The 63,061-nt window shown below is 43.8% G+C and overlaps 1 protein-coding gene across 1 annotated transcript; it reads left to right on the top strand.

Annotated features, from left to right (window-relative positions):
* The first annotated feature begins 2,484 nt into the window (after nucleotides 1–2,484).
* On the top strand, nucleotides 2,485–41,606 carry LOC120940092 (RNA-binding protein 33-like). Its single transcript, XM_040352710.1, has 2 exons — nucleotides 2,485–2,829; nucleotides 40,923–41,606. Exons 1-2 carry the CDS (start codon nucleotides 2,578–2,580, stop codon nucleotides 41,040–41,042), a joined length of 372 nt encoding a protein of 123 aa, XP_040208644.1. The 5' UTR covers nucleotides 2,485–2,577; the 3' UTR covers nucleotides 41,043–41,606.
* Nucleotides 41,607–63,061: the final 21,455 nt, after the last annotated feature.

Here is a 63,061-nt window from a genome sequence, read left to right as displayed (position 1 = left end):
CAAACGTGGCAACTCGCGTTTAGCATCGTTTAGTTATAGACGTTTTTCATTTTTAACAAAAAATAAAAAAATATTTTTTCAAATGCTTCTAGACGCAAACGCGGCTAAACATGGCAGCTAAACGGCCGTTTTTAGATTCTGGTTTCTAGCTGTCAAGTTAAATCGTTCAGGAGAGTTTGTACAACGTCCCGTGTACATGAAACCTTACCTGTGGGTACAATGAATATGTCCTAAATGTACACCGTTTAGGTACAGGGGTCTTAAACTGACAGCCCTCCATCCAGCTGTTGCGGAACTACAAGTCCCATCATGCCCTGCTTGTAACTGTCAGCCTTGCAATGCCTCATGGGACTTGCAGTTTTGCAACATCTGGAGGGCCACCAGTTTGAGACTTCTGGTCTAGGAAGGATGAGCGCAGGCGTGTTTGCATCCCACACGCGCCCACCAGGAAGTCGGCACTGCATAGCGCTAATCACAGACAGTGAGACGATCTGTGCAGTGCCGACTTTCTGGCAGGCTCTGCACGGGCGAGTTACGAATAAGCCTGAGCTCATCCCTATTTAGGAGATATCTACTTGTGCAGCCACCAATTATGTCAATATCGCATGCGACCTGAAGGAACAACCACTCAGGCCATTCCTCCGGAGCCCTGTGCTGTGAATTTTGACTCCCACACAGGAGTGGCATCATCGTGGTGATTGGCGGCGCTGGTATGCGGCACTGTTGGGCACACATAGGCAGCACTGATGGGCACTCATGGGCGGCACTGATGGGCACTCATGGGCGGCACTGGGCACTCATAGGCGGCATAGATGGGCACTCATGGGCGGCACTGATGGGCACTGATAGGTGGGCACTGGGCATAGATGGGCACTGTGGGGTGGCACTGATGGACACTGTGGGGTGGCACTGATGGACACTGTGGGGCGGGAACTGATTTACCCATGTGTGCCAATCAGTGCCCATTTGTGGGCACTGATTGGCATCTTTTTTTTTTTTAATGCTTTTTTTTTTTTTGCCCAGACTTTTTTTTTTTGCCCTTCCCTGGTGGTCCAGGGTGGGCTTCCCTGGTGGTCCAGTGTGGCGATCCGAGGGGGGGCTGCGCTGATAAACAATCAGCGCGAACCCCCCCTGTCGGGAGAGCGGCCGATCGGCTCTCCTCTACTCGCGTCTGTCAGACACGAGTGAGGAAGAGCCATCAACGGCTTTTCCTGTTTAAATCGTGAACAGCCGTGGTTGGACATGGCTGATCACGTGGTAAAGAGTCTCCGTGAGATACTCATTACCGAGATCGGTGTTGCGGGGTGTCAGACTGACACCCTGCAACAACGATCGCCGCGATGCGCGCCCCCGGGGGGCGCGCAGCGGCTCAGAATCCTGAGGACGTCATATGACGTCCAGTCAGGATTCTACAACCACTTTGCCGACGTCAATATGTCATTGGCGGGCGGCAAGTGGTTAAAGACCTAATGGTTCTCATTCTTTGGTAAAAAACTTTTGCACAGGGTGTCACACAGATTGTTTCGCTTGCTACAGGGGGCCCTTTTGTTTTCGGTGGACCTTAATTTGGTTTTGCAGACATCTATTTTGAGGTTCTTCAGGAGATCCCCTAGTCTTTCCTAACCTGGAAGTTTTTTTTTTTTTTGTTACCATTACTTTGGCTTGCAGGATGTCAGAGCTGGTTACACTTTCCTGGTTCATAATCAGGATAACGTGGTATTTAGACCTTGGTTCTCTTTCGATCCTCGGTTACTAGGCGGATTCATCATTATTTCTCAGGTATTAAGGATCAGGCTCCATTACACCATGAATGTCGGTGCTTCCTGAGTGATTTTACCATCAAGTATTTGTTTCTAGGTTTTCCAGGCTGCAATTCATGTTTATGAAGTTCTACCAGGTAGGTGTTCACACCTCCTATGGACACCAGTTCTAGGCGAAATATCTTGCAGGTGTCTTTGTGTGGGGTTTCCCTTTTCTGTTTTTGGCATGTTGGCCAAGTTGTTGCCTACCCCTCCATGTGCTTTGGGACAGCCTAAGTAGTCATTAAAACAAAGTGCCCTGTGATGTACGATTTAAGGAATTGAGATTTTTGGTTTACCTGTAAAATCCTTTTCTTGGAGTACATCACAGGACACAGACCACTCCCCACTTTGCCTGTTCCTCACTGTTTTCTACTAAATTGGGGCTTGCTACGGCTGGGAGGGGGTTATTCCTGGGTAAGGGATTTCCTACATTTTTTTTTTCTTTTGCCCAGTGTTCATTCACCTGAAGGTGGCAGTATAGACGAGGTAGTCAGGAATATGAGGTGCATTGTGTGGTGGACTCTAAGGCTGGCCATAGATGGACAGGCTGAATGTACCAAGTTGTTCGTTTAACTTGGGTACAACCAGCCTGCTGGATTTGCAGGAAATAAATTCGCTCAGTGTATGGGCTGCTTAAGAAAAAGATTTTACATGTTGTAAACCATAACTTTCCATGTTGCATTCTCCAGAGATTTTTACATTGCCTTCCTTTTTTTTTCTTTTTGTTTATAGTACCCAGGGAGTCACTGTTAGCCTGAATGCAACTACAGGGGGCATGTCGTTTGACCTCTCTCAGAGCATAAAAGAGGAAGAAGTGGAGTCTCCAGCTGTAGAAGCTGATCTTCAAGAGCCTGAGAATGAGGAGGTATATGAGGAAGTGGAAGACATGGAAGCTGGTGCAGAAGACTTTGTGGGGTCCTATGAAGACAATTACGAGGTACCTAATGAGCAGATAGAATATCAGGATGACGAAACCACTGATGAGGTTTTAGACTTTGAGATCACTGAGCCCCTGGATGAATTTCAAGTAAGTTGTCCTTTCTATCTGCTGATTGTGTTGCTTCATCTGCCTGGAGTTTAAGAATGGTTTGAAATCTATTCTCCTTCTGGAGGAGAGATTAAAATTAGACCTATTATCAGTGTCTGCCAGTTTCTTTATCTAGATTGCGACAAACTTTGTGTTAACACTAGCTTGTTTGTTGGCAAGTAACACACTTTTGTCATGATCGATGGTAAAACAGAATCATGACCTTGAGGATTGTATCCTCGTGGCTAGAAACTGCTTTGTGTCTTGGGTCCGCTGGCAATTGTTCATACTGTTTAATGCAAAAGCTATTATCCATGCTTTTGAGCAAGATCTGATAAAGTCATCTAAAGCTAAAAGATTGTACCAATCTAACTGATTTCCACCTACAAGCGGACATTCTAAAATCTAGATTTGTGGAAAAGGGCTTTACACCAGCCACTATAGAGGACGATATTGATCGTGTGTCCAAACTTGATAGGAACACCATCATTTCAGAACAACCTAAATGCACACCTGACAGTAAATTTAAGTGGTCATTTACCACTCAATATTCTGTGCAGCACAAGCAAGTGAAGAACATTCTTAACCGCCACTGGAACGTGCTTCAAAATGACTCCCTCCTAGGTTCGGTACTCCCTGACAAAGCGGGTATCGTTTTTAGGGGAGCTATGTCACTCAGGAATAAACCCGCTCCTAATGTGTCTGACCCTCCGACCAAACCCACGTTTTTTCCGGAATATAAGGGGTTTTATGCTTGCCGTAGGTGTAATGTGTGTCTCCACAACACATGACATGTCCATGTAAGAAGCAATATGTCGGTAGGACCATACGTACCTTTTCTATTAGGGTCAATGAACACATCACATGTATAAAGAAAGGCAAGACTAACCATAGTGTGCCTAGGCACTACTTACAATACCATCAAAAGAATCCAAAGGGGACTAGTTTTCAGGTGATTGGTAAATTTACCACCCATTGGAGGGGAGAATCATGTGTTAGAGGTGTCTCTCAACTTGAAATGTACTGGATTTACCAGCTTCGGTGTTTCTCCCCTCATGGGTTAAACATCGAATGGGATATCAATGCGTTTATCAACAAAGCATAGACTATGTTTTTGTAGTATCTATTGTTGTATGCGTTATCCCAAATAGAAGTACATCTTTTTATTTACTTTTTTAGTTCACTATCATCTATTCCTAGGATTTGTGATTATATTGTTTTTAAATGTTACCGTTTTTTCTAAACATATGTATTTCTGGTAACTGTGCCTTTTTATATGTGATTTCTAATAATGGCATTACGATACGATGTACCTAGACTGTACTGTTTATATATAACTTATTTTCTTGATTTATGTGTAGAGATGCTGAATATATCACTCATTGGTATATGCATACTATATGTTAATTGGTTATATCACAGGACACCACCACCATCACGTTTGGAGTGCCCCCTACCCTGGGTTGGCCATGTTTTGGCGACGCCCAGTGGTCTAGTATTTGGAACGCAAACCATGGAGCGCAGCGTAATGACATCATGGGGCGCAAGCGTGATGACGTAGTGACACGCTTCGTACATGTTTCCTGGATTAGACGGCCGACGTCCAGCTTGGAACGCAGACGCCGAGAGGTGATATAACATATTTGCGTCGTCACGGTTGAGCGTGATGACACGTACGTCTCTCGAGGCGATGATCGGACCAATGGCTGTCTCCAACTGTGTGTGTATGTATTAAATATATTCTCTATATGTGTGTTAAGTGGAGTCATAGAACTATGAGAACTTAATGAAGACCAAGTGGTCCATTAGATTTGCCTTTTTTTTTTCTCCAATTTCCTGGGTTTTCTGTTGATTGACTCACTTCTCTGTTGGAAGTCGTTTCCAAACATCTACTTTCTTTTATAGTAAAATAATACCCTACTACTTTGGGGTCATGCTCCCTTGTTCCTAATGTTCGTTTTAGCCTGGGTTCACACTATTGTTAATTGGATGCAGTTTCCCCGCATCCTATTTACATAGTGTGAGATTGTGGCCGTCTCTCTATGGAGCCGGTTCACACATCTCAGTGGCTCTGGTGCAAATTGCACAGGAGTTCTGTGCATCTTTTGGTCCTTTTCAGGCAAAAATTCATGCTGAAATCTGACCTGAAGCGGTGAAATGGGATGCACCGGACTCCTGCAGTGAACTGGAGCATGCTGCAGTGTGAACCTAGCCTAAATATTACTCGCACCCTAAAGTCCTGTACACACAAGCCAAATGTGGGGAGACAACAGCCGGTTAAAAGACAAGCACTCTTAGCCAATGACAAAGAACGCTGATGGGAGTTTTGTGGGGTTGGGGTGGCGTCCCACTGTCAGAACACAACAGCTTAGTGGAGGAGATCACCCCGTGGGGTTGAAAAAAAACAAATAGTGTGTACCCAGCTTAAGTCCTATTCCCAACTGTCCATTTTCATGCTGCAAAAGTTATGCAGTTTACTGAATGAAAATGATTCACGCCTACTGTATGTGCTGCAGTTTGTGTTTTGAAGAGGGAAACCGCTCAGTCACACTTTCACGTATGCACCACACATGTTGCAACATACACGCCACAGTGTTAATCCTGCCTTCGTGTATTAAAGGGTTTCAATCGTGGGGGGGCGTTTGGGGCACCCAGTCAGGAGTCCCGCCTTCCAATCAATGTACTGGAGCTCCGAGCAATCAAGCTGTGCCTTGCCAGGTGGGTCTGCAGGACCGACCGTTCAGGATCCAGTCCGACAACGCCACGGCCGTGGCAGACGTCAATCATCAGGGAGGCACACGGAGCTCAACTGCAGCGACGGAGGTCGCGCACATCTTTTGGTGGGCCGAAAGGTCCGTCCCGGCTCTATCGGCCATGTACATTCCGGGAGTACAGAATTAGCAAGCCGACTACCTAAGTCGCTAAACACTGGACCAAGGAGAGTGGTCACTTCACCCGGAGGTGTTTCGGAGTCTGTGCCAAAAGTGGGGCACTCCAGACGTGGACCTTCTAGCGTCCCGTCTCAATCGGAAGGTGCCACAGTTCGTGGCCAGGTCGAAGGACCTGTGGGCGGATGGGTCAGACGCGTTGGTGGCACCTTGGGGTCACTATCGCCTAATTTACGGCTTCCCTCCTCTGAAGCTTCTTCCTCGTCTGCTACGCAGAGTGGAAGCCAAAGGGATTCCAACAATCCTGATCGCCCCAGATTGGCCACGCCGCTCCTGGTACGCGGACCTGGTGCGTCTGGTGGCAGACGCCCCCTGGCGTCTACCCCTGAGAGAAGATCTTCTGTCGCAGGGTCCGATCTTCCACCCTGCTTTACAGTCTCTGGCTTTAACGGCGTGGCTGTTGAGAGCCAGGTACTGAAGGACCGGGGCCTGTGCGGCTCGATGGTCTCTACAATGCTGCGTGCACGGAAGTCTACTTCACGTAGGATTTACCATCGTACGTGGAAGGCCTACATCTCTATGTGTGAAGAGATAAAGTGGCACCCCCGTACATACGTGATGTCCCGGATTCTGCTGTTCTTACAGCGGGGAGTGGATCAGGCTCTCGCCTTGAGTACGGTTAAGAGCCAGATCTCAGCTCTAGCTGTCTACTTTCAGCGACCCTTGGCGGCGCACTCCTTAGTGCGTACGTTTGTGCAGGGGGTCCGACATGTGGCCCTTCCTGTTCGCCCTCCACTACCTCCATGGGACTTGAACCTTGTTCTTTCGGCGCTTCAAGATGCTCCGTTAGAGGACATTCGACAGATCCCGTTGTTGACTCTGTCACAGAAGGTGGTTTTTCTGGTAGCAATTACCTCAGTCAGACGGGTGTCTGAACTGGCGGCCTTGTCCTGCAAGGCTCCTTACTTGGTCATCCACAAGGATAAGGTGGTGCTGCGGCCGCAGCCATCTTTTCTCCCAAAGGTCGTTTCGGCTTTTCGCATTAATGTGGACATTGTTCTTCTATCCTTATGTCTTCAGCCGAAATACCAGGTGGAGGCCACTTTACATCCTCTGGATGTGGTTCGGGCCCTACGAGTGTACTTATCTGCTACGGTTCCTTTCCGGAAGTCGGACTCACTGTTCATGTTGGTGGCTGGTCCTACAAGAGGGCCTGGCAGTCTCGTCGGCCACCATTTCTAGGTGGATCCGACAGATTGTGCTTCAGGCCTATGCCCTGAAGGGGCGGGCGCCTCCCTTTCGGGTTACGGCGCATTCGACTAGGGCATTGTGTTACCATCCTTATGTGGAAAAAATGTGTAGCGCTTAAACAATATGTGTCATAACAATAAACATATTGGTGTACAAAATAGATGTGAATGAAAATCACAAATACATAAGGTATATCACAATAGAATATAAAGTGATCAATAAATGAATAATAAATATAGTCCATGCAATTTGTATTCCACCAAACGAAATGATGAAGTCCATAGAAGTGAATTACACCACGTGAATAAACTGATGAAAGAAATATAAAAAAGCCGATTTCTTCTTTTTAGTGAAGAGTGACCACCACCAAATAGAAATGGAGGCTTACCAGAAAGGGTGGACTTATGGTGACATACGCCACTACAAGTCAGAACAAGCTTGTATGTGTGGTTCTCAATCAGGCACACAGGGGTTATGTTGATATATACATCTGGTTAGCTGTTAGGATGGTAATGCAAACCGTGGGAAGATTTACGGAGATATAGAAAGTTCCACGACAGTATCGCTCCAATAGTATCAGTAGCCAGAGAAGATAAAGGAGAAAAGTAGCCACATAGCGTAATCCAGTTTCACAAAACCAAATATTTAATGAAGTAAACAGGTACACTCACATTTAGGCTGTAAAAGTCACGCATGTATACATAGGTGAGGCGGCAGTGGAGGCGACCCGACGCGTTTCGTGTGCTAACATCATCTGGGGTGTCGCTCCACTGTGGCCCCCTCGAATTTCTAGTAAAAAACAGGATATTAGCACCAATCAAAGTAAAAATCCAACCTACCCTCATGCAGCAATGTAATTAATAAAAATGCCAAAAAAATACCCCCTATTTTGTAAACGCTATAACTTTTGCGCAAACCAATCAATAAACGCTTATTTCGATTTTTTTTTTTTTTTTTACAAAAAATATGTAGAAGAATACGTATCGGCCTAAACTGAGGGAAAAAAAATGTGTTTTGATATATTTTTGGGGGATATTTATTATAGCAAAAAGTAAAAAATATTCATTTTTTTCAAAATTGTCGCTCTATTTTTGTTTATAGCGCAAAAAATAAAAACTACAGAGGTGATCAAATACCACCAAAAGAAAGCTCTATTTGTGGGAAAAAAAGGACGCCAATTTTGTTTGGGAGCCATGACGCACGACCGCACAATTGTCAGTTAAATCGACGCAGTCCCAAATCGCAAAAAGTGCTCTGGTCTTTGGGCAGCAATATGGTCCGGGGGTTAAGTGGTTAAGCACTACACTATTTTTCCCTTTACTTTTGTTGCTAATTTATTCTTTTTTAGCAGTGTTAGCAGCTGTTTTTCTTCAGGCAGCGCAGTGTATACCACATTTTATAGTTTTTTACCATCCTTATGTCCTCGGCCGAAAAAACAGAAGGAGGCCACTTTACATTCCCTGGATGTGATTCGGGCCCTGCGTGTATACTTATCTGCTACGGCTCTGTTCGGGAAGTCGGACTCACTTCGTGTCGGTGAATGGTCCTAAAAAAGGTCTGGCGGTCTCGTCGGCCACGATTTCTAGGTGGATCAGGTTGTGCTTCAGGCCTATGCCCTGAAGGGGCGGGCGCCTCCCTGTGGGGTTACGGCGCATTTGACCAGGGCGATCGGTGCCTCTTGGGCTTTCCGTCATCAAGCCTCTGTGTTACAGGTGTGTAAGGCAGCGACCCGGTCGTCAACTCGCTCCTTCTCAAAATGTTACAAGGTGGATGTGAGTGCATCTTCGGATGCCTCCTTCGGCCGCAAGGTGTTACAGGCGGCAGTTTAAGGTTGGAGGTCCTCCGTTGAAAAACTCTGGTTTTGTTTGGGGTGTAGGTTGGTTTGCTGTGTTGTTTTCCCACCCCTCCAATTTTTTTGACACTGCTTGGGGACGTCCCTAAGGTCAAAGGCTGCTGTGTCCGGCCATGAACGGAAGAGAAAATAAGATTTTTGTACTCACCGAAAATCCATTTCTCTGAGTTCATGGACGGACACAGCACCCACCCCTCCTTTTGTTTGTACTGCTTGTTACAAACTGGAGCTGCTGAGGCAGAGTGTGGGTTATACCCGGGGGACCACGCCCCCTGGGAGGAGCTGTACTGAGGAAAGTGTTTTTAACACTAAAAGTGCTGTTTTCTGCCTAATCTCTCCTGGAAGGAAGGATATAAACCAATAAATACAATGTACATCTCTATGTCTTTGTGCTTCTACATTGCCCATGGTTCTTCTAATATGGATCCCCACAAAATCCTAAACAGGATGGTGTTAGTCATTTTTGGACCACATTGGAACCATGAACAATGATTTTAGAAATCATAGCCAGTATTGGACAAGGATTTCATCTTATTATTATTTTTTAGTTTATTAACACTATTTAATCTAATAATGTAATATCTTTGAGCATATATACTATTTTCCTATCAATAACAATCCTGGTCTGTCAATATACACAAAAATACAAAAACACAAAAAAACATATAGACATACAGGTATAATTCTTTATTCAATAATATTGTTTATTTATTCTTATACATATTATTTTATGTTTGTTTTTATGTTCATTATCATTTTCATTTTCACAATTAAAAATAAAAACAATAATATAATACTTAAACATATGATTATATAATCACTTATTTAGGAAGCACACTGGATGATCATCTTATAGTGTTAATCCATCACACACATTTATATATATATATATATATATTTATATTTTTTATAGGGTTTTTTTTCCCCATGATCACAGATGTTTAATAGAGCGCAGTCTCTTAATCACTTCACATTCCCTGCACACCACCACAATTACTAGTTCCTAGGTTTTTCTTTGACACACATCTTTATTCTATTACATTTTTATTTCCCTTTTTTTTTTTTTTTTTTTTTTTATTATCATTTTCATTTTTCATTTTAATTTTATTTATTTTTTTATTTATTTTTTAACACATTCACTTTATTATATTCACATTCTCACTCACTCATTTTCATTTTTATTTCTATTATTTTCCATTTCATTTTATTTTCTTTTCCCTTTTCACACTTCATTTCACAACACTAGTAATTACACACATTTTAGTATATTGAGGTTTGCAGTAGGAGTGTGGGTGGTATCCTTGGTCACATGTGTGGACACACCCGGATTAACTAATCAGTTCTCAGCACTCCCATTTATTTTGTTTGATAGAGTATATATTTATTTTCAGTTTGCCTTGCACATTAGCTATGACTAAGCACTGTATGACAGTGTGAAACGCGTCCGCTGTGTTTTTCTGATTTCTGCTGTGACATGTCAGTTTTGTGACCTATTTTATTAAAAAGGAACGCTTTTTTGGAGTGCGGCTGTCCTAGACTTCTTCATCCATTTCTATTTGGTGGTGGTCACTCTTCACTGAAAAGAAGAAATCAGCTTTTTTATATTTCTTTCATCAGTTTATTCACGTGGTGTAATTCACTTCTATGGACTTCAGCACATTGCATTTTTTCATGAATTGAGTATCTCATCATTTCGTTTGGTGGAATACAAATTGCATGGACTATATTTATTATTCATTTATTGATCACTTTATATTCTATTGTGATATACCTTATTTATTTGTGATTTCCATTCACATCTATTTTGAACACCAATATGTTTATTGTTATGACACATATTGTTTAACTACTTGCCGACCTGCCGCCGTCGTTTTACGGCGGCAGGTTGGCTCTCCTGCGCGAGAGACCGTAGCTCTACGTCGGCTCTCTCGCAGGATACTAGGGGCTCGCCCCTGAGTCCTGTGCGCATGCCCAGCGGGCGCGATCGCCGCCGGGCACCCGCGATTGCTCGTTACAGAGTGGGGACCGGGAGCTGTGTGTGTAAACACACAGCTCCCGATCCTGTCAGAGGGGGAAATGCTGATCCTCTGTTCATACAACGTAGGCCTAAACTGAGGGGAAAAAAACGTTTTTTTATATATTTTTGGGGCATATTTATTATAGCAAAAAGTAAAAAATATTCATTTTTTCAAAATTGTCGCTCTATTTTTGTTTATAGCGCAAAAAATAAAAACCACAGAGGTGATCAAATACCACCAAAAGAAATCTCTATTTGTGGGGAAAAAAGGACGCCAATTTTGTTTGGGAGCCACGTCGCACGACCGCGCAATTGTCAGTTAAATCGACGCAGTCCCGAATCGCAAAAAGTGCTCTGGTCTTTGGGCAGCAATATGGTCTGGGGTTTAAGTGGTTAAGCACTACACTATTTTTCCATTTACTTTTTTTGCTAATTTATTCTTTTTTAGCAGTGTTAGCAGCTGTTTTTCTTCAGGCAGCGCAGTGTATACCACATTTTCTAGTTTTTTACCATCCTTATGTCCTCGGCTGAAAAAACAGAAGGAGGCCACTTTACATTCCCTGGATGTGATTCGGGCCCTGCATGTATACTTATCTGCTACGGGTCCGTTCCGGAAGTCGGACTCACTGTTCGTGTCGGTGAATGGTCCTAAAAAAGGTCTGGCGGTCTCGTCGGCCACCATTTCTAGGTGGATCAGGTTGTGCTTCAGGCCTATGCCCTGAAGGGGCGGGCGCCTCCCTTTGGGGTTATGGCGCATTTGACCAGGGCGATCGGTGCCTCTTGGGCTTTCCGTCATCAAGCCTCTGTGTTACAGGTGTGTAAGGCAGCGACCCGGTCGTCAACTCGCACCTTCTCAAAATGTTACAAGGTGGATGTGAGTGCATCTTCGGATGCCTCCTTCGGCCGCAAGGTGTTACAGGCGGCAGTTTAAGGTTGGAGGTCCTCCGTTGAAAAACTCTGGTTTTGTTTGGGGTGTAGGTTGGTTTGCTGTGTTGTTTTCCCACCCCTCCAATTTTTTTGACACTGCTTGGGGACGTCCCTAAGGTCAAAGGCTGCTGTGTCCGTCCATGAACGGAAGAGAAAATACGATTTTTGTACTCACCGAAAATCCATTTCTCTGAGTTCATGGACGGACACAGCACCCACCCCTCCTTTTGTTTGTACTGCTTGTTACGAACTGGAGCTGCTGAGGCAGAGTGTGGGTTATACCCGGGGGACCACGCCCCCTGGGAGGAGCTGTACTGAGGAAAGTGTTTTTAACACTAAAAGTGCTGTTTTCTGCCTAATCTTTCCTGGAAGGAAGGATATAATACCCTAAGGTCAAAGGCTGCTGTGTCCGTCCATGAACTCAGAGAAATGGATTTTACGGTGAATACAAAAATACTATTTTTATGCTTTGGGTTCATTTGAAACGGTTAATTAATGTAAGTTTTTAAAATGTTTTCCACAGCAGCCCATTCGAACTTTATTCCAGCAGCAGCAACAGCATATTCAGCCTCTCCTGCCTATGCATAGATCCCAGCATCCTCAGATTGATGGCTCCTCGTTGCAACAGGAGAAGACTAGACCACAGTCCACACTTGTATCAACGCCACCTCATCAACCAAAAAATATCCACATTAATTCTCATTTTAAGGGGAATGTGACATCTGTTCAAGGTTGAACTTTTTTGCAATATGTATTATACCCTTTACTGTTGGAGCCGGTTAACACTGGTGGCGATTCGTCAGGCGACTCAGCTGCCTGACAAGTGGCGTCCCATTCTATTCAATAGAACCGTTCTAATAGGAGCGACGCAAGTCACTCCGACTTAGAAAAAGGTTCTTATACGACTTTGAGGGCGACTTGCATTGACTTCTATACAGAAGTCATTTTGCAAGTTGCCTCTGAAGTCATCTTTAGGACGCCTTGCCCAGTCGTCCCCGAAGTCGTGCCGCCCCAGTGTGAACCGGCTTTTAGTCATCTTTGCACTTTGTTTACGAGGAGCTTAATATAGCAATGACCCTTTAAGTGACTGTAACACATTTTGCCTTTCCATTTAACCGATTGCCTACCCTGGGCCAATTCTGAAATGTTTCTCTTGCATGTAAATATCTCAATTTTTATTCTAGAAGCTTACTTGGAACCCCCAAAATATTTTTTTTTTAACAGAAGCCATAGTCACACTATCTGCACAGTGGCTTTACATGCAATTTTTGGGGGGGAAAATCTAATTTCTATGATTTTTTTTAGTTTCAGTCTTTTAACTGAAATTTTTAAAACCATATGAGGGTACAGTAAAAAAATAAAAATAGAAATACAACCTGAAAATGACAGCACAACAAGTTGTGTGAGGTCCAATACTTTCACCAAACAAGCCATTTCAAATTCCAGATCAAGTTTGACAATAATTTAGTGAACATGATGATCCTGGTGGTACCTTAAAGGAGAAATATAGCCAAAGCTTGTTTGGCTGTACTTCTATGGATCACAGGAGTTAAATTTGTTTTGCACTTCTGTGACCAGTTTTCAGCAGAGCATCATGCTGAAGTTTGTTCTCTGCTGAAGTCACAAAAATCAGTCCAGGCATCTCGTCATCCCGACAACAGGAGTCTGGATCCGCCAGGTGCCTGGACTAACACCCCGCTCAGCGAGCCATCAACCCCTCTGCTGCCTGTAGATGTGATTGAGCGGCTGTATAGCCACTTTAAGCACTTTTACAAGAAAAGAGAATCGCTGTCTGAAAATGTTGATACCGGGATGATGCTTGTAGCTGCAGGCATCATCCCAGTAGAACCATTTCATCTAAATAACAAGAACTGGGTTCATTTTATTCTCTTTATTTATTTAAAGGGAATGTAGAGCATTGTGTGTGTGTGTGTTAGAAAAAGCACAGCAGCATTCGAGCTGTTAACTCTGTATGCAAACATTTTTATATATATATATATATTTATATAATTTTGCATTTGCACAAACACTAAAGAATATTAAAATATTTTTTTTTTAAATCGTAAACAAATTATCTATTGGCCCCAAACCTCCTCTTCTGGGGTCCCTTGCCGGCGTTTCTAGGTGCAGATTAAACTTTGGGATATATAAAGAGCAGTGTAGTCTACCAGTTTGGCACTTCTGTTTTCGAGGCATTGCTGTGTTGTGCTAGTCCACCTTGTTTTCCCTTTGTCAGTAATCTCCTAATTCTGAGTGCAGCCTCCTATGCCATGACTATGTACCAGGGCTGTGGAGTCGGAGTCGGGGGAAATTTTGGGTACCTGGAGTCGGAGTCGGAAAACAATGCACCGACTCCGACTCCTACTAAATTTAGATTGGAATTAAAAAAAAAAAAGCAAGTTTAAATGTCCCAATTCACAAAAAGTTATAATTAATGACTTCTCTACTGTAAGAATAAAGACCAATGCATGCAGTGCCTCACGTAACCGCAAAACGAACACGTTAAGTGACCGTGAAGAAGCATGATTTTCATGTGCTTCACTATATGGCACGCAACGCACAATTAGGAGCTGCAATACTTATACTTTCCATAGTGTTGTGTTCTGCTTTTACAGGGAACGCATGTTAGAGAACCAGTAAGGCCCCATACTCACGAGCAAACATGTCTGCTGAAACTGGCCCGCAGGCCAGTTTCAGCAGACATGTTTGGTCGTGTGTGGGCGCGAGCGGGCCGAATTCCAGCAAACATTTGCCCGCCGGGCCTTTTCCCAGCAGACAAATATTCCTGGACTTGTTTTAAAACAGTCCGCTGGAATTCTGCCCGCTCGGACATGTACGGTCGTCAGTACAGACCTACCGTACATGTCCAGGCGCCCGCCGTCCCTCGCATGCGTCGAATGACTTCGACGCATGCGTGGAAGCATTTTAAAGGCGGGCCGCCCACGTCGCCGCGTCATTGTCGCGGCGACACCGCGTCATCGACGCGGCGACACCGCGGACACGCCCCGCGTATTGTTTACGCGTGGACTTCTGTACGATGGTGTGTACAACCATCGTACAGAAGCCCTCTGGCAGACATGTATGGTGAAAACGGTCCGACGGACCGCTTTCACCATACATGTTTGGTCGTGAGTACCCGGCCTAAGTGTCCAAATAAAAAAATTCCAACAGGAGTTTTATAAAGCACTAAAAGAAGTTGAAAAGTATGATCGCTCATCAAAACTTACTGTTGAAGAAGCCATCCTTGTTTATCCAGAGATCGTTAGTGATGTGGCCAGAATAGTTACTGCAATGTCACCCACCCAAGTCAGTGTCGAAAGATTATTTTCAGCCCTAAAAATAATAAAGTCTGACTTTAGAGCATCTATGAAAGAGGATCTGGCAGAGGCAATTCTCTTCCTTAGAACTCTACATCGAATTGATTTGCATTTGCTAAGCCTATAACTACATTTCAAGATTAATATAAACCATTTCTAGGTTTTGCAGATTTTGTTTTTGGTTCATTATAGATAAGCTTTGTTTTTGTTCTAAAACAACCAAATAATGTGGTTTGTATTTTTGAACTGGTAAAGATCCTGTTCCTGATGTTTATGCCTGCTGCTATTATCCAGTCACTTGATTGTTTTCATTGTGTTTGTCTTTTGCTTAAACTGTGCAATACAGTAGACTGTTGGCTTCCCAGCCAGTAGTCCTGTGGTAGGTTGCGTTTCTTTCCCTCAAGGAATGTATAAAATACATTCGCATATTAATACAGAGGAGTCGGAGTCGGAAGTACATAAAACTGAGGAGTCGGAGTCGGAACATTTATCTACCGACTCCACAGCCCTGCTATGTACTGTATTTATTGGTGTATAACACTCACTTTTTTTCCCTGAAAATAAAGGGTAAACTGCCTGCGTGTTATATGCAGGGGGACGTGAAAATGTTTTTTCCTGAAACTTCCCTCTTAAATTTAGGGTGCGTGTTATACGCCGATAAATACTGTAGTTTCACAGCGAACGATTAGATTTGAGCTTGTCATTGAAGCTTTTGGTTTTGTCATGTTACAGAAAATGCACGTAGTTGCTCAGGCTTTAGGAAGTAAACTTTCACCGATCTTTCATGGAGAAATGTATTCTCACAGTTGCAATAGATTATCGGAAAAAGTAGCTTAGATTGAGAACCTAGCCTTAACCCTTTTGCTGCCTAGAACATGAGGCTTACACTAGAACAGGAATGCTTCCAGCTTCCCAGCTCGGTGAGCCTTTCGCTCTTGGCATTCCCTTCTGCCAGAAGCTAATGTTCAAAAAAACTAAAGAAAAGTCAGAGCTTTTTGAACTGCCAGAGTAATAACTATCCAACAATATCCCATGATTGCAGCACTCTCCTTTGCTCCACTACAGTGGCAAACAAAGCTTGTGCTGAGTTGCTTGATCTCCTGGTGAACTGGTGATCACTGGAGTAGCAGTGCCTACTTCAGTGATTTTCTGTGGGCATCGGCCATGTGTGGTATAGGCATAGTTTAATTGGTCCAAGCTGGATTAATGTAACTATGTACTAAATATTCATACCTGGAATTCATCCTTGGAGGACAAGCTCACAAATGATATAAAAGCCTCCTAAGCTAGCCTAATGACCACCTCGCCCCCTGCCTGTGCTCTATCATCCCATAAACTTGTTAAGAGGAGCAACATTAGGGGACTGGGGAGTTGTAGATATTTTGTTATTGATGCCATGTGAGAAAAAGGTGGTTGCCATTGCTGACCTCTCCTAAAAGTACCATTTACCTGGATGTAATACTGTTTTTTCCTCATTACTTTGGTTGATTGACCTAGAACACAAATGGAGAAGTAATGCCTTTTGTTGGAACAGTGTGTCAGTATAACTAGGCAGCTAGCATTTTTAAGAGGTGTTTAGTAAAGGCAAGTGTATATTTCTCTGACCGTTTATATTATGGTAAATTGAGGGGATTTTTTGACTAGTACAGCAGCAAAATGTGCTGTATAACATTAGTATCTCACTGATTTATTCTCTCTTGGAAGCGATCTTCAAACTTAGGGGCAGATCCACATACATCTGCGCCAGGCGCAGCGTATCTAAGATACACTACGCCGCTGTAACTTACTTTTGTTTGGTTTGAATCCTCAAAGAATTTGCGCCGTAAGTTACGGCGGCGTAGTGTATCTCTTGCGGCGTAAGGGCACGGAATTCAAATGGATGTAATGGGGGCGTGTTTTATGTTAATACGTCGTGACCCAACCAAAAATAATATTTTTTTTAATTGCGCATTCGCCGTCCCTGGGGGTATCCCAGTGCGCATGCTCGAAATTTAACCGGAACAAGCCAATGTTTACGACGGTGACGTCATTCTACGCAAATTCCTATTCGCGAACGACTTACGCAAACAACGTAAAAAATTCAAAATTGTACGTGGGAACGACGGCCATACTTAACATTGAGTACGCCACCATATAGCAGCTTTAATTATACGCCGGAAAAAGCCGAACGCAAACGACGGAAAAAAATGCGCCGGGCCGACGTACGTTCGTGGATCGCCGTAAATAGCTAATTTGCATACTCGCCGCTGATTTCGACGGAAACGCCACCTAGCGGCTGCCGAAAGATTGCATCTAAGATCCGAAGGCGTACAAAGACGTACGCCTGTCGGATCTAGCCAAGATGCTGTCGTATCTTGTTTTGAGGATTCAAAACAAAGATACGACGCGGGAATTTTGAAATTACGCCGGTGTATCAATAGATACGCCGGCGTAATTTCTTTGTGGATCTGCCCCTTAATCTTTAAGTTTTTAAAGGTGCCATGATGGTAAGGAAAACCTCAGTATACTTTGTGTCATACTGTTCCAGAAATGCTTTGTTCACAGCTTACATAAGTGACAGGCTGGCTCTAGCTTTGTAGGCAAGTTGAGAGGTCCACATGCTTATTCTGCCTTAGTTGGTGTCTTGCAGTTGATATCTGTGTGGCAGTGGTGCCCCTGATCTTGAGCTGTCACTTATGTTTCTTCTAGTAGCTGTACCAGGAAATTTTGAAATTGGGTATCTGCAGATATTTCCTCAGAGATCCAGAAGTTTGTAAGAAAAGGGAGAAAATGGTTACATTGGTCATGTTGCAAGAACAGGTAGAAAGATCATTCCACTAATGTGTTTAATGCTGCGCTTACAATATATGGAATAGGTGTAAGCAGTGCAGTGCTTTTCAAATATACTAAATACATATAGGTAGATTCAGAGAGATGTGCTTAACTTTGTGGCGGCGTAGCTTAGCCTGTTTAGGCTACGCCGCCGTAAGTTAGCTAGGCAAGTACTTGATTCTCAAAGTACTTGCCTGCTAAGTTACAGCGGCGTAGCCTAAAGCGGGCGGGCGTAAGGGCGCCTAATTCAAATGTGTGTAGGGGGGCGTGTTTTATGACAATGGGGCTTGACCATACGTTTTTGAAGTTTTTTCTTAACTGCGCATGCGCCGGGCGCCTACATTTCCCAGTGTGCATTGCGGCTAAGTACGCCGCACGGTCCTATTGATTTAGACGTGGACGTAAACGACGTAAATCGCTATTCGCGGACGACTTACGCAAACGACGTAAACATTTCGAATTTCGAAGCGGGAACGGCGGCCATACTTTAACATTACTATTACATCTATTAGCTGGAATAACTTTAGGCCTGATAATGCCTTACGGAAACGGCGTAAATGTACTGCGGCGGCCGGGCGTACGTTCGTGAATCGGCGTATCTACTGATTTGCATATTCTACGCCGACCGCAATGGAAGCGCCACCTAGCGGCCATCCGAAATATTGCAACCTAAGATAGGACGGCGCAAGCCGTCGTATCTTACATATGTTTAAGTGTATCTCTGTTTGAGAATACACTTAAACATAAGTCGGCGTAAATTCTGAGTTAGTTCGGCTTATCTACTGATAAGCCGGCCTAACTCTTTGTGAATCTACCTAATAGTTGGTCTGATTGAAAAAATACACAAGTCCATCTAGTTCAAATAATAAACCCGGGGAAAAAAATACAATCCTATACCCACAGTTGATTCAGAGGAAGGCAAAAAATCCCAGCAAAGCATGATCCAATTTTGATGATCCTTCCTGAACCCCCCCTCCAAGAGGCAATCTGATATTCCCTGGATCAACTTTACCTATAAGGGTTAGCATCCAGTTATATTATGTACATTTAGGAAAGAGTTCAAGCCTTTTTTTAAAGCACTGTACTGAGCTGACCCGAACCAGCTCTTGAGGGAGTCTGTTCCACATTTTACAGCTTTTACTGTGAAGAAACCTTTCAGTATTTTGGATATTTAAATCTTTCTTCCTCCAGATGTAAAGAGTGCCCCCTTGTCCTCTGTGATAAACACCAAGTAAATAACACCAAGTTCACTATATGGATCACTGATGTATTTATACATGTTGATCATATCACCCCTAAGGGCTCATTTACACTTGCTTTGACTTCAACACACATTAACCACTTAAGGACCTTGCCTGTTTTTCAGACTCGGTGTTTGCAAGATTAAAACAGTTTTTGTTTTTTGCTAGAAAATTACTTAGAAGCCCCAAACATTATATATTTTTTTCTAACACCCTAGAGAATAAAATGGCGGTCATTGCAATACTTTTTTTCACACCGTATTTGCGCAGCGGTCTTTTTTTTGGAAAAAAATCACTTTTTTTTTAATTAAAAAACAAGACAACAGTAAAGTTAGCCCATTTTTTTTATATTGTGAAAGATAATGTTATGCCAAGTAAAATGTTACCCAACATGTCACGCTTCAAAATTGCGCCTGCTCGTGGACTGGCGTCAAAGTTTTACTCTTAAAAATTTCCATAGGCGACGTTTAAAAAATTCTATAGGTTGCATCTTTTGAGTTACAGAGGAGGTCTAGGGCTAGAATTATTGCTCTCACTCTAACGATTGCGGCGATACCTCACTTGTGCAGTTTGAACATCGTTTTCATATGCGGGCGGTTCACACGTATGCGTCGGGATGGGGCGCTTTAAAAAAATGTTTTTTTTCTTATTTATTTTAATTTATTAATTTTTACATTGTTTATAAAATAATAAAAAAAAATTGTAATTTGAAAAAATTACAACAGAAAAATGTTTTGACGTCGCTTCCGCCCTGCTATGCTATGGAGACGGGTGGGGGCCATCTTGCCCTCACTCGTATCCCAGCCTAGCAGCGAGAAGGACCCGATTGCCTCTGCCACTGCCGATGGCTCCGGTAAGCGGCGGAAGGCACGGGGGAGGGGCGCGGAGACCACCGTTATCGTTTACAGGACAGCTCACAGAGAAGATGGATATCTCGGTTGTGGCAGCAGCTGCTGCCATTACCGAGATATCCATATTTAAAGTACCGACGTATATGTACATGAGCGGGTCGGCACGTTCCCGCAAATCTTTGTAGGTTTACGGCGGCTCCTTTAAGGAGCTGTTGCAGGTGCGCATGCCCACGGAACGACGAGGAACCTGATGCGCGTGCCAGCAATCGTGGGAGTTAGACAGATCGGGAGTTAGACAGATCTGCTGTTCCTAGTGGTTAGGAACAGCGATCTATCGTCTCCTCCAGTCAGCCCAGCCCCCATACAGTTAGAAACGCCTCCCAGCGAAGGGGTTAGCCCTCTAGTGTTTACCCCTTCCCTGCCAGTGACATTTACACAGTAATCAGTGGCTATGTTTAGCTCCGTAGTGGAGAAGGATCTGGGGGTTTTGGTAGATCATAAAGCTCAATAATAACATGCAATGCCAAGCTGCAGTTTCCAAAGCGAGCAAAGTCCTTTCTTGAAGAGAGGTATGGACTCCAGAGAGAGAGATATAATTTTGCCCCTGTACAAATCATTAGTAAGACCTCATCTGGAATATGCAGTTCAGTTTTGGGCACCAGTTCTCAAAAAGGATATTGGGGAACTGGAGAAAGTGCAGAAAAGGGCAACCAAATTGATAAGAGGCATGGAGGAGCTCAGCTATGAGGGAAGATTAGAAGAACTGAATTTATTCACTCTTGAGAAGAGGATAATTAGGGGGGATATGATTTACATGTACAAATATATAAGGGGTTCATATAGTGAACTTGGTGTTGAGTTATTCACTTTACGGTCAACACTGAGGACAAGGGGGCACTCTTTACATCTAGAGGAAAAGAGATTTCATCTCCGAATACGAAAAGGTTTCTTCACAGTAAGAGCTGTGAAAATGTGGAACAGACTCCCTCCTGAGGTGGTTCTGGCCAGCTTAGGAGATTGCTTTAAGAAAGACCTGTAATACAACTGGGCTGTATGCAGAGCACACCGACCATTTTGCCCTGTGCTATTAAAGCGGTCCTCCACCCTAAAGTGGAGTCCCGCTGATCGGAACCCTCCCCCCCTCCGGTGTCACTTTTGACACCTTTCAGGGGGGAGGGGGGTGCAGACACCTGTCTAAAGACAGGTATTTGCACCCACTTCCGGCCACACGATACGGGCGAAAGACGGGCATTCCGTCACATCCCGTCTGTCGCCCGTTGTGTGCTGGGAACACTCGGCTCCCAGCACACAGCGTGTGAGCCAATCGGCGGGCGCAGCGCGACTCGCGCATGCGCCGTAGGGAACCGGGCAGTGAAGCCGCAGCGATTCACTTCCTGGTTCCCTCAGCGTGGATGGCGGGGGAGCAGCAGAGTGACGAGCGATCGCTCGTGCTCTGCTGCGATCGGCGCTGGACTCCAGGACAGGTAAGTGTCCTAATATTAAAAGTCAGCAGCTGCAGTATTTGTAGCTGCTGACTTTTAATATTTTGTTCCCATGGCACATCCGCTTTAAGCACAGACTCCGTCTCAATGAAATAATCCATATTTAAGCTAAATAGATTCACTCACCATCCATACAAAAAGACACCATCACCCATCAGCTTGTTCTCAAATCATCATAGCTCCAGCCATCACTCCCTTCCTGCAGCTTGTCTCTTTATTATATAGGGTCAACATCAGTAACAAAAGGTGTGGCTTCACAAAACAGACAATCAGACATGTTGTATACTTTCAAAAGAACCAATCACAGACATGTGATTGGAACAATGCTTAGTAGTGGTTTCCGCAAACGGCTGCAGGCAGTTTAATTAAAAGCCCAGTAGGAAGTGATGTCACAACATGTGACCGCCTCCATAGGAAGTGAGCTCACAGGGTGTCAGCTCCACCCAGCAGATGCCCATATACGGAAACCCCTCCAACAGGGATTCCATACAGTAATAACAAAATAAAAAAACAACACCACAATACAATACAGTAATAATCAATAACAATACAGCAATATAATAACAATAGGATACAGTTCCTTATGAGAGGAGCTTATCTGCAGGTGTAAGCTCACATCACAAAACCGTATTGATCAGGTACTGAGAGATGACAGGAGCGCACACCAGCTAAATTGCCAATGCGTTTGCAGAGCGGACGCACCGAGAAGGCGAATATCTGTGCATCACACAGGGGCCCTTTCGCTGGTCGACACCCCCCCTCCACAAACACCCTTCTCCAAATCAGGAAGTGTATCTCGACCAGTCTGTCTGGCCCAGTCAGCTTTCTAGAGCGGGCTGAGGGAGAACCAACCATGGGTGACACTATGACAATACATAATAAATACATCTTTAAATTTCCACAACAACGCCCACCTCCTTCCAAATTTGAATTACGCGGGCATACACCGGCACATTTACGCTATGGCGCCGTAACTTAGGGAGCAAGTCCTTTCTGAATACTGTACTTGCCTCTCTAAGTTACATCGGCGTAGCGCATATGAGATGCGCTACGCCCGCCTAAAGATACGCAAATGTATCTGAATCCGGTCCCTTGTGTCTTTTAGATCCTGTATGTCTCATTAAAGAGAACCTGTCACAAAAAAATCATCACATGGGGGTTTTTCAGGGATTTGCAATTAGTGGACTTCCAGCTGTTGAACTACAAGTCCAATGACGCATAGCAAGACACAAGCACAGCCACAAGCATGAAACCCAGAGGCATGATGGGACTTTTGCAACGGCTGCAGGTCCGCTAATTGCATACCCCTGCACTATGTAATGGAAAAAAGTTAAGTGTAAACACCCCCTCCACATACACGCACGTATGTAAACGCACCTAAGCATTGTTTGCGATACTCATGTTACATATTGCTGTGCACCAGGAGTAAGAGCAATATTTCCAGCACCAGACCTCCTCTGTAATGCTAATCTCATGACCTGTAGCAGGCTTAAGCGATGCCTATATAAAATATTGGGTACTGAAGTTTGTCGCCATTTCATGGACAGATGCAAACATAAGGTTTAACATGTTTGGGATCTGTTTACCCAGTGCAACTTCATGTTTTAAAGTTTACCAAACAAAAGTAATTTATTGTATTTTTGGGCCCTAAAATGAACTTTAGTGTATTTGTTACTGAAATGTTACATTTACTACACCTTTGTGGTAAAAGGAACTCGCCACTATTTTATTCTGCTGACTGTCTGCTTTTAGAAAATGTCAAAGTTTTGGGGTTTTTGCAACCTTTAGGCCTACAATGATTAAACATGTGCTGTGATGGGGTTAAAGGATAAGTTTTCCCTTTTGTAAAAATAAAATAAAAGAATTTACCTCTTTATGCATGATTTCCCTTCTGTACCTTGCAGACCTTGTCTAGGGCATTGAGCTAGGACCTTCTTGCTGTACATATGCAGTTCTTTTCATGCCCTAGTACTTAAAATGGTTGTAAACAAATTAAAAAACTGCTAGACAAAGGCAGAATGAGCTAGTATGCAATGGCATACTAGCTCAATATGAAATACTCACCTTAGATCGAAGCCCCCATAGCAGTCCCATTACACAGCTCCAGCGGTCACATCGCTCCCAGGGTTACTTTCGGGTATTGCGGGCTCCGGCGCTGTGATTGGCCGGAGCTGTGGAAGCTGCCGGTAACGGCCTACTAACTAAAGGAACGGCACGAACGTGCCATTGCTTCAGTGCGCATGTGCTGGTGACTTTGGCACATGCTGATACAGGGGATATCTTCTAAATCATGCAGGTTTAGAAGATATCCAAGGTCGCCACAGGTAATCCTTATTATAGGCTTACCTGTAGTCAAAAGTGGATTGTAAGGGATTACAACCACTTTAAGATCCAAGCCACCTGTGACCAATGCTGGCATTTCTAAACAACTGTCCTTTAAGCCTGTGGAAGGGTCCTCCATGGCATGGATGTTGACATTGCCTGTTCACACCTTGGCGTTGGGGTAGTCTGCTGGGTCATGGATCTTTGAATTATTTATATTCTGATTCATGGGTTTGTGATATAGTTCCATTGGGGTCCTCCCCATGGGGACTGAGGACACTCAGAGTTCAGATCATTACTGAGATAGTTGGCATTCACCCTGCATGAGAATGGGCATCATTCTAATATGTACTGGATTCATTTTTTTTGTGCCTGAAGTTTTTTATTCTTTTGTGAGCATCTTGGAGTATTTTTTTTTCAATTCATAATTTTTATGGTAATGTACTCTGGCGCACCCTCCCTTTTTTTTTTATTTTTTTTATTTTAGGCTTTATTCTGTTACCATTTCCTTCAAATACTCTTTGTAGTATAATCTTTACATTTGGATCTTTTTTAGTATGCTGTTGATTCTTGTACTGTTTTCTCACAAAACTGAAGCGTGGTGGAAGGAGGCGCGTTTGCCACTGTCCCAACCTTCTGTAGGCAGCTTGACTGTTGAGGAATGCCTAATATTCCTGTGTCTCACAATGAACTTCAAGAAAAAGATTTCACAGTACAAAAATCCTGTTTTTAAAGCCTACTTTGCATTGCTAAATGATTTTTGTGCACTTGCAACATATCTCTAAACTTATCGGAAAATTAGACTTCTTTAGGAAATCAATTCCCTACTACAGCACCCTCGTCATAGTGCTCATTCTGGACCGTGTTGGCCCAGCTACCCAGCACCCTCTATACATGAGCTTATATGTAGCAACTAGGGGAAGAGCGAAGGGTAAACTATAGAGTCACCTGAGTGACCGCTGGCGCTGCTGCTGTAGCATCCTGTGCCCAGCAGCAGTCTGACTTTTGGATGTCTCCAAAGGAGGATTTTTACAACCGAGCAACATGTATAATGTATTACTATATAATGTAGTAATATGTTAAATGCATGGATAATAATAAAATGTGTTTAGAAATTATGGTTTGGTAGCGAGGCCTCTTATAACAACCCAATAGATTTGTTTTATTTATTTTTTATTATTCAATCAGCAGTGGGAAAATATACTTGCCTTCTAATTTTTTTTATATTTCAGTTTATTTTTTATATTTTTTTATGAAGTCCAATAAGATCACTAATGAATGACTTGCAGCATATTGAACTGGGGCCATGGTATCAGGTGGGTTTGAGTTACATTTCCTTCTCAATGCGTTGCATGGCATTTCATGGGAATTAGGCCTGAATGAAGCTGCTATTGTGATATGTGCAGATAAAGGACCGTGCAGACACCAAGCTGAGCTTTTGCCCTATTTACCACAAAGCACCTACAGTGCTAAACGCAAGGTGTAATGGTGATGCTGCTGTTTGAGGTAGTAAAGTAGTGCTTGGTGTTGTTTTTTTTTTCTTATCTGATGTGTAAGTACTAGTTAACAGATGCAACATGAGATCCGTCCAGCTGTCACATCTTGTCAAGCTAGTACAGAGGGGATGCAGTTTAAAATTCAGCTTACACAATATTGAACATTTTACATTTGCTAGTGAGCCACTAATTAATTTCAATTACCATACATTATCATACCATCACATTTGATCATATCAGAAAATTCCCTGCTGCTCTTGGCTGATCTTAATATGACAGCCTTCACCATGCTATTTAGAGCAAGACTTTTTTTTTTCTTTGTAAATCTTGACTGCACCTTGATTAAGAAATTACACTTCTGTGACTAGTAATGAAGAGGTTTTAAATGGACTGTTTGCAGTATTGGTAATGGTGGGCTTTTCAGGTAAATGGGAAGTAGTGTTATAGCATTACCATGCAAAAATGGAACAGATGGTGCTTTGACATCATAAAGGGTTTAAGGATGCAATGTCTTGGTCAGGCTTATGCTCTTGTTATTTAAATCAGCTTTTCCTTTATGATGATTTTATCATTTTTTTTGTTTATAGCTGTCTCTGTGTATCTCTTAATCTATAGCAGCAACCCTAATCGCTAGTGTTGGTGGTATATACGATTCCATAAAGTAGCTTGTCATAGTGGTCTTCTTTCCAAAAAAACTCAAGTACTGTACAGTGGATAGTAAAAGTCTACACACCCCTGCCCTGTTAAAATCTGAGGTTTCAGTGATCTAAAAAAAGACAAAGATGAATAATTTCAGAACTTTTTCCACCTTTTAATGTGACCTATAAACTGTACAACTCAGTTGAAAAAGCTGAAATCTTTTAGGTGGGGGGAAGTAAAATTAAAAAAATAAAATAATATGGTCGCATAAGTGTGCACACCGTTAACCACATTTAATACACTTGCACCCTCTTCCTGCCCAGGCCAATTTTCAGCTTTCAGTGCTGTTGCACTTTGAATATCATTTCCCCAAATAGAGCTTTCTTTTGGTACAAATAGAGCTTTCCTTTGGCTGTATATGATCACTGCTGGGGTTTTTTAATTTTTTTGCGCTACAAATACAAAAAAATTAAAAATGTCGATTTTTTTTTGTTATTAAATTACTACCCCCAAGCGTTTTTTTCGTCCGCCCTGTGCGGTGGGGGAAGGTTTGCAAGGTGCTAAGACCCCCGCTGCGGGGCAGTAGTGCACCTGGTACCGCAAGCCCAACAAGCCAGCGGACATACCTGCTTCTGCCTGAAGGTCTGCCCCCGCCCGTGTCTCGGGTGGGGGACCGGCTTCGCGAATTTGCGGCTCGGTGGAGGTCTCTCCTCTCCGACCGTTGAGGTTGCAAAGTAGTTTCCTCGGGGTACAAGATAGTTTCTCTCTTGTCTACCAAACTGTTTTTTCCCTCCAACCTCTGGCTTCCTCCGGTTCGCCGGTTGGCTCTGTCAGGGGCTGTCCAGGATCTTCTGGTCGGGGGAGTGATTGTGCCAGTTCCCTTGATGGACCGGTCTCAGGGGCTCGAGGCCCTCGTTTGTTTTTGTTAAAATGCAAAAATTCAGGATGGTGTCGATTCGCTCAGTAATAGCGGCACGCCATCAGGGTCGTCCTTGGATGTCATGAACGCGTAACTGCATGTTCCCATATGCTCAAAGCACCAGTGATTTCTGTGCTTTGTGGTCGGGGAGGACCATTTTCAATTTGTGGCCCTCCCGTTCGGCTTGGTGTCGGCACCACAGGTTTTCACCAAGGTGCTCGTCCCGATACTGGCACTGCTGTGACAGGGGGGGTTTGTTATCGTGGGATATCTGGACGACATTCTCCTATGAGCTTCTTTGGACTCAAAATTAGTAGAGGACGTGCCTATCACATGTCAGACTCTCCAAGAGTTTGGCTGGCTTCTGTATTGTCCAGAAGTCCGTGTTGATTTCATCTCAGGGACTGGAAATCCTGGGACTAGTCCTGGATTCCGCTGAGGCGAGAGTTTTTCTCCTAACGGAGAAACTTCAGACTCTGCAATCTGCAGTGCAGCAGTTGTCGACCCAGAAGTGGTCATCTCTGCGATTCTGCATGAGGGTTCTGGGTCTGATGGTGGCCTCTTTCGAGGCAGTTACGTATGCCCAATTCTACACCAGGGTGCTACAGAGGGAACTCCCGTCATCTCTGGATTACCAGTTTCAATTGAGTCAACTGGTCAAGTCTCCCCTGGTGTGGTGGCTGGCGTCTCCGGTGCTTCGGACCGGGAAGTAGTTTTCTGCCGTGCCACTGGACAGTGGTCACGACGGATGCCAGCCTCTCCAGTTGGGGGGGCGTTTGGGGCACCCAGTCAGCCCAGGGGCACTGGACTCAGGAGGAGTCCCGCCTACCGATCAATATTCTGGAGCTCCGAGCAATCAAGCTGTGCCTTGCCAGGTGGTCCCTGGATCTGCAGGGCCGACCGGTTAGGATCCAGTCCGACACCGCCATGGTCGTGGCGTACGTCAATCATCAGGGAGGCACACGGAGTTCAGCTGCAGCGACGGAGGTCGCGCACATCCTTCGGTGGGCCGAAGGGTCTGTTCCGGCTCTACCGGCCGTGTACATTCCGGGAGTACAGAAGTGGCAAGCCGACTTCCTAAGTCGCACTGCACTAGACCAAGGAGAGTGGTCTCTCCACCCACAGGTGTTTCAGGGTCTGTGCCAAAAGTGGGGCACTCCGGACGTGGACCTTCTAGCGTCCCGTCTCAATCGGTAGGTGCCATGGTTCGTGGCCAGGTCGAATGACCCGTGGGCGGATGCGTCAGACGCGTTGGTGGTGCCTTGGGTCACTATCGCCTAATTTACGCCTTCCCTCCTCTGAAGCTTCTTCCTCGCCTGCTGCGCAGAGTGGAAGCCGAAGGGATTCTATCAATCCTGATCGCCCCAGATTGGCCGCGTCGCTCCTGGTACGCGGACCTGGTGCGTCTGGTGGCAGACGCCCCCTAGCGTCTTCCTCTGAGAGAAGATCTTCTGTCGCAGGGTCCGATCTTCCACCCTGCTTTACAGTCGCTGGCTTTAGCAGCGTGGCTGTTGAGCGCCGGGGCTGAAGGACCCGAGGCCTATTGGGCTCGGTGGTCTCTACCGTGCTGCGTGCATGGAAGTCTACCTCACGTAGGATTTCCATCATACGTGGAAGGCCTACATCTCTATGTGTGAGGAGATAAAATGGCACCCTCGTACATACGTGGTGTACAGGATTCTGCTGTTTTTACAGCAGGGAGTGGATCAGGCTCTCGCCTTAAGTACGGTTAGGAGTCAGATTTCTGCTCTGGCTGTTTACTTTCAGCGACCCTTGGCGTCGCACTCCTTGGTGCGTACGTTTGTTCAGGGGGTCTGGCATGTGGCCCCTCCGGTGCGCCCTCCACTACCCCCATGGGACTTGAATTTCGTCCTTTCGGTGCTCAGGATGCTCCCTTTGAGGACATTCGGGAGGTTTTTTGTTGACTGTCACAAAAGGTGATTTTTTTCTGGTAGCAATTACCTCGATCAGACGAGTATCTGTCTGAACTGGCGGCCTTGTCTTGCAAGGCTCCCTACTTGGTCATCCATAAGGATGAGGTGGTGCTGCAGCCGCAGCCGTCTTTTAATAACCCAGGATGTACAAGAGAGCGACCTGTTTGGATTAACCTGCCATCTCCAGGGCCAATGGGAATTCCACCATTCAGTCAACCATCTACAAATGTAAGGCATTTTCCTCCACCAAGGCAACAGTTTCCACCCCCTCCTGGACAACCCTTCATGCTTCACAGTCGAATATGCAGGTTTGTTCCATATGTTAGTATTGTCTTAACTTATATAAGTCCAGTTACAAGGTCAAATGGCATTTTAAATGGAAACCTTTTAGAAAAAAAAAAAAAAACATTCAGTGCGTTTTCAAGTCTGTCAAGATGCAATGAAAATAATCTTGTATAAGCAATCCTGAGTGGGTTCTAATTTAGCAGTTATTCAGAAGGACTCTTGTGCCTTCAGTTAACCACTTCAATGCTGGGCACTTTCACCCCCTTCCTGCCCAAGCCATTTTTCAGCTTTCAGCGCTGTCACAATTTGAATGACAATTGCGTGGTCATGCAACACTGTACCCAAATGAAATTTTAATAATATTTTCCCCACAAATAGAGCTTTATTTTGGTGGTATTTGATCACCTCTGCAGTTTTTATATTTTTCGCTATAAACAAAAGCGTGACAATTAAAAAAAAAAAAAAGCAATATATTTTAATTTTTGCTATAATATTCCCAAAATATATATAAAAAAACATTTTTTTTCCTCAGTTTTGGCCGATACGTATTCTTCCACATATCTTTGGTAAAAAAAAAAAATCGCAATAAGCGTATATTGATTGGTGTGCGCAAAAGTTATAGCTGCTACAAAATAGGAGATAGATTTTATAGCATTTTTATTTTTTTACTAGTAATGGCGGTGATTTTTATCGTGACTGCGATATTGCGGCGGACACACCAGACACTTTTGACACTATTTTAGGACCGTTCACATTTATACAGCGAACAGTGCTATAAATATGCACTGAAAAACTGTGTAAATGTGACGGGCAGGGAAGGGGTTAACCACTAGGGGGCGATCAAGGGGCTTAATGTGTACCCTAGTGAGTGATTCTAACTGTAGGGGGAGGGGACTGACTGGGGAGGTGACCGATCTGTGTCCCTATGTACAAGGGACACAGCATCAGTCTCCTCTCCCTGACAGGATGTGGATCTCTGTGTTTACCCACAGAGATCCATGGTTCTGCTTAGTTACTGGGAAATCGTGGGTGCCAGGCAGTCTCTGGGCATGCGCATTGGGTTCCCAGTAACGTGGCGGGTGCGCGCGACCCTTAGTGGCTCGGCAAGGTAAGGACGTTATATGACGTCCTCCCATAACTAGAGCATTATCGTGCCATCGTCAATTGATGGGCGGTAGTAAAGTGGTTAAATGTGCTTTTCACTTTTCACCCATGCACATTTTTTATGTTTTTTCTTTTTATAGTCACTAGAACTTGTTTTAACCACTTAAAGACCGCCTACTGTATTTTTTATGTGGGGGCCGATGTGTATATATGTGTGTGTGTGTATAATTAGCTTTGCACAGACAGTGCGGATTACGGTGCCTCAAAACCCTGCTCTCAAACAAAGACAGGTATGAGGTTGTGAATATGCAATTTATAGTGTTTTGTGTACTTTTCAAAATTCTTGCATAGTGATGGTTAATTTTATCCATAACTCCCAAGGATTGTCTAATGTTTAAATAAAGAAAAGTGACGTTTAATAAATGTTGATTTTTGTTTTTCCAGGGTACACCAGGTCAGAACATGGTCAAGGCTCACAATCCAAGAAACAGCAACTTGCGAGAGCTGCCTATAGCGCTGTCTCACTCTGTAGACCTGACTTTGAGGAAAGCAACGTCGGCCCCTGCTGCACATGTCATTCCTGTGGCCTTCACAGCACCGCAGCCCAGATCCGTGAGTGCTGAAAGTGCACAAGCAGCCAAGCCAGTAAATGCCACTAGCCCAATAAATGCAGAAGTTAAGAGTGAAGAACAGGTAAAGAAAAAAAGGTGTTTAAAGCTGCGCATTAAACCCGGACTGAGTTTAAACAATAGTCTATAAATTTATATTGTTGTCATTCCTCAAATAGGGACTCAATTGGTGGGAAGAGAAAGTCAATGTCCTTCACAATATTCCATAGGTAGTTACACATGAAACTTCTATCACCACTGTGAATCACTTCAATCTTCAGTGAGAGCCCACCACCGTAATTTCAAGCAGCTTACCAGATCACTGAAAATAAAAAGCAGTCGACTATAACCTAGCCGCGGCCTTTGGGGAGACAGCCCACTCCCCAAGCCTTTGGTTTGAGAGTAACTTGGTTTGAGTGCATTTTGCAAGATAAGCTAATTTTTTTGATACGTTTTGACTTGATATACAAACGGTGTCTTGACATAAGAGTAGCATCATGTCACAACTGAGTAATAAAAGAGGATAGGCGCCTCTAAGTGTAGCAATATGGTTACATTTAATGACAGTACAACATTTAGCAACATATTTATACACTTGGAGGTGCCTCTTTTTTGTCTTTTATACTCTGTAGCTCCTGCTGGATTTTGCTTCTAATCCCCTTGTGGAGGCTGCCATTTGTGGATGGACATTTTATGGTTACACATTTTATAATCTTTTTATATGGACTTAAAACTGAAGGACTTATGAATAAATGGTTGCAGAGCCAATCTTCTGAGTTTCCGTTATTTCTTATGGGTACATTTTCATTGATATACAAGTGCTTTGGATTACAAGCATGTTTCCGGAACTAATTATGCTCGCAATCCAAGGTTTTACTGTACATGGAATTAAAGTATGTGTCCAAATTTAATCCTTGCCCGGTCTATTGAAAATGATCGGGTTCTTTCTGCTGTTTGGGGCTCAACTTCCTCTTCTAACAACTTTTTACCAGACAGGAAGTTAGGGGAACTCTCCAACACAAGCAGAAATAAAGAGGTTTTTGTAGTAGAGTAGGGGAATGTTAGAACCTGTCACGAGGAGGACGTGCTTTCTCGGTGCAGGGGGGTAAAGTATGGAATGATTTACCGTTGGTCCTAAAAAAACGCCACCAATTTGCTAAGCTTCAGGAAGTTTGAAGACCTTGCTCTTCCTTGCTCTTCCAGAAGTATTATGGGGGCTTACAGATCACTGCATCCTGGCCAGTAAGGGAGCTAGATTAAGAAGATCAGAATCTCCTTGCTTGTTATAGTCATACGCATTGAGGCCCATGGGTAAGACTGCATTTTCTAAGCATTTTTTAACAATAATAATAATAATAATATTTTTGTCTTTGTCCCCGTTGCAGATTTTTAATTTTTTTTCAAGTTGTCAGCCCTTTAACTATTCAAGGACCAGCCGCCACAGTTGTACATATCGGCCTAAACTGAGGAAAAAAAAAGTTTTTTTAAAAAAAATTGTGATATTTATTAAATAAAAAAGTAAAAAATAGTGTTTTTTTTTTAAATTGTCACTCTTCTTTTGTTTATAGCGCAAAAAATAAAAACCGCAGAGGTGATCAAATACCACCAAAAGAAAGCTCTATTTGTGGGAACAAAATGATAAAAAAATTGTTTGGGTACAGTGTAGCACGACCGCGCAATTGTCATTCAAAGTGCGACAGTGCTGAAAGCTGAAAATTGGCTTGGGCAGGAAGGGGCGTAAGTGCCCGGTATGGAAGTGGTTAATATTGGTTCTTTATGTCATACAGAAACTGTCCTTTGAACCATCAGGGAATTCCCATTGGATGATTTCTCCTGCAAGGTAGCTGTCACCTCCTCAGGCATGCATCTGAGCTAGAGGCTTTCTTGTATGGAGCCATTTCTCATTTTTCACAAGGATAAAATAGTCCTGCTCCCAATAACCTCCTTTCTTCCTAAGGTGGTGTCAGCCTTACACCTTAAAGAAGACACAACTCTTCCTTATGGCCTGCTCCTAAACACCCAAAGGAAATTGCTCTACACTGTCTGGACATGGTCAGAGCTTTAAGAGTGTACCTCAAAGCTACAATTTGTCAGGTAGCCCGACTCCCTATTTGTCTATGCTTCAGGACCTCGCAAAGGGACATCCTGCTTCAAGATCTACCCTTGCTAGACAGATAAGACAACTCGTCTGAAGAGCTTACACCCTACAAGAGAAAGTACCTCACTAATACCTGCTCACTCCACAAGGTCGGTAGGGGTTTCATGGGCATTTGGCATCAAGACTTTGTTGCCCAGCTTTGTAAGGCCGCCATATGAGCTTCTGATTATGACTTTAATGCCCTGTACACACGATCGGTTCGTCTTATGAAAACGAACCGATGGATTTTTTTCATCAGATGTCCGATAAAGCTGACTTTCATCAGTCTTGCCTACACACCATCTGTTAAAAATCCGATCGTGTCCAACGCGGTGACGTAACACACGACGTGCTGAGAAAAATTAAGTTCAATGCTTCCGAGCATGCGTCGACTTGATTCTGAGCATGCATGGATTTTTGACCGATGGATTTTCCCACAGACGATCGTTTTTTTAACCATCAGAGAATTTTAAAACAGGTTCTTTTTTTCACCGATGGGAAAAAAAACGATGGGTTCGTCCGATATAAACGGTCCATCGGACCGTTTTCATCAGACGAACCGATCGTGTGTACAGGGCATTACAAGTTCTTTCAGGTTTACATGTTATCCTCCACAGATGCAGCTTTTAGCCTCAAGGTTCTGGCATCAGCACTCTGAGTTAGGTCCATTGATCCTTGTTGTTAGGCCTGTTAGCACGGTTTTATTTGCCTTGTTGTTGCCCACCCTTTTTATTCACTGCTTGGCCAACATCCCAGGATCTCTGAATATCAAGCCTGTGTCCTGTCCTGTAAATTCTATATCCTGGCGTATAGTACTAGACAGTAGACACATGCCACTTTCCCATCTGTTCCTGTGTTCCTCTGCATTGCTTGTTAAAAACGAAGGACTCGGAGATGGGGAAAGGGTTATAGGGGTGCACCTAGGGGGCATTTCCCGAAAAGCTTTGTCAGTATCCAAGCACCTGAAGGTACCAGCCTATAATCCAGAGTCTATGAATATCCAGCCTGTGTTGTAAATTCTAGTCTTGCAGTACAGGCAAGTCAAACTTTCTTTTTTTTATGGCATTTCTTTCAAGATCTGACTACTTTTGTAGGGGCAATAGGGCTGTCTAGCAGTTTTTGAATCAGTACCCCTCTTTGCCATGGGCACCATACCTGGACCCTACTATGTGGGGCTGGCCTGTGATGTTTACTTTAAGAGCTGGATCCTGCATTGGCATTCAATTTGGCACGAAGTACAGTGTCCATCTGTATTAAAATTTGTAATCCAAACAGAGGGTGCAATAGAAATATTCGCTTGTGAATCAGAACATTCATAAACCACCACCGACAGGAATCACCATAAGGGATGCAGGCTTACCAGAAGGCAAGCATAACCAGCTTGCGGCTGTAAACCCCAGCCCGGGCCTTTGTAAGGGACTGCAGCATGAATCGGTACACTTTGGATCCTCCAGGAAGCGTTGATGATAACAGGACCCGGAAAAAACAAGGCTCACAATGGGGAAGTACCGTAGGATAAGGTATATTTAATAAATAAAATTGCACTTACAAGAAAGTTGATTTATAAAAGCATGGGAGAGGAGACGTGCTGACGTGTGGCGTTACGGTCCTGTGTGGACGGGCGTTCGAATGAGCCGGCCGGCTTACTTTTTATCCTATGCTGTTATGAATCAACTTTCTTGTAAGTGCAACTTTATTTATTAAATATACCTTATCCTACGGTACTTCACCATTGTGAGCCTTGTTTTTTCCGGGTCCTGTTATCCTGTTATCATCAATCCGTGCTGTGCTCCACCCGTGCCATCTTCTCTCCCCCCTGCCGCCTTCTGTCCAAATCCGTGCTGTGCTCCCCCCGTGCCATCTTCTCTCCCCCCGTGCCATCCCCCGTGCCATCTTCTCTCCCCCCTGCCATCTTCTGTCCAACTCTGTGCTGTGTTCCCCCCTATGCCATCTTCTCTCCCCTCGTGCCGTCTTCTGTCCCCCTCCGTGCTGTGCTCTCCCCCCGAGCCGTCTTCTCCCCCCGAGCCGTCTTCTCCCCCCCCTCCGTGCCGCTCTCCCCCCTCAATCTGTCAGGAAGGAGAGTGGAGGTAGGAGCCGCTAAACCCGGCTCCTACCTTTTCCGAATGGACAGAGTCAGTGATCACTGACTCTGTCCATTCACATAACTGAGCATCGTAACCTGTGATTACGGTGCTTCAGCTATGAATGGAGAGGAGCTTCCCTCCATTAATTTCAGCTGAGGCTGCAGAGAAAGGGACTGGGGAATCTGTGTCCTTGGTCCCTTTCTCTGTCTAAGGCCTCGTACACACGACCGGACAGTCCCAGCGGACCGTTTTCAGCGGACATGTCCGGTCGGAGATTTCTGTCTGATGGTTGTACACACCATCAGACAGAAATAAGAGACAATCCGTGCGTACAGACAGCGTGGTGACGTGTCTGCGCCGTCGCCGCGACGATGACGCGGCAACGTGCGCGACGCTGAAAGGTCAATGCTTCCACGCATGCGTCGAAGTCATTTGACACATGCGAGGGATGGCGGCCGGTCGGACATGTACGGTGAGTCTGTACAGACGACCGAACATGTCCGACGGACAGGATTCCAGCGGGCATGTTTCTTCCCCCCCAAAAAAAAAAAATTGTGTAAAAATATAAAAAAAAAAACGCCACTGTCACATGACATTAAAAACAAATATCGGTATTCAGTATCGGTGAGTACTTGGAAAAAAGTATCGGTACTTGTACTCTGTCTCAAAGAATTGGTATCGGGACAACCCTAGTTCACATAATTGGACATTGACACGTTTATAAGTACTCCATTTGTGGTTCACATAATTGGACATTGACACGTTTATAAGTATTGTTTATTATTTGTAGCGCAACTACATTTTTTCTTTGTACTATTGGCGTGTATATCACTTTTTAGTTGCAGCTTATTTAGGGCATTTAGCGCGGTATTTCTCTCTTTTTGTATTAAAATGTGGCTTCTTTTTTTTAATCCCATTATCCAGTCTCAGGATGATGTCACGACATGCCGCATGTCTGACACTCTTCTGCCCGCTGTATCTGCTGAAAAATGTGCACAGCATGTTTTACTGCTGCCTTCTTGGTCAGTGCATGTGAAATGGATCCTCGTGCCTTCCAGACACACAAAACCCAATTTTTTTCAGATCCGTTCTGTGAGTACCTCACTGAGATCCCCTCACCTAAGCAATGGGCAGATGACAACATGCAAGGGAGCTGGGATAAAAGGGTGGAATGAGTGCAGTAGGGGCAGTCCTAGCAAAGTTTTTTATTCTAGTGTCTAATCACCTGAAGGTAGTCTGCTTATAACCATGGTCCATGAATACAAGCCCTGTGTCCTGTACTGTACTCCAGTAAGTCAGAATTCCCATTTTTGTTGTGACATACACTTTTAAGGATGCAGTTCTACTTTTGTTCCCACCAAATTGTAGCCCACTGTCTACTCTTTAGTTTTATTTTACCATGTTCAAATTCAACACACTCTACACTTAGCAGCTGATGGATAAAGGGAGCCGATGTGAATTACAATTAAAGGGAGATGGTATATCTTTAGTAAAGACAATTATACAAATTTTACTGCAGCTTAACCACCAGCCAGAATGTGTAATTATGTACTACTGCTCAGTCCTCATACAGTGCCTTGAAAAAGTATTCATATCCTTTTTTGTCATGTTACAACTAAAAACATAAATGTATTTTATTGGGATTTTATGTGATAAACCAACACAAAGTGGCACGTAATTGTTCTGTGAAGCCTTCAGAGGTTTGTTAGAGAACCTTAGTGCGCAGACGGCGTCATGAAGGCCAAGGAACAGACCAGACAGGTCAGGGATAAAGTTATGGAGAAGTTTAAAGCAGGGTAAGGTTATAAAAAATATCCCAAGCTTTAACCACTTAGTACCCGCACGCCGTCAAATGATGTCCAAAACGGGGATCTGTAATCCCGGGTGGACGTCATATGACGTCCTGCACTTTGCGGGGGGATATCTGAATGATGCCTGCACCTAGAGGCATCATTCAGATATCGTTTTCTTCCGGCGGCGATTCTGCGCACCGTAAGAACCATCTTGGCAGCGGTTCCACCGCTTGATTGTTCTTACAGGCGGCGGGAGAGGACATCCCCCCCTCCCGCCGCCATCTGGTGCTTCTCCAGATGGTCACCAGTCATCTCTATGACCGTCAGAGGCCCGGGCGCGATGTGATGACATCACGCCCGGGTAACCATAAGTAAACAAAACGCAATTGCGGCTAGTTTGAATGAGATCTGTGAATTTTTTTTCACGATCTTTCTTTCCAACCTGGAGGAGAGATGTGGGGTCTTATTGACCCCGCATCTCTCTATACCCGCTTAAGGACCACCTCCTGCACATTTACGTCGGCAGTATGGCACGGCTGGGCACATGCAAGTACAGGTTTGTCCTCTGCTAGTGCTCCGGGACCACGGGACCTGCGGACCCGATCGCCGCAGGAGTCCCGCGATCGGTCCCCGGAGCTGAAGAACGGGGAGAGCTGTGTGTAAACACAGCTTCCCCGTTCTTCACTGTGGCGCCGTCATCGATCGTGTGATCCCTTTTATAGGAAACCACAATCTATGCCATCACACCTACAGCCACACCCCCTACAGTTAGAAACACATATTAGGTCATACATAACCCCTTCAGCGCCCCCTTGTGGTTAACTCCCAAACTGCAATTGTCATTTTCACAGTAAACAATGCATTTTAAATGCATTTTTTGCTTTGAAAATGACAGTGGTCCCAAAAATGTGTCAAAATTGTCCGAAGTGTCCGCCATAATGTCGCAGTCACGAAAAAAAATCGCTGATCGCTGCCATTATTAGTAAAAAAAAAAAAAAATTATAAAAATGCAATAAAACTATTCCCTATTTTGTAAACGCTATAAATTTTGCGCAAACCAACTGATAAATGCTTATTGCGATTTTTTTTGACCAAAGATAGATAGAAGAATACGTATCGGCCTAAACTAAGGAAAATTTTTATTTTTTGTATATATTTTTGGGGGATATTGATTATAGCAAAAAGTTAAAAATATTGCATTTTTTTAGAGGTGGTGACCACAAAAAAAGGACGCCAATTTTGTTTTTTGTCGCATGACAATTGTCTGTTAAAGCGACACAGTGCCGAATCGCAAAACCTGGCTGGGTCCTTTAGCTGCCTAAAGGTCCGGGTCTTAAGTGGTTAAAGAGGACCTGTCACACACTATTCCTATAACAAGGGATGTTTACATTCCTTGTAATAGGAATAAAAGCGATCGAAAAAAAAAATGTAAAAAAAAAGTGTAAAAAATAAATAAGTAAAATGAAAATAAAAAAAAATAAAATGCCCCTGTCCCCGGTAGCTCGCGCTCAGAAGCGAACGCACACGTGAGTCCCGCCCACGTATGTAAACGTCGTCCAAACCACACATGTGAGGTGTCGCCGCGTGCGTTAGAGCGTGTGCAACAATTCTAGCACTAGACCTCCTCTGTAACTCTAAACTGGTAACCTGTAAAAAAATTAAAGCGTCGCCTATGGAGATTTTTAAGTAACAAAGTTTTGTGCCATTCCATGAGTGTGCGCAATTTTAAAGCATTACATGTTGGGTATCTATTTACTCGGCGTAACATCATCTTTCATATTTTACCAAAAAATTGGGCTAACTTTACTGTTTTGTTATTTTTTAATTCGTGAAACTATTTTTTTTTTACAAAAAAAAGGTGTTTGAAAAATTATTGCGCAAATACCGTGCAAGATAAAAAGTTGCAATGACCGCCATTTTATTCCCTAGGGTGTCTCATGAATGAGTGCCGCAAACCAGGAAGTGAATGAGAGAACAGAAACTAGAATGCCTGAGGTGATATAGATGAAGGAATTTAATAGGTATTTACTAGTTTTTTTAACAGAATCATTACACTATTCTGTCTGTCTACCTTGCAGACATTAATTTTAGGCAAAACAATGTTTTCCTTTACAACTCCTTTAAACGGAGCACTGTTCAATCCACCATCCGAAAATGAAAAAAGATGGAAACACTGCCGTCCACCTAAACTGACAGGCTGGGCAAGGAGAGCATTAATCAGAGAAGCAGCCAAGATGCCCATGGAAACTCTGGAGGAGCTGCATAAATCCACAGCTCAGGTGGGAGAATCTGTCCACAGGGCAACTATTAGTCGTGCACTCCACAAATCTGGCCTTTATGGAAGAGTGGCAAGAAGAAAAGCATAAAAAGTCCCTTTTTGCAGTTTGCGAGAATGTGGGAGAAGATGCTCTGGTCAGATGATACCAAAATTGAACTTTTTGGGCCAAAAGCAACACTGTAATGATACAGCCAGAGATGCAATGGAATGGTTTAGATCAAAGCATATTTATGTGTTAGAATGGCCCAGTCAAAGTCCAGACCTAAATCCAATTGAGAATTTGTGGCAAGACTTAAAAATTGCTGTTCAGAGATGCTCTCCATCCAATCTGACAGAGCTTGAGCTATTTTGCAAAGAAGAATGGGCAAAAAATGTCACTCTCTAGATGTGCAAAGCTGGTAGAGACCCAAAAAGACTTGCAGCTGTAATTGCAGTGAAAGGTGGTTCTACAAAGTATTGACTCAATGGGGCTAAATACAAATGCAGGTCACACTTTTCACATTTATTTGTATAACATTTTCCCTCCACTTCACAATTATGTGCCACTTTGTGTTTATCACATAAAATCCCATTAAAATACATTTACGTTTTTGGTTGTAACATGACAAAATGTGGAAAATTTCAAGGGGTGTGAATACTTTTTCCAGGCACTATTAGCTGGATTCAGGTATCCGTGCCTAACGTTAGGCAGGCATAGTGTATCTCATATACGCTACGCCGCCGTAAGTTAGAGAGGCAAGTGCTGTATTCACAAAGCACTTGCGTCCTAAGTTACAGCGTAGCGTAAATTTGCCAGCCTAAGCGCGCCTAATTCAAATTGTGAAGAGGTGGTTGTGTTTTATGATAATGAATCGTGACCCGACGTGATTGACGTTTTTAACGAACGACGCATGCGCCGTCCGTGGACATATCCCAGTGCACATGCTCCAAATTACGCCACAAAGACTTATTAGTTTCACTTCAAGTTTTTTTTTTTTAGCTCAAATAAAATTGTCAACCCCTAATAAAATATTATTGATTAAAAGGTAAACCTAGTGATCAGTGAGATCTGCAACATGTGGGGGAATCTCAGATTGAGGGGGAAAGTTCTTGAGTCTGTTAATAGTGATACAATAAGAGTTTAGCCATTACACCTTTACTTTTGCCCTTCTTCATAGTACCTTGGGCAATATAAAAAAATATAAAAAAAGGCAAGTATGTACAGAGTTGATTAGCGCACAAATGCAGGAATGTGGTGTGCTTTCATCATTAGCCATCAGTCACTCTGGCCTCCTATTAATAAACTGCATTACTGTAGAGTGGAGATGGTTGCTTATTAGAGTTCCCAGACCGAAAAAAGGTTATTTGATGCTTATTATTTTCATCCAGAGGAGACATGAGCACAGAATAATAAGTCTTTGCAGTTTACCATTAATATTCCAGCTTTGCAGTTGACGACATTTTGATTCTTGAGAGGAGCGCTCAAGTTCAAGGTCAGCCACTTGGCTTGTGGTGTTCATTATAAGCAATTACTGTGTGACAAATGAGTTTGAGATCAAGCTTTAAAATTGTGTAAGAAAAATCAATAGTTCTAATGAAACCTTTTCAGGTCATTTACCCCACTACCTTTTGTTAGTTTGTCAGCAGAGAACGAGATAAAGCGATCTGACAGAAAGGCTCTCTGTTATCCCCATAGTTGTTTCATCCTGTGTTTATGAAGGGCTAAAAACTGTTTCTGTGCGTGTCTATACTACTGATCGGCCCATTTGTGTCGAGAGAGGTAGTAGCGTAGCCAGTGATTGCAGAAATTAGCTATTATTGGTGAGGTATAAAGCCATATGTTTTCTTTCCCTTAAAGTTCCCAGATGAGGACGAGGAGACCAGGAAATACAGCTTAAAAATCAAGGAACAGAAGTATTTGAGAGGAAATTTTAAAGCAGAAGGAACTGCGTCGCCAACAGCAGCAGCAACAGGCTAGCATTGCACAACAAGGCCAGCTCGAGATGGACAAACAGACTGTAAAGTCAGAAAATAACAGCAGCCAGGTTCTGCCTCCCGCCACTGCGCAGGCGCAGCCAAATGTGAAAAATAGACTGACTCCTAAGAAGTCTGAGGCAGCAAATCCTCCACAGAATATCCCCCCTCTGCAAACTTCTGTAACCAATGTAACATTTCAGGGACAACAAAAGAAGATCATTAAGCAGGTAGTGCAAAACAAAGTGTCAGAGAGTTCTGTTCCGAAGGTTCAACAGTTCCGGCCTGCAAGGTCAGCAGAGACTTGCTGGCACAAAGAGAACTGTCATGCAGAGGTCAAACAGCCGCCCTGGAGAAGCAGCTCATATAGCACCAAAAGTCTGTGTGATTAAGGTATCCACAGTGGTAAGTCCACATGACACGTGACACTGCACATAACCACTTCTGATGCTGAAATTTGTGTTTCTTCACTGTTGCCGACTGACCCTGGAATATCTTTAATCATTTATACATTGAATACATGCCTTTTTATTTTTATTTTTTTATCTTTTATAAATGTTACACTGTAGTCTTGCTGTCTGTTTCTTTTCTTTTTATAATCATTTTGCCCATTAAAGACAATATAGGTAGGCAATTGGAAATATCTTTTAGCCCAAATCTTTTCGTGGTGTGATTGAGGAGAGACTGGACTGCAGAGAGACACACAGCGCAGACTTTTTTCACCGGACCGGGCGGAACCCTGCCTGGCTGAGCCTGCAGCCCTCTGAGCCTGCCCTGGTGAGTGCAGTAGTACTAGTCTGTCTGCAGTTCTCCAACTACCGTTGCAAAGCCGCCTGCCATAATAATTGATAAAAAGGGTCAGGATAGGTTGGGACACTCATCGTCTCCCCTGTCCCCTCACTCCAGTCACAGTGCAGTCCAGTGATCTAGTCGGGACCACTTGAGTGAGGGGGGGGGGGGTGCACTGCAGAGAGAGAATGTATTATAGTGACTCGAGTGAGTCCGACAACTCCAGTCACCAACTTGAACTTAGAGTCCCATAGTGGACCCCTGGCCTGGCTGCAACATCCATCCATCCATCTCTTGACTGGACGCTATCTATGTGATGTCTACAGGCAGCGGTTATCAGACAAGAATGGCAGTGGTGTGATTGTACAGAATTACAGATGTTCACAATCTCTGTCTTGCTATCTCCTGTATCCTGTCTGAATCCTCTGACCACCACCTGTATCCTGTACGCCATCCTCTGACCACATCCTGTCCGCCATCCTCTGACCACCTCCTGTATCCTGGAAAAAAGGAAAAATTGCGCTAACAAAATAGTGAATCAATTAAGTGAATAAATATGGAGGCAGCAATTGCGTGACCTAACACAAAATACTAATGAATAAAGGGAAAATTGCGCCAACCAAGTACCGTGCAATAAAGTCCTTTGTGTGTCCACAAAAAAATAGTCAAATTATCAAGGAAAAAATCACACAAAAATAAGTGCAAAAAATAAGTACAAATGAGTCCTTAATATATGCACATATGCAACATTAAAGTCCAAAAACGGTGAAATCCAGGACAAACAACACCCAGTGTGTAGATAGTAACATAAACGTGATCCGCCACCACATGGACTGAGGCTTACCACAAGGCAACCAAATAACAGCGTTATTTAAGGTCACAGCAGGATACTCCAGAGTATGGGGAACAGCTTTAGGTTGGACCCGGAATGTAAACAGACCACAATTCATAGGAAATCCTCGGCGGGATAAACGAAATCTAATGTGAAGTACTCCTCCTCGAACCGTCTCATATAGCCCAGTCGATAATAAACATGCAGGGAAGGAGACCGCACATAGGGTAGTAGGTACCAACAATTTTATTAAAAGTAATTAAAAACTACTTACAAGCGTAGAGCAAGTATGAGCATAAAAACAGATGCCGGCCGGCATATAGCAGAAGCCCTTCCTGAACGCGGTGACGTCACTGCACGCCGTCCCAGACGCGTTTCGTCACAAATTGACGTTTTCAATGGGAATAGACTCTGCAGTGAACCGCCGCTTTATCCTGTATCCTGTCTGCCATCCTCTGGCCACCTCCTGTATGCCATCCTCTGACCACCTCCTGTATCCTGTCCGCCATCCTCTGACCACCTCCTGTATCCTGTCCGCCATCCTCTGACCCGCCATCCTCTGACCACCTCCTGTATCCTGTCCGCCATCCTCTGACCACCTGTTCTGTACCCTGTCCGCCTCTCCTGTAGCATGTCCGCAGTCTCTGATCATCTCCTGTAGCATGTCTGCAGTCTCTGATCATCTCCTGTAGCATGTCTGCAGTCTCTGATCATCTCATGTAGCATGTCTGCAGTCTCTGATCATCTCATGTAGCATGTCTGCAGTCTCTGATCATCTCCTGTAGCATGTCCGCAGTCTCTGATCATCTCCTGTAGCATGTCCGCAGTCTCTGATCATCTACTGTAGCATGTCCGCAGTCTCTGATCATCTCCTGTAGCATGTCTGCAGTCTCTGATCATCTCCTGTACTATTTCCACAGTCTCTGATCGTCTCCTGTACTATGCCCGCAGTCTCTGATCATCTCCTGTACCACGTCTGCAGTCATCTCCTTTAGTATTTTGGGGGGGAGAGCCATTCGCACTTGCTATCACATGATAACACACACATATATAGGACAGAAAAAAAAGACCAGCTGTGTTCTAGATTGTACAAACTCATTATTATACCTGTGAAGATATATATGAAATTAATGTTTAAAAGGATATATAAAAATATAAATATTAATAAAAATATTTTAAATGGACTAATAATCAGAAGGAATAAGTAGGAACATTTTAACTATTAGAAGGAGTAGGACATATTTCAACTTGTCAATATAACAATTCATATCCCACTCCACATTTAGGCCAAAAGGTCGGTAACATTGGAGGTCATATATACATCGAGTTTCACGTCGGGATATATTGTCTTCCCTCCAATGTGGGGTGTATTTCTCAATGGCCAGTACTTGAAGTAAAGAGGGGTCTTTATTATGATACAAAAGAAAATGTTTTGAAATGCTATGTTCGGTAAAACCTCTTTTGATGTTCCCTAGATGTTCCCCTATTCTTACATTTAATGCTCTTTTCGTTCTGCCAACGTATTGTAATCCGCATGATCAGATGAGAAGATATATTCCTCCTTTCGTTCCACAAGTAATAAACTCTTTGATTTTATAGGACCTAGATGTGACATATGAGCTAAAGGCAGATGTTCTCACAGTTTTTGAGCTCTTGCAAACATTGCACTTTTTACATGGAAAGAAACATGGAAAGAAACCTTTTAAAGCGGAGGTTCACCCTATAAAAAATTTCTAACACTACATCCAGCCCAGTTCTGCAAATAAAATGACAGGCGCTGAATAGAGCCGAGCCGACCCAAGCTTCCTTCGGGAAGTCGTGACGCGCTGTGTGCACCGTCGTTTAGCATGTCAATCAATTGGCATGTCAATAGGAACGCCCACTCCCGCGGGATTCCCTACCCGGAAGCTGCAGTGAATTCTATGGCTAAACGCTATCTACAGCGAAAAAAAAAAAGGTCAGTGTCATTTTATTTGCAGAACTGGGCTGGATGTAGTGTTAGAAATTTTTTATAGGGTGAACCTCCACTTTAAATTACCAAACATGCTAATCTTGGGGGTTATGTCAATAGCACTGGGTGCCAGTCTATCTTTCAAGGTGGCCGTTCTCCTATAGATAACGTTAGGCTTAATAGGTAAATGTACCCCCAGTATCTCATCTCCTTTGAGAATTTTCCAATGTTTTTTCATGATTTTGTTCACCCACCAGTGATGTGACGAGAATGTAGTGACAAAAGCCCACTCAAAATTAGCATTGTTTTGTAGATTTTTATCTTTAGGTTTCAAAAGTGTTTCCCTTTCCATGTTAGTGATCTTAGTGATATCATTCTCAAGTATGTCAGAATTGTATCCTTTATTTAGGAAGCGAGTTTTCAAGATATTAGCTTGTTCTTTGAAATCTTCTATTCAAGAGCAATTTCTTCTTATTCTCTGGAACTGTCCTTTGGGAATTGCTTCCAACCACCTAGGATGGTGACAGCTTCTCACTGGTATATATCCATTCCTATCAGTGGTTTTGAAGAAAGTTTTGGTGATTAACTTCCCCTCTTCTTTTGAGATCACCAAATCCAGGAAATTAACAGAAACCGTGCTTGCTTCGTAGGTAAACCTAATCCCCCATTGATTATCATTAACCGTATCCATAAAAGTTTGGAGGGACTTGGAGGGACAATGAATCTTCGCCAATATAGTAGCTGGGGACATCTCCAGGAAAAAATATGGTAATTTTCCCACAATGCCATAAAAAGGTTGGAGAGGCTGGGGGCAAATTTAGCCCCCATCGCTACGCCTGTTTTGTGTAGAAAAAACTTTCCATCGTAAAGAAAATAATTGTATTCCATAGCAAATTTTAATAATTTCAAAACAAATTCCATTAAAGACTTTTCTCTTCCGTTCATGAACGGACACAGCAGCATTGACCTTAGGGTTATGTACCTTCGCTCTAAGGTCAATGCTGCTGTGTCCGTCCATGAACTCAGAGAAATGGATTTTACGGTGAGTACAAAAATCCTATTTTTCATCGATTTCTCTTTATTTAAAAAATATCTTGCTGCTTGGAAGCCTAACTCATGAGGGATATTAGTATAGAGTGAGGTAACGTCCGCCGTTACCAATAGAACATCCTCCTTAACATTTAGGCTGGATAATTCATTAATCAGCTTCATGGAGTCCCTTAAGAGTCCCTTAGGAAGGCTGGTGTCTTGATGACTGCCGGTTGTAAGAAAAAATCTCCATATTTCCCAATTCTAGAGGTTAAGGACTCTATACCACCAACAGTGGGCCTGCCAGGTGGTTGGGTCAGGCTCTAGTGGATTTTAGAAAGATAATAGATAATTTACATTTTGGGTGCCAAGGGAATTAAAAATTCCCTTTCTTTTTGGCTTACAATACCTCTTCTAAAGCCATCCTGTATCAAGACATCCAATTGCTTAGTATATCCTCTAGTGCAGTGGTTCTCAACCTTCTAGTGCTGTGACCCCTTTATAAAATTTCCCAAGTTGTGAGGACCCCTAACCGTAAAATAATTTTCGTAGTGTGGGTTGTCAGCACCCAAGGCAAGACAAGTATTTTGCTCCCCTAACCCACAGACATTTAGCGCTACCTGAGTCCTTTTAATGGCAACTTTAATCACAGGTAATGTAACTCACTGTGTCTCCGACTTTGTGGTGTCTCGTAGCAGTGACACCTATGCCAAAATCAGGAGATAGGGTCTCCTCCAGCACCTCCCACTTCACATTCCTCACCAGTCACCTGACCTCTAGTCTTTGGTCCCCAGCCTTATCGTGAACTGAATGGGCGCCTGCAAAGAGGCTGAGTGGGCGGCTGCGGCCTCCAGGAACAGCCCAGCTGGGCGACCACAGGCTCCAGGGATAGCCCTGCCGAGTGGCCACAATAAGGCTGGGAGATCGGTGTGAGCTTCAGGAACAGCCCAGGTTTCAGTGACCCCGGGCAAATCATCATTCAACCCCCGAGGGGGTCCTGACCCCCAGGTTGAGAATCACTGCTCTAGTGGGATCTCTATTGAGGATAGTATATGTGTCTCCATCAGCTAGCAGACGATTCATCTCTTCCAAGTAGTCCTGTTTTTTGAGAAGCACAATACCCCCTCCCTTATTCGCAGGGCGGATTATTAGTTCTTTCTTCTGCCATAAACTTTCTATTCCTTCTTGTATATCCTTCTGATTTTCGTTTCTAAAATGGGCCTTCCTTAAATCCTGAAGGACCAAATCTTTAAAAACAGTAATGCTGGGTACCGGTTTTCCAGGAGGATTAAAAAGGGATGCATTCCTTAATCCTTTCCCCTTTGACGTTTTGGGATTAGTATCTTTATTCATAGTAAGAGAAACAGAGTTCTTTATTATGGGATCAGAAAGGAAGTACCGCTTGATGGTCAACTTCCTCATATATTTTTGAAGATCTATAAATACTTGGGGCCAGATTCACAGAAAAAGTACGCCGGAGTATCTGCTGATACTCCAGCGTACTTTCAAATTTGCCGCGTCGTATCTTTAGTTTGAATTCTCAAACCAAGATACGACGGCTTCTGGCTTAGATCCGACAGGCGTACGGCTTCGTACGCCTTGTAATACTTCGGTGCCCGCTGGGTGGAGTTCGCGTCGTTTTCCGCGTCGGGTATGGTAATTAGCTGTTTACGCCGATCCACGAAGGTACGCGTGGTCGTCGCATTCTCTTACGTCGTCGCTAGTCGGCTTTTCCCAGTGTAAAGTTACAGCTGCTATTTTGTGGCTTATATTTAGACTTGCCATGTTAAAGTATGGCCGTCGTTCCCGCGTAGAATTTAAATTTTTTTTTTGCGTAAGTCGTCCTTGAATAGGAAAGGACGTAACGCACGTCGCTGTTCAAAAGATTACGTCGGTGCGACGTCATTTCGCGCAAAGCACGGCGGGAAATTTCAAAACGGAGCATGCGCAGTAGGTTCGAAGCGGAAACGCGCCTAATTTAAATGATACACGCCCCATTTGAATTAGGCAGGCTTGCGCCGGACAGATTTACGCTACGCCGCCGCAAGTTTACAGGCAAGTGCTTTGTGAATCATGCGATACGTTACGCCGCCGCAATTCTATGTGAATCTGGCCCTTGGAATTTATTTAAGCTTTGCTTGGGTGCAAATTTCAGACCTTTATTTAAAGGGTCACTAAAGGAATTTTTTTATTTTTAGCTAAATAGCTTCCTTTACCTTACTGCAGTCCTGGTTTCATGTCATCATTGTTCGTTTTTGCTCTGATGTTGCTGTAATTCTGCTCTGTTGTGGACACTTCCTGGTTGTCTTATGAAAAAAGTCATGGGAGACTTTAGTTTTGTTTTCCTAGCCATGACTCTCTATGGCACTGTCCAGCACAGAGGCTTGAAATAACATGCAAAGACTAAACTAGTTTCACTTTCGTTTTTGCATCTAGGAGGCACATTATATGATTGCTTTTTATCTATTTTTAATCGTTTTTAAAAGGAATCAGTTAACTATTATGTCTCTATACCCTGTAAACAGTCATTTCAGCAAAAAAAAATGTTTCCTTTAGTGATCCTTTAATCTTCCTTTTTTGTTCTGTCCTTTCCCTAAAAAAACTTCCGCTTTATTTCTAAGTGGAGCCGGGTGTGATGGTTCTTCATATGGTCTAGGGCAGGGTTTGACAGATTTGCTTGGAATCTAGGAGCCAGCTAAAAAAGTTAGGAGCCAGAAAACACACCCCGTCCCCACAAGCTTGCGCGCAGAAGCGAACACATACGTGAGCAGCGCCCGCATATGTAAACGGTGTTCAAACCACACATGTGAGGTATCGCTGCGATTGGTAGAGCGAGAGCAATAATTCTAGCCCTAGACCTCCTCTGTAACTCAAAACATGCAACCTGTAGATTTATCTTTCATTATCTTTCATAATATTAAAAAAAATGGGGATAACTTTACTGTTGTCTTATTTTTTAAATAAAAAAAGTGTAATTTTTTCCCAAAAATGTGCGCTTGTAAGACCGCTGCGCAAATACGGCGTGACAGAAAGTATTGCAACGATCGCCATTTTATTCTCTAGGGTGTTAGGATAAAAAATATATATAATAGTTGGGGGTTCTAATTAGAGGGAAGAAGATGGCAGTGAAAATAGTGAAAAATGACATTAGAATTGCTGTTTAACTTGTAATGCTTAACTTGTAATACCAACGGCCACCACCAGATGGCGCCAGCTCACACATCTGGTGGTAATAACTTGTAATACCAACGGCTCACCACCAGATGGCGCCAGCTCACAAGCCAAGTCGCCAGGATGCTATTTCTAGTCGCCATGGCGACCAGGATTGGATCTTGTGTGTTCTCCCTCATATTCACTTTCATACCCCTGTAGAGAGCTATACCGATTGTCCACTCTTACATCATATTTCCAGGGGGCTTTAGGTGAATTTTTCGGGTCCCTCATACTGGTCATTCTATGGGGGTCTTCTCTGGTTTGGATCCTCGTATCATCCTGTGTAATCCATTTGAGAGGACCTTCCAGGAGGATACATATGCTGACTCCCATGGTTTCCCGATGTATGGGGAGGTCTCATATCTGTATACTGGTTGTGAGATTTCATCCCATTTTTTGGATGATTATTTGCTACTGGATATTGATATTGGTTCCTAGGTGGATAGGTATTGTAAGGAGCATTTACTACTTTCTTCTTAAGGGGTGTGGGTCCCCCCCCCTTTCCCTCTAGGTGCTCCAACATCCCGATGAACTGGGATAGGTAAACCTCTCTCCCCTGTTTTCTCACTGGGGGATATGTGATGTTGATTATCCCCACTGGCTTCCATAGTCTCAACCCCAGCAGTATTTGAACTGTCCGCATGGGTTTCTTTGAAAAGCTCCTGCCATTTGAAAACATTATTTGTTTTGTAGTTTTCCACATCCCTTAAGTATTTCTTTCTCTTTTTTTAATTTCAATAGTTTTTATTGAGAGATTTTTTTAAAAATGATAACAAGCATTCAAAAGAGAGTGTCATCAACAGTGAGACAACATTAGTGACAATAACATTACATTCCAAGTCCTGAAGCAAGAACCTCTAAATCCTACCCCCAATAACTCTATGGAGTATCCAAAAAAGAGGGGCAAGAAAATCAACCCTCTCCATCCTCAGGCAGGGCTGTTTGACCAGCCCTGGGGCAATGAGCCCCCCTAAAGACATGTCGGGGGAACTTCCCAGCGGGCAGGGCACGGCGACCCCACCCTCCCGAGAGGCCCCTATGGGGTCGAACTGCCTCTCCGGGGGTGCAATCGCCACCCTCCCACACCAGGCTCCAAGCCTAATTATAACTGTAGAGACGAGAGAAGAAGGTAATCACTCAAATGGCTTAAACGCAGCCATGTATGGTATGACAGGGGGAGGTCATACTTGGTAGCATAACCTGCAGTAGAGGGGCCAAGGGAGGCGACAGAAAGAAAGAGAGAAAAGTGTAGGAGAGAAACAAGCTACCTCCCTCAGGGGGTAGCACCAGCGGTTAAGTGTCCAAGTCGCACACCCGGCCTCAGGGAAATATTACAGAAGTCAGCCCATGGTTGCCAAATCGCCATGAATTTCTCAGTTTTGTCATGGAGTTTAGCAACAATTTGTTCTTGCACCATAATCCAGGAAACTTTCCTCCTGAACCCCTGGAAGGGGACCCTAGGCTTCTTCCAGGCTTTGGCAATGGACATTTTGGCGCCCAGGAGAATGAAAAGCGACAAGGTCTGGGAGCTTTTGGGTAGGTTAGGGATATACTGATTCAGAAGGGCCACGCTAGGATGGGGAGCCACCCCCACTCCGGTTAAGGCGCTAATGGTGCGGAACACCTTTTGCCAAAAGGCTCTAATACGGGGGCACGACCACCAAATGTGGAGCATGGAGCCCTCCAGTTCACACCCCCTAAAGCACACTGGCGAGGACCCTGGAAATATCCTTGCCAACCTGGAAGGAACATAGTACCATCTTACCAAAACTTTTAAGCTAGCCTCTATGAGAGAAATGTTAAGGATACCTTTATACGACCTCTGTGCCGCTTGGAACCAGACCTCGGTATCCCATGACCCGTCCACGTCCTCCTCCCAGGCCCGGGCATAAGTTGGCTTGTCCACCTTAGAAGCGAGAGCTGTGTAGATCAAGGAAATGCCTCCCCTCTGATCTTCTGAAGAAGAGCACCAATGTTCATAAGGCGTTACCGTGAGGGGAACCTTGTTGTCGGTCCAAATAGAGCGTATAAAATGGGAAATTTGGGCAAATCTGAAGAGCTCCGAGTCGGGCATCTCCAGTTTCTTCCTACAATGGGACAGGGAAATCGGGCCCGCCGAAGAGAGAAAGTGTCCAATGCGGTATAGCCCCTTATCAGTCCACCACCTAAAGGCCTCAATGTTCAAACCCGGGGGGAAATCCGCATTATGAAATAAATGAGCCAGGGGTCTAAGGGAGGATGTCAGAGCAGGGTATCCAAAGAGCTTTGTGCTTAAGGCTACCGAGTGTGAGAGAGTGGGGGACAATATTGCAGGCCTGACCCCGGGGTCACAACACAAAAGGTAATCAATGGTATGCAAAGGGGTAGCCATTCTTTCCATAGAAAGCCAGTCTGGCTTTGGCCCCCTAAAAAAGGCCGTTGAGATTTGTGTAAGTTGAGCTGCCTGATAATAACCCCAGAGGTTTGGGAGACCCAGACCGCCCTGCGATTTCAGGCGGAAAAGAATTCCCGAGGGGCACCTATACCCCTTATTACCCCACACAAAGCGAACTATTTGTGATTGCAGTGTACTGAGGAAGCGTTTTGCAACTGGCACAGGGAGGGAGCGGAACAAGTACAACAGACGAGGGAGAAGGGTCATTTTCACTGCGTGGACCCTACCTAACCAGGACAGACCACACCTCGACCACGCGTCCAAGTCGCCTCTACATTTCAGTATCATAGGGGGATAGTTGGCTTTAAAAAGACCATCAACGTTTGACGTCAGTTTAATGCCTAGGTATGAGATAGCACCGGGGGCCCAGCAGAACTCGAAATTATTAGAGAGCTGATTGAGAAGGTCCGGGGGGACTGTAATGTTTAACGCTGTTGATTTATTCATATTAACTCTCAGTCCCGAAACCTCACTAAAAGCCCGCAGCGTCTTAAGAATTACAGGAGTGGAGGTCAGAGGAGAGGTAATAAAGAGGAGAAGGTCATCCGCGTATAGCGCGCACTTGTGTTCCCCTAGCCCGCACTTCACACCCCTAATGTCAGGGTTAGATCTAATCGCTATGGCCAATGTTTCTATGGCCATAGCAAAAAGGAGGGGAGAGAGCGGGCAGCCCTGTCTGGTACCCCTTCCTATGGTGAAAGAATCCGAGTACTGGCCCAATAAGCGTACCTGCGCAGTGGGGTTTGAGTACAGCGCCCGTATAAGATTTAAGAAATATGGGCCGAAGCCCCACCTCCCCAAGATATCCGACAGGTAGGCCCAATCTATGGAGTCGAAGGCCTTGTGCAGGTCTATGGATAGCAAAAAGCCTTTTTGTTGGGGACCCCCATCCCACCGTGACTTGAGCAGCGAAATGACATCAATGGCCCGTCGAATCTGGTCTGGGCCCTGCCTCCCAGGGATGAAGCCCACCTGGTCTTTATGGATGTATGCAGCTATAAAGCCCGAAACCCTATTGGCCAAAATGTTGGTCATAATTTTAACGTCATTATTAATCAGTGAGATCGGGCGGTAGTTACCCACCTCGCTAACGTCCTTGTCAGGTTTGGGAATCACTGAGATAAATGCTGAGTTCAGGTCCCTATCCAGGTGACCTCCCTCCCTGAGAGAGTTGAACCACCGAGCCAGATGCGGTGCCAGACAGGGTCCAAATTTCTTGTAGTATCCGGTGGAGAATCCATCCGGCCCAGGCGAAGAGCCTAACTTAAGGGATTTAATAGTGTCTAAAATTTCCTCTGAGGTGAACGGGTTCTCAAGGAGAGTTCTATGCTCTATAGACAGAGTGGGCAGCGGGAGGTCATCTAAAAATTTGTTCGTCAGAGGGCCTCGGGGAGATTGGGAAGGCTTGTATAAATCCGAATAGAACTGCAAAAACGCATCCATGATCTTGGTTGGGTTTTGCGTCAGGTCCCCTGAGGTCGCCCGAATTTTAGGGAAGGACAAAGTGCGTTGTTTGGGACTCAGCTTTATCGCCAACCTAGATCCAATCCTGTCCTTCTGTGAATAAAATTTTGCCCCCGTCCATCTAAGGTGCCTTTCAGCGTCTGTTGTCAGTTTCAAGTTAAGTAGGGCTCGTGCCCTGTCTAATTTCTCCAGAGACTCTGCCGTGGGGCGTCGTTTGTGCGCCTTAGCAAGAGTACGAAAGTCCTCCGTAAGTTTCAGTATGTCCGCTCTGTGTTCTGCTTTAAGTTTTGATCTCATCTGAATGAGTCTACCCCTAATAACCGATTTGTGCGCAGCCCAGACAGTGGCAGCTGAGACTTCGCTGGTCGCATTAACAAGAAAATAATCCTTAATAGCCTCTTCCAGAAGTGAACACTGGATTGGGTCACTCAGAAGGGACTCCTGCAAACGCCAACGCGGGGGACCTCTCCCTCCAGAGGATCGCCTTGCTGTCAAAGTGACCATCGAGTGATCTGAGAGGGGGGTGTCAATTATCTTGGAGGTCCTAATCAGAGGTATTGTGGAAGCGCGTGTGAAAATGTGGTCTATCCTGGCAAATGAGTTGTGCGGGGCAGAAAAATGGGTGTAGTCCTTTGCACGGGGGTTCACCTCCCTCCAAATGTCAATCAGCCCCGCCGAGTTCAGTAGTTTAGCGATTTTAACACTTTGTTTAGTGGGACGCCTGGGCATTGATTTCCCAACCCTTGATTTATCAAGTGAGAAGTCAAAGGCGGTGTTGGAATCGCCGCCAATAAAAACCGTCCCTTTGAGATGAGGCAGCAGTTTGTGAAGTAGGGAGTCAAAAAATGATTTCTGATTTGTATTGGGGGTGTAATATGATACAAAGGAATACAGTTCTCCGTCAATGTGACCGGATACCATAATGTAGCGCCCTAGCGGATCAGTGACTACCTCCGGTTGAGAGAGATTGATATGTTTGGCAAAGCAGATTGCCACCCCCTTTGTTTTATTGTCCGCCGATGCTAAGAAAAATTGAGGGTAGCGCTGGTGAAGGAAGGTGGGTTTAAACGTGGCCGGGAAGTGAGTCTCCTGTAACAGGAGGACGTCTGCATGCATGGAGGTGTATTGCTGGAAAAGTTTCCTACGTTTTACGGGAGAGTTAAGGCCCTGCGTATTATGTGAGATAATCTTGAGGGAGGGTATAGAAGGATGTGAATTAGGCATGTATCAGAGCGGGAGGCACTACAGCAAAACCTTTGAGCCTACCTTGATCTAGAGAGCAGCGCTCACCGGAGATCCTGAGATGAAGAGAAGGCGGAGGCCCGGGCTCTGGGACGTGAAGCCGGTGACAGCCATGACAACCGTGGGAGCTCAGATGTGCCGTTTCAGGAAGAAGAAGAAAAAAAGGGAGGAAAGAAGAAAGGCAGGTTACATACTTGTAGAACAAGAAAATGGACTGAACAACTACAGTATCAGTATCAGAACAATAAACCCGGGGGTCCCCTGACCCCCACCCACCCAGGGGTTGGGATGGACTGTCCATCCCCCCCACCCTTCAACCTGAGAGGCCCGGAATTCCCTGGAACCGGGAAAACCGTAAAAGGACTAATGGAGCACAATAAGCACTCCCGGTCCTTAAGTGAGGTGCACTGGGTCCACCACAGCCCAACCACCCAAAAACTAACGAAACTAAAGGCTCCGATCTGAGCCCAATCTGATCAACATATCAGGGCGCCCCAACTACGAATGCATAGTAATAAACTAAAACAATAGTTACCCGGTCATTTCCCCGAACTCCGCCCTGACCCCTGGGGGCCCCTAACTACCCAAATAGGGCAGAGCCCGGGTGTATCTTAGAAACCATCCCCTGGGCCACAGGAGGCGCCGCCGCCCCCCGTCACCCAGAGGATCCTATCAGAAGCGCCAGTTCAACGACCAAACGGCTATCGTAAGGTAGATAAGCATATACTGCCCAAAAAAAAACAAAAAAAGGAAAACAAAAAATAACACACAGGCATTTAAGGGACCAGAGACACCCCACAGGGCATCCGCAGAGTTCAAGAGGGGAACGACCACCACAGGCTAACCGGTGCCCGAGTAATCTTCCCCGTCAATGAAAGGGCGAATACCGCCCACCCCCCCCCCAGTTCAGCAGTGAAGGTCCAACAAGGCAACCTGCAAGAGGAATGCGGTTAAATAGCACTGTAAGAAAGTCGTTGTAGACAGGGCTTCCGCGCCCGCAGGGTTCCTAAAGGAAACAAAAAAAAAAAAAAAAGGGGTGGGTGGGAGGGGGAAAAGGCAAGTCATGACGTAGTCGATGCGAGAACTTCGCCGATCAGCTCTCCGATCCAAAGAAAGGTGAGAAGGCCCTCATGGCGGGAAGTTTTCCTTGGAGCGCTTGTGGCCTTGTTTCAGCCAGGTGTGCTGCAACGGGCTCGCTGGTGAGGGTCTCTTGGTAGAAGCGGCGGTGCCCCTGCCTGTCTGCATGGCCACGGGATCCTGTGAGAGGATCCCCAGATGAGTCAGGAGGTGCTCCCCCTCAGCCAAGGAGGAGAAGCCATAGCTTTTGTTCTTGAAGGAAAAGTTCAGACGAAGAGGGAAGGACCATCTATAGGTGATTTCCTTTTCCAGTAGAAGCTGCAGCAGCGGTTTAAGCGATCTTCTCTTCTGTACTGTGTATGGGGAAAGGTCGGCAAATATCTGTATCTTGTGTCCATGCAGCGTCAGGTTATCCGCGTATCTCGCCTTCCTCATCACCTCCTCCTTGACCGAATAAAAGTGAGGCTTTACTATGATGTCTCTGGGGAGACCATCTGAACGGGGGGGGGCTGTAGCGCCCTATGGGCTCTGTCCAGCTCCAGACGATGATCAGCGATATCTGGAATAAGGTTTTTTATAAGGGATTTCACAGCACCCTGCACCTCTTTCACCGACTCGGGGAGCCCCCTGACCCTAAAGTTATAGCGTCTCGATCTGTTCTCGAGGTCATCGATTTTTGCAAAAGCTGTTTCTAATTGATCCTGAACCTCCTGCAGCCGTGCTGTGTTCTGATTGATCCGAGCCACAGACTGATCAGCCTTTTTTTCAATCATGTCCATCCTCATCCCTATTTGCTGCAGATCAGCGTGGATGGATGAGGTAATCTGGGCAGCATTTTGGGCTAAGCCTTTAGCGAGCATTTGTGCAAAAGCCTCCATCATAGATGGAAAGTCAGTGGGGATGGGAGCAGAGTCAGCAGCATCACTGACCTCCAGCAGTAGGCCCGTGTGTGGATCCAGCCTGGGGGTAGAGGGGGGGCCATAGCTCATCCTTCCCAGCAAGGACTCTGTGGATGCTGGGGATGCTGCCTGGGGCAGTGGGGGGTAGTCCGTACCTGGGGAACGCGGAAGATCAAGGTCCTGGTCAGCTATGGATCCTCCTGTGTCTCCCTCCGGAGGTATGTCTGGCCGCGCCGCCGCCATTTTGGCATAGCTGAGGGGGCCGGGAGATGCCGCCATCCGCCGTGACTAGTCCCGCCGGGCCGGCGCAATTGTCTTGGGCTGGTTCCCGGATACTTCTCCTACCCGAAGATCCCGGATAGAGTGCTGGGGGGGCGCCCTGAGAGCTCCGGTGGCTATCACAGGGCCGTGGTGGAGCGGAGCTCTAACAGCCGGCGGCCATCTTGGGAGCTGCCGCGCATGCGCCTCTCTTCTTTCTCTTTTTTTATGCGTTGTTGTTCTTCCTCTTCTATCATAATCTCTCGAAGTTCCTTAGTGTAGACTTGATATAAACCCTCCTTGTTGAAGGGTATAAGTTTCTCCTTAATTTCATTAATTTCTTGCTGTAATTTTGAGACTTTGCCCTGTTTCCTAGTTATCAAAAAACTTAGAAAGGTTAGGCCTACACCATTGAAGTATAAAAACCATTCCTTGGGATCTTTATCTCCCTTATCTGGGTAAACATGCCAACACAAACTTCTAGGGATCATTTTCTCTTTTAAATATCTTTCCAAGAAGATAATGTCCCTAATGGCAATCAGGACATTTTTGAGTCTCATAAAAATCCCTCTGATATTATCTGTTTCCAGAGTAGTCTGATCAAAGACTTCCTCTGGGTTGATCAACCCGAAGGTAAAAGACTAACCTATAGCATGGTTTCATCAAAAATTTATTATTTTATATCACTTTTTTTTTTTTTTTTGCTGCTGTGGGTTATTTTTTGCTTTTACTGGAATAATTATGAAAGAAAATTTAAGTTAATTTAGTGGTGTTATCCTACGGTCGTCTCACCTATTAGGAAAAGTTTAAAAACAGTCCAAATACATTTTTCATGTCAATATGAAATGCAATGTCATCAAATATACTGCTATAGGTAATTCAGAATTGTTTTCATTTTTTTTTTTTTTTGAGAGTGACAAACGTGTTTCTGCATATGAAAATGTTTCCATTGTTGCTTAAAGCGGGGGTTCACCCTTAGAGGGCACTTTTTCCCCTTAGCTTCCTGCTCGTTTTCTCTAGGGGAATCGGCTATTTGTATTAAAATATGTGCAGTATTTACCCGTTTTCGAGCTGCATCTTCTTCCGTCGCTTCCGGGTATGGGCTTCGGGAATGGGCGTTCCTTCTTGATTGACAGTCTTCCGAGAGGCTTCCGACGGTCGCATCCATCGCGTCACGATTTTCCGAAAGAAGCCGAACGTCGGTGCGCAGGCGCAGTATAGAGCCGCACCGACGTTCGGCTTCTTTCGGCTACGAGTGACGCGATGGATGCGACCGTCGGAAGCCTCTCGGAAGAATGTCAATCAAGAAGGAACGCCCGCTCCCGAAGACCCATACCCGGAAGCGACGGAAGAAGATGCAGCTCGAAAACGGGTAAGTACGGCTCATATTTTAATACAAATAGCCGATTCCCCTAGACCGAACGAGCAGGAATCTAGGGGAAGAAAACATTTTTTTTTAGAAATGGGTGAACTCCCGCTTTAAGGTTGGCAAATGTAATTACTGTTTTTTTGGGTGGCGGGGCTCACGTATACTGGCATCAGATTCAACTAAATGAAGGATAAAGTAGTGGGACTTTGACTATACCTCCAAGGGTTAATGTTACAAAGAGTTTAAAATAACAAATCTTTATTTTAGTACAAATATATACTGTATATTCATCAGATGCAAGTCCTTTTATTGGAATTGTTTTGAGCTGCCTTCCCTTTCATGTTGACGGTTATGGCAAAGAAAAAAGCTTTTTAAACAAATGTCCAAAGATTGACAAAACTGCTCGTTTTGCAAAGCTTTGAATTATTTTACCACTGGATCACTTTTAGAAGCGGGGGGGGGGGGGGGGGAGCCTGGGAGCCGTCTGGCGTTGGCAGTTTTTTTTTTTTTCCCCATACAATAGAGCAATGTCAAGATGGTCATCTCATCTCTATGCCCTTGAAGGACTGGATTATTATCATGAAGTTACTTCCGGTTTTTGGGTCATGTAAATGTTTTTTTTCTTAAAGCAAAAGATAAAAAAAAATCTTTAATCTTTTGCTTTAAGAGTAGAGATGAGATTTGGGGTCTTTTAGAACCTGGCATGCTGTATTATCGCAAAGGGATGTTTACATTCCATTCCTTGCAATAGCAACAAAGGAATGTTTTAAAGGAAAGGAATGTGTAAAAATGTTTTAAAGGGACAGTTTCAAAATTATACATTTTTTCTTTAACTATTTGCCGCCGACCAGTTGCCAAGCTCTTGTTCTGGGTGACCGCAGCCATCTTGTGTCCTACCACCAATCAGTGCCATCAATCGGTGCCCATCAATGACATCAATCAGTGCCCATGAGTGACACCAGTCAGTGCTGCCTTTCAGTGCCCATCCGTTCCTGCTTATCAGTGGCACCTATCTGTGCCCACTAGTGCTGCTTATTAGTGCCCATAAGTGCCGTCTCATCAGTCACATCGGTGAAGGAGAAAAATTACTTATTTACAATACTTACTGGCAGAAACAAAGAAAATACTTTTATTTCTTCAAAATATTAGATTTTTTTTTCTTTGCAAAACAATAAAAAACCCAGCAGTGATTAAATGCCACCAAAAGAAAGCTCTATTTTGTGTGCAGAAAATTATTGAAAAATGTAGTTAAAGAAAAATATACTGATACAGCTCTATCACACTAATGCAAAGCATTCTCTGAATGGCGGCTGTGCCAAACTGTCAGCCTCCTGTGTTCCATAAGCATGAGTGCAGCTACTTAAAGTGTTCCGGCCACAATTTCACTTTTTAAATGTAAATACCCCTGTAATACACAAGCTTAATGTATTCTAGTAAAGTTAGTCTGTAAACTAAGGTCCGTTTTGTTAGGTTGTTACAGTATTTAGATAGTTTATAAAAAATAAATTGACTGGGGCCATCTTAAGTGTGGGCATCATGAAGTTAGACTTTATGACTTCCTGCATTTCACCCTTGCAGATCTCGCACATGCTCAGTGCTGCACAAGCAATGTAATTTCTTTCAGTTTAATTTTTCAATGCCTCTCCAGTCTCAGAGGAAGTTGCCACCCCCTATCTATGTAAACATGTCCTCCCCTCCTCCCCTCAGTATGTCGGAAGAATGTCAATCACTTACCCTGTGAATAGGAACGCCCACTCCCGCAGGAAATCCAGGGAGAAAATACAGATAAAACGGTATGTACGAAAAAAAAAAAAAAAAGACCAGCATAATGTCCGTGTCACAGGTCAGCTCATTGTAATGTTAGAATTTTTTTTTTAGGGTGAACCCCCGCTTTAAGAACGATTTCCATGCAGCAAATTAGTCAAACTCAAGAGGAAGGTGAAACTGAACGTCTTGGGAATACGGACTGGTGCAACTGTGGAAAATGCATTCCAATGGCAACTCCCATAGAATCTTTGTGTTGCCAGGAAATAAACGAGGTGTCCGGCAGTATACCAGAGGGTGTTGAGTGCATTACTCAGTCTGAAAGTTTCAAAACGTTCTGTGTGAATGAACAAAATGTACGCATCCACACCATTTGCCTGCATCTTCATGGTCCACCCACTGTTGATCCGACAACAACAGGTACAAAATAAACATCAAAATTATTACTGAGAATATATTTCATTTTCAATCTAAATAAAAAATAAATGTAAGAATTAAATACAATTTATGTAATTTATTGTAAATAAAAAATATTTTTTTTTAACAAATTAAATATTCAATGTCAATTTCAGTAAATATGAAATTATTAAAAATGGATTATAATATATTTACATTTCAATTTTTTGGTCTAACGTTTATGTAAGCTTTATAAGTTCCTTTTTATTTCAAAATTTTTTTTGGTTTTATTACAACTTTATTAGTATTGTCATGCAAGTCTATTGAAATTTTATTTCAATAACCAGCTAAAGCCAATTTCCGCCAAAATTTGAAACTGTCATTTGTCTCAACCACCCCCTCCCCCAAATCTCTTAGATGTCTTATTTTATACCTTTCGGGGGGGTGTCATTGGATACCTGTCTTCAACATGTATCCTTACCCCACTTCCGGTAGTCTGGACCAAAGCGCATTACATTTGCAAGTCAGGTCTCTTATCCTTTCCTCACTGTAAGGCTGGTAAGAGAATGCAGCAACGCCTCACGCATGCGCAGTAGTTACCCACAATGAAGCCATAATGCTGCACTACTCCGATCCTTTTTTATTTGGGTATACCTCCTCCTAAAAAAATAAGGAATGGTTCAATATATAGTGGGGTTTTTTTATATGCAACTAAAAAAATAACAAATTGTCTTATTTATTTTAAGACGATTTCGGAAGACAGCTTATCGATCTTTTACAGCGTGGATATATGGCTATTTGGGAAAGGGAAACCGAAGAGTAATCCCATCTTGTGCTGTAAATGCAGTACGCAATGCTTTTCCGGATCCCAATGCTTCATATGTTGGATTCATGTATTCAGATGACTACGAAGCCTCAGAAATGGCCTTAGAGTAACATTGAATTTAATTATTTATTTATGTTATATATTATTTTTTCATTGTGTTATTTATGCATTAAAAATAAATTTAACAGAAGGAGAATCATATCGGATTGTATACTTATAATCTTGCTGGATAACATGAAACAGAAATGTATATCCTACTTCAAAATAAAAATGAATATTATTAATTCGTAATTATTTAAAATTAATATATTTTATTTGAAAAGTTTAAATATGAAGACAAAACAGAGTTTATGTGTGTGTTTTACGTATATATTTTTTTATTAATATCCATAGACCAATTATGTTTGGAAAAAATATATATGTATATAATTTAGATAAATGTTTAGGGGCAGATCCACAAAAGAATTACGCCAGCGTATCTATTGATACGCCGGCGTAATTTTAAATTTCCCTCGTCGTATCCACAAAACAAGATACGACGGCATATACTGTAAAAATGCAGTTGTTATTTATGTCCTTTTTGATAATTAAATTGAATTTGAAGTGAAAAAATTGTTGGTCCATGTTATTTTCTGGGAAAAAATACTTATTTGTATTTAGAAATCTAAAAATGAAAAAATAAAAATATTGAGAAGACATAAATCAGAATATCCAAATCTATATTTTATTTATACATTACATTTTATTTATATTTTTCTTGTAATTTTACTCACCACTCAATCATTTGCTCTTATGTGGAAACCTTGTGCGTTGTTGCTTAACGGTCTTTCTTCGGAGGCGATATTTTGAGGCATTGTTTTGTTTTTGTATCTCCATGTCAAAATAACTGTACCTTCTATGAGATTGATCATGTCCCCTAGAATAGGATGACATGATCAAAAGAAATTTTTTCATAAACGTTTCTCACAGTCCATTTTTTACAGCCACATGGAAATTCAAGGTTCTTGCGTGGCATTTGTACAGTTTCTCCAGTTTCTGTTGTTTTTTCAATTATTGCTGGTTTTCTTTTGACGTTGTTGTGGCATAACACTGCTATTTTAGTACGGCCTCCATCGAATCATAACGATAATGTATTCGTTTTGGTCTGTATTTGAGCATCATGCTGTGGAATGTCTCCAATATTCCAGTCTGGCAAAAGTGAACAAGATGAGGTATGTCCTTCTCTATTTGTGGATCAAGAACGATGGTTTTCAGTGCGTCATAAGCTCGGCTGCTCTTTTGCAACCATTCCACATGTTGCTCATCAATCGTTATGTCATCATGCTTGCACTTGTATTCTGTTTCTCCTATTTTCCAAGTGTGCTCATTGATGACATGGTGCAGTACTGACTGCCATCTGATTCTAAAAAAATCTTGGTCACCTTTGCACTTTCGGCTGCACCAGTAAAAATGGTGTAGAATGGAACTAATCAATGGCTTCAGTGGCCGGTATGATTTTTTTTTGGAAAATTGTAAAAGTTTTCTTTTCATATTTTTGACATAGTGCCATGTGTCAAATTGGTGAATTAGACGTTCATATTCAGGACTGCTCAACAGTTTCCTAATTCCTGTATGGCGATCTGTGCCAATAATATGCACTTCCAAATTTGCTTCCAGAATTCTGTCTAAACATTTTTTTAATCCAAATTTCTCCATGGCCACTGAGGAAGTGCTCTGAGTCACCTGCACAACTTCCATGTCCACAATTTTTTTTAGACATTTGCTCTATGAACGTGTATGCACAGTATTTTGCAGAAAAACCGGGGCTGTCACATTGTCCATCGCCCACCAGGAATAAGGGTTTGCCTTCTAACATTTTTCTGACCTCTTGCTGTTCTTTTCTCCAGTGTATGTCGATTGCTGGGAAAATAAAGCGTTGGAATGACGATTTTTCAAACATTGCAATTCCCGCGAAATCACATAATTCTTTGAATTGGGTAAAACCAGATCCGGAGAGAACTATTGATCCCGCAATTACAATGTTTTCTGCGGGGATATGTTTAATCTTCGGTTGGCTTTGCCAGAGCTTACAGCGATGTTTGTCTACGCATGTGGAAAACACCACTACCATGCTTCCAATCACTTGTTTATTCAACTTTGTAATTCGAAAAAGGGCATTCTTTTTCCGGACAGCTTTCAAAAACAATTAACTTTTTTTCTTTTATAATTTCCAAAAGATGTTCCCATGTTAATTCTTCGATTAGTTCAATGTCATTGTCCTCCATACTAGTTTCATATTTATCAGGAGTTTCACATTCCGAGGGCTGATAACTGGAATCATCCTTATATTGTAGTTTACGTTTACTTTTGCCAGTTAGACTATCAGACAGAGAAAGTATTGTAGAATCAGTATCACTATGGACAGGAATTGGTGCATTACGAATGTTTAGCAAAGGAGAAGGTCTTAGAAAACATTCACTTTCCTCTGTAGATTGAATAGT

Source organism: Rana temporaria, chromosome 5, assembly GCF_905171775.1.
Source record: "Rana temporaria chromosome 5, aRanTem1.1, whole genome shotgun sequence".
Classification (NCBI taxonomy): Eukaryota; Metazoa; Chordata; class Amphibia; order Anura; family Ranidae; genus Rana; species Rana temporaria.
The sequence above is the reverse complement of the archived record's forward strand: the minus strand, read 5'-3'. Positions and strand labels throughout refer to the sequence as shown.

Excerpts from the sequence above, each read along its gene's own strand:
- LOC120940092 (XM_040352710.1), top strand. The coding sequence starts at position 2,578 with ATGTCGTTTGACCTCTCTCAGAGCATAAAAGAGGAAGAAGTGGAGTCT. Across the intron at positions 2,830-40,922 it reads AGCCCCTGGATGAATTTCAA|TTCCCAGATGAGGACGAGGA; the intron begins GTAAGTTGTCCT and ends TTTCCCTTAAAG.